The sequence below is a fragment of the Gallinula chloropus genome (genome assembly GCF_964237585.1).
Source record: "Gallinula chloropus genome assembly, chromosome: 3".
In the NCBI taxonomy this organism is placed as follows: domain Eukaryota; kingdom Metazoa; phylum Chordata; class Aves; order Gruiformes; family Rallidae; genus Gallinula; species Gallinula chloropus.
In genome coordinates, this window is record NC_140087.1 from 60,126,304 (window position 1) to 60,197,004 (window position 70,701).

General features: G+C 44.1%; 3 protein-coding genes across 3 annotated transcripts in view; all 3 read left to right on the forward strand.

Annotated features, from left to right (window-relative positions):
- Positions 1–17,652: 17,652 nt before the first annotated feature.
- On the forward strand, positions 17,653–38,676 carry TRERF1 (transcriptional regulating factor 1; the record flags this gene model as incomplete). Its single annotated transcript, XM_084261909.1, has 14 exons — positions 17,653–19,029; positions 19,624–19,673; positions 20,438–20,588; positions 21,535–21,768; positions 25,241–25,610; positions 26,196–26,256; positions 27,001–27,140; positions 27,904–28,007; positions 29,241–29,316; positions 34,213–34,301; positions 35,771–35,884; positions 36,631–36,819; positions 37,313–37,521; positions 38,144–38,676. 14 exons carry the CDS (start codon positions 17,653–17,655, stop codon positions 38,463–38,465), a joined length of 3,486 nt encoding a protein of 1,161 aa, XP_084118035.1. The 3' UTR covers positions 38,466–38,676.
- Positions 38,677–42,445: 3,769 nt separating this feature from the next.
- MRPS10 (mitochondrial ribosomal protein S10) lies at positions 42,446–49,421 on the forward strand. The gene is made up of 7 exons (XM_084262458.1): positions 42,446–42,489; positions 45,143–45,201; positions 45,304–45,376; positions 47,051–47,190; positions 47,653–47,761; positions 48,883–48,972; positions 49,229–49,421. The coding sequence occupies exons 1-7, from the start codon at positions 42,454–42,456 to the stop codon at positions 49,313–49,315; spliced, it is 594 nt and encodes a 197-aa protein (XP_084118584.1). The 5' UTR covers positions 42,446–42,453; the 3' UTR covers positions 49,316–49,421.
- A 9,201-nt stretch (positions 49,422–58,622) lies between these two features.
- UTP25 (UTP25 small subunit processome component) overlaps positions 58,623–70,701 on the forward strand; it is a gene marked incomplete at its 5' end in the record, with an annotated part of 16,337 nt that continues 4,258 nt past the window's right edge. Inside the window, 8 exons of the mRNA XM_084262578.1 lie at positions 58,623–58,723; positions 60,335–60,374; positions 61,524–61,773; positions 62,553–62,765; positions 64,852–64,940; positions 66,294–66,704; positions 67,769–67,988; positions 70,020–70,222. Of these exons, the coding sequence (XP_084118704.1) occupies positions 58,623–58,723; positions 60,335–60,374; positions 61,524–61,773; positions 62,553–62,765; positions 64,852–64,940; positions 66,294–66,704; positions 67,769–67,988; positions 70,020–70,222 (1,527 nt within the window). The remainder of the gene's footprint in view (positions 58,724–60,334; positions 60,375–61,523; positions 61,774–62,552; positions 62,766–64,851; positions 64,941–66,293; positions 66,705–67,768; positions 67,989–70,019; positions 70,223–70,701) is intronic.

Sequence of the window (70,701 nt, forward strand, 5' to 3'; positions counted from 1 at the left end):
TCTGATATCTCAAGATAAGAAAGAGGATCTGGTGAGCAGATTCTGGAAGGCTATTCCAGAGGGGAAACCTCAATGGCTCAAGTAACTAGGACTTGAGAATTAGATCTACTGCTACCACCTAGCAACCAAAACTTTTATGAGGTTCAGCTGGCGTGGATCCACTTGCTTGGAGGGAGATTATGTGTAACTCATGCTACATTCAGGTCACCGTGACCTCAGACAAAACTGGGACTTGAAACGAGAGATGATCCTTGGGCTCCCTGTTACAAAGCCCACAGTTCCTTCATCTTCATGCAGAGCATGGTGCCAGGACACCAGTTGGGTCATGGGGAACTGCGGGCAGAGCCTTTTGGTTCTTGAATTATCTAGGACAGTAATTCAAGCTCTTACCTGCATTAGAGCTGAAAATGGTACGGAATGGTCAGGCGTGCATTGCTTTTGGTTGGAAATGTGGTATTTGGTAGTATGCCGGTGATTCTGAAGGATGACTTGGGTCAACTGGCACATAAGGTAGAGCCATAGATGACAAGCAAGTTTATCACTCTCTTCAAAGTGTTTCCTGCTTATAATTCATTCCTGAGAGAAGATAGTATGGGTGTTATATGGTGCCTGCTATAGAGAAGGCTTCCTCGGTTGTTCGGCACTCTCTGGAAATCCCTTCCTATTGTTCAGCTAAGAACTAAGCTGGCAGTTTTGTCAGGAGAAAAGCTTAGGCATTAATTTATTTAAAAGGCCTTTTCCTTAAGGTGCTCTTTGTGTTCCCCCCCTCCCCCCAAGTTGTCCTCAAACCAAAAAAAAACTAACACCAACCAAAACAAAAAAACATTAACACCCCCCCCCAAAACAACCAACCAAAGCAAAACAAAAAACAACCAACCAAAAAAAAAACCCCAAACCACTGACCAAATAAAACCCCTTAGCCATCTTGTGAAGCAGGACATTACCCTAATCTGTGCTTTCTTCCATTTATATTTCTTTCATGTAAGCATTAAGCAGGGTGAACTTGCTCCCCACAGAACTGTGTGTGTTTACTTAGTCACTTCTGCATCAATAAAGCACTCTGTGAGGTGTCCTGTGTGCTGTGTCACAGGTTGGCCAAATGGGAGAGTGTGTTGTGCTGCTGGACCCGCGTTCCGTGCGCGCGGTACCTTGGGAGTGAAGTTAGAGGGGCTGGGAACGTGCATGTGCCAAAATGTAGGTGGTCTTTCAGGAGACATTGTAGAAGCCAGTTCTCAGAGCTTCAGAGGCTGTGCCCTTGTAGGGTAATTGGGCCAACTGCCCATAGCCTAGCTAGGAAAACTTGGGGGGGGTGTTGTTTTTGCAAGTATTAAATGCAAAACCAGAAACGTGTCCATATGTTGTGCTTAGCCATTATCCCTTGCCTGCAGTGATGGCTTTGCAGTAGTGAAAAGCAGCATCCTTCCCCTTTTCTGGCTACGTGGAATACTAGGGAAGGAAACTGAGGATAGGGAAATACTACCTACTCTACAGAAAAGAGTCTGTACAAGGGAAAAAATTTCTATAGGGATGGCCAAGAGCTTTGAATGTAATGAAGAAAATACTGAGCAGAGCTAATACTCGTGGGGAATAAATTCTTCACAGAAAGTTGAGAAAGCTGCTGAGTGTCAATGTTCCTCTGAAAACGGTAAAAGTAATTGTAAAAGCTGAATGGCGTGGCATTTAATTATGTAAGGAACCAAAGGGGCTAAAAACATAATAACCTGGTATATCAGAAAGCAATTTAAAATATAAGATAGGGAAAATGGAATATTTCTGTTACAATAAGATGAATTCCACCACTGGCTGCATTGATTTCAGGTCTCAAGTTTTGTTCCAAACAGATCTGTAACTGTGGGGGAGAGGGGGGGATGGGAAAAAAGGTATACTTTTGTTCCCTTGACCTCTGGAGCCAACCCATTCCACTTCTCTGTGAGAATTGTAAGAAAGATTTGGATAAATATACAAACAGGACTAAAGAATTTAATTAGCTCTGTTGGTCGTTCAATCTCTAGTTGTCTGATTTAATTGTCCCCTTCAAAGGGATCATTTGAAGCAGAGCTCCATATGCTCTGTGAATGTCAGTAAACTAAGCTTGTTAGTGTACAGTGCGAAGGCCAAAGCTGAATTCTTGTGGGTATTCACAGCCTTTAATAAATAGCGCGGCGGTGCCGAGGAGGAATCGTTCCTTCCGCCCACTCGCCCTTAAGATGTTTCCCTTCAATTCAGAAATGAATATTCAGTTGAAAACTTATTATACATCTTGTGTCTTTCAAAATATTCTTGGCACTGCATAGGAGTCTGTCTGCAGAGGGGTGGGATGGATTTTTTGGTTGGGTTTTTTTTTTCCGTCCTACCTTCTGCGCAGAGGATCTGGAGCCAAGCAGTAGCTGTTAGACTTTTAGGTTTGTCTGCTTATTTGTTTGGGGTGGGGTGGTTTTTTGTGTGTGTGCGCCTGGCAGTGCCTTTTTTCTGAGCAATGGAGATCCTACTGCATCATCATGGAAGAGGGATGGCACTTTAACATGGCAGGAGAGGTTCAAGCGTTAGGTTGTCGGGCTCTTGACAGAAGATGTTACTGTGAAGTGTTCTCAATTCTGCCAAACTGGAACAACTGGGGCTAAAGCTTGTTGTGGGGAGTGCCTGCTTGAAGTCACTCTTTTTTTTTTTGAGTGATTGTGGAATTTAATTTAGGAGAGTGCTGTTTTCCAGTAATTTTGCAAAAGGAAAGAGTGGTTTGAGGGTTTTTCAGGGAAGTGGAGTTGTTTATTGACATCATTTTTGGCGATGATTTTGTTTAAACAGTTTCAGTCACCTCATAGTTTGAAGCAAGGAACTGAAATTTTGCAAGGGTGTAGGCTTACAGTATTAAGAATAATGAAAAGAAGGGCTGGCTGAAATGTGTGGCAGCAGAGCTCCTGGTACCGAATGATTGGATGATAAAATGCCAGAGGAAATTGGTTGTAGATAAATGAAAGCAATGTGTGTGGGAGGATGAGGAGGAGGGGGGGCGGTCACAATGCAGGGTATGCCTTGATGAATGTGTAGCCAGGTGTTACTGCTCTGGAAAGAGACTTTGTGGTTGGCCTGTAAAGATGGCAGCATAACGATTGGTAAAAGAAGGGTCAGTGCTCATTAGTGCTGGAACAGATAACAAAGCAACACATAAATGAGCTGCCACATAAATGCATGGCGTGCCCCTGTCTTTAATATCATGGGCAGGTCTGGTCCTCACTGTCTTCCATCTTGCTGCTGCCAGGCCAAAATATCTTGTAAAGAAGGAGAAGAATCCAAAGTATGGAATGACGAAGAGCCACCAAGAGTCTGTGGTCTGGAAAGTACTTGACATGGAATCGAGTAGCAGGGATGGGGAGTGAATGTGAGGGCTTCCAGCATGTGGGGGAGAGACTGAGCTCTGGTGTAGTTGTGTTAAGTGAACCAAAGTGATGGTATATGATTGGTGATGATAGTCCTGGTACTGTCAATGTTTTTTGTTGCTGGCTTTGTTGATATTAGAGTTTAGGTTGGTATTGGTTAACACATGTATGCTTTTGTGTTTATCTTAAAGTGGCTTACTTTCTGCTTTTCTGCCCCAGAAATTATTAAATACTGCTTAATTGTGGCCAACCAGTGTAGATATTAGGATGCTCTTGGTCACCCTTGTTGTAATACAAATAATAACAACACAGTGGAGAAAACTCTTGTTTGTCTTTGATATAAAGTAGGCGAGGTTTATTCACTTCATGGGAAGGTTGTCACCTGGTGTTTGGTTATGGATATATGGACAGGCAGTCACTGGCAGAAGAAAAATATCCCAAAATTTTTTTCTAGCATTTTCTCAAAATCATATTTTGGATGCTCTGATGATGATTATAGGAAGTCTGAGTTCCCAATTTTAACGTTTCACTTAAGTTCTTCATGTCAAATGATAAAAAGTCCACCCAATTAAAGTAAATATAGCTATTCTACAAGGGTATATATCCAGCATTTTGCTTTGCTTGGTAAGAGCTATGTGTGGCCTTCTCTTTGATCTGTATTGTTCTTTTAATATGAAAAATCAGCCGTCCAGCTGTAGCATTGTCCTTGGGAGCACTTGGCCTGTGCCAAGCACACTTGATCAGCCTTGGAGCACATGCATGGCCTTCCTTGCTCTTCATGGTGGTAGAGTGGGGCATATTCATTGGCCAGTCAAAGGTTTTCCTCATCTTAAGTTTTGATTAGGTTCAGGACAGCAGCAGAAGTTGAGGAAAGGAAGCAGCGTCCTACAGCATGATATAGTCAACAGCAGAGGCTGAGGCACCTCTGGGAAGTGGCTCTTTATGGCAACCTGTAGCCAAAAGGGAGCTGAGTATTGCAACAAAAAGCTGCCCCCAAGCAGTTGCTGTGGCCTTGTGTGGCTGGCAACATAACCAGTACTGGTGTGCGTGAGTCGCTCCTAGAGCAGCACTGTGTCTTTCTGCTTCTCCTTAAATCTGCTCAGTGAAGGCTCCTGCAGCACCAGTTCAGCCTTCATTGAGAAATCTTCCTCTCATGTGTTGCAGTAAGGCGGAAACTGAGTTGCCGAATGGTAAAGTGACGGTATCTGTGGCTGGAGAAAATCCCTGTTTAGTGTGTTGCCTAGAGTTTTATTGCCATCCTCCATTTTATCCCTGGAAAAATACCTGGTTTAACTTTCAGTGTGAAGCTTTGCTGATCAATATGTTACAAACATAGTAAAGTTCAAGAAATTGCCCCCATTACTATGTTGAGATGAGAAATTGATTTAGCTGCATTCTCTCTCTGCTAATTCGTCTGTGCTTTACGTTCCCATAAAAGGTATTATGTGCTGCTTATTTTCCAGCAGTGTCATCAATCCTAATGAAGAGAGAAGAAAGAAAATTTATATTGTGTGTCTATGGGAGAGCTGATCTCTGACTTAGCTCTTAATTTGTAAATGTTGCTGTTGGCTTCACTTCTCAGCATCTCCTTACTGTGCCTTGGATCTATGTGAAATCTCAGGGCTGGGCTGGAAACTGAAAAAAATGGCAAAGGAATAGAAAGTTAGCTTGCTTTTTATTTGAAGCATCAAAAAATGAGATGCTGGTTAAAATTTAAGGAAAGGAATGAAAACCTTTTTATGAATTTCAGGTACTTCTGCAGCATTTGGTCCTGTGTTGATTATATCAGGACTGTTTCCAGTATTTACCAGCCAACAGTTTGCTACCCCCCCTTTGAAAATGCCCAGAGCTTGATTCTTTAGCTGTGGGTTTACGTGTGAGAGCTTTGCACGTATCTGCTAATTTACATAAAACTGCATACAGGGGTGGTGTAGTGCTGATGATGGGGTTGGTATAGTGAGAAAAGCAGCCAAAGCAAGTAAGGAAAAAAAGGAAAGGGGTTTTCCTGGGCATTCCTTTTGTTGCTTTTCCCAGTGTCTACCAGCCTGGCCTCTGCAGGGAGCTGCCAGGCATGGTATGTCTGCAGAACACTTTGGTTTTAGGTTGAATACCACCGTTCGTTGTTTCAGAGCAGACGGGCAAATGAAAAAGAAAGCAAAACTATATACTGTGACTTTGTTCATGAGCTATCAAGTTTTTTTTTCATGAAATTTAAACATCTTGGCAGGTTCTAAACTGCATTGTTAAGCTGGGGTGAAAAATATGTCTCACACCCTTTCTCCTTTGGCTGCACTGATGTTAACCTTGGGTTTTCCCTGTGTATCTGAGTATTTCCCATACAAACACAAAGCAATAGTATACACCTGTCAGTCATTTAAAAGGTTCAGTATGTCTGTTAAAGACCTAAAGGTATTAAACAGCAGTATAAAGAACAAGTTAGATAAAGTGTTAAGTACACACAGGCTTATTAAAAATGGTCTTATTTCAACAGAGAGGCAAATTCATGGGATTTGCTGAGAACAGCAGTAGCAGATAGGATACAGGCAGGTGACAAATGGGGTTTTTTTCAGGGATGTTCGTAGTATTTCAGCTCCCATTTGTAGCAAGACATGGACATGCCCAAGTTTTAGCTACTGAGACTCAATGCAATAATACTGTAAGCAAAATCTCACTTGGCTCCCAAGAAAATCCATGTGTCTCTGTGTGATATTACCAGCATTTACCACCGGCTTAGGGATTCTGTCAAAGAAGGATGTTTTAGACAGGTTGGGCTTTGTAAGGAGCTCTGCTGTCTCCTGTGGTGTGGGTTCTGGTGGAGCAGTTTGGTGCCTGGATTTTGCTGTGGACCTGTCTCTTTTTGTGGGCCTGGGGGAAGGAGGAGGGGGAGGCAGAGGCTGGTCTTGGACAGGGCAGTGGAGCTGCTTGGGGCTGTCTTCCACAACTCACAGGGTAGCCAAGGGTGAGCAGTTGTTCTGTGCGGCTGGCTTTGGGCGGGCGGGTTTATTTCTGTGTATACTGGTGTCCTAGTGTGTGGGACCTGTTACCTGAGATTTTGAAAGAGTAATTTAAACAAGTGAATCTAGCATAAAGGTGAGAGAGGGAAAATGCAGTTTAAGGTCACTGATTTTTCCTGTGCCCTTCTCCCACCAGCAGTGGTTTGTGCAGTTTCTTTGTATGACTGAAATGACTTTCCAAACCCTGGCAGGGCTCAATGTGAGCAGAGAGTTTCCCATTGACATCAGTGAGCTGTGAAATGCACGTTAAGCTTCCAGGCTTGTTTCGTTTGGGGCCTTCCCTAAAAGCAGTCTTGGCAGCAATGTCTACAAAAAAAAACGTTGTATTTTCATTTAAATAATTTAAGATGCCTGGTCTAGATACCTCTCCTCCACTGGGTGACAACCTGTGCTGGTTCTGGCTGGGATAGAGTTAATTCTTTTCATAATAGCTGGTACAGGGCTGTGTTTTGGATTGGTGCCAAAAACAGCGTTGATAATACAGAGATGTTTTAGTTGCTGCTGAGCAGTACTTAGAGCCAAGGCCTTTTCTGCTGCTTACAGCACCCCACCAGTGAGCAACCTGGGGGTGCACAAGGAGCTGGGAGGTGACACAGCTGGCACCTCTAACCCTGTCTGGTTAAAGGGATATTCCATGCCATATGATGTCATGCTCAGCATCTAAAGCTTGGGAAGAAGGAGGAAGCGGGGGATGTTCAGAGCAGTGTCACTTGTCTTCCCAAGTAACTGTTAGGCATGCTGGAGCCCCGCTTTCCTGGGCATGTCTGAACACCAGCCTGCCTGCCCATGGGAAGTGGGGAATGAATTCCTGGGTTTGCTTTGCTTGCATGTGCAGCTTTTGCTTCACCTGTTAGACTGTCTTTATCTCAACCCACGGGTTTTACCACTTTTACTCTTCTGATTCTAGGCCCCCACCCCCTGTGGGGGGAGCGAGTGAGCAGCTGCGTGGGGCTTGGTTGCCGGCTGGGGTTAAACCACTACGCAACCTGATTGTATCTTCCACACCTTTGACTTTCATTAATCCCTCCCTTCCTGATTGCTGTACCTTCTCTTCTTTGTCTGCCACTAGTCATGTAGGTTGCAAGCTCTGGGCCAGCGAATCTCCTCTCTGTGAGAGCATCCAGCCTGTCTTTGGATTCTGTCAAAAGCAGCATAAGGTGCTGTGAAATCTTTACCAACCTGCAGTAGAGAGACAATCTTGTTTTATTTATTGTATTAACATAATCCATTCCTTATTTTCCAGTAGGCACCAAGCTGGGTAAGAAAAGATGGATTTACTTGTGTTTCAGTCTGTAATTTGGAGGACTGTGGATGTATCAATCCCAGAGATTTGACAATGAAGCAGTGTCTCCCTATTGATATGGGAAAGAGGTTCTTTGTTGTTCTTTAAGGGAGTTATCGTGCTGATAGATGTCCTTGGCAATACTGACTTGAAGAATAGAGTAGCATGGAGATATACTGTATTGAATATAAGTTAGTATTTCATTGTGGTACAAAAGGAATTTCATTCTTGCAGGTCTGCTTATTGTTTGGGGCAAGCTGATGATATTTTATAAGATAATCACGTGGGGGGAAATTAATTCCCATTCTTTTCCTTTATGTTTAGATACATCAATTTGAGATCACAGAATGAAAGCAGCATGAAATGTTATGGCAAAGACAGCACAGCAAGATACAGGAGTCTCACAAATCTTCAAAAGTCAGGTAATGTTGCAGCATCATATGTCTACTTCCTAGAAGGCTGCCTTGCTTACCGAGGCCCAATGCTTTTTCACTGTTTCACAAAATTTGGGCTTCTGAGTATCTGTGGCTTTATTGATGGACTTCTCAAATATGACTTGTTGCATGTAGCTTTGTGTCCTGTAAAACATTATTTTATGTACCATGGTATGTATGACACAAGAGATTCCCACACATTTAAATCTTTCTTAGAAAGGTCTACCTTGCCTATATTGTCCCATACAAGCAAGATGGAAATTAATTAAAAACAGTACCACAAAAAACCAGTACAACACACAAAACCCACCACCAAACAAAAAATCTCCAGCCACAATGGTCAGTTCTGCATAGCCATTGGGTGTTACTTGGTTCCACAGTTAGACACAAGCGCGATGTACTTTAGAGGGTCCTACAGCTGTACCTTAGTTTTCAGAGGGTCCTGCAGCTGCATTTCTGAAAACTGGATCTCCTTTGGGGGAGACATTGGGCTCAAAATAGCTGTTCCCTCCCTACTGAAAGCTTAGCCATGTGCTATTTTCCAAATACTACTACTACTGCCTGTTTTTTAATTGTTTATCTGTCTCAGGATGTTTCCTTCTTGCCTATTTTACAAATCCTAGCATATGTTCTCCGACTGTCTCACAGCATTTACAGTTACAGAAAAAGGCAATCACATTACAGGCTTCAGAGTGTAAACACTGTAGAGGTCAGGAAGAAACTGGCGAAGTCGTCATAAGGATGCTCACCTTATACTAAAATTGTGTTGTTATTACAGCTGTGGTCACAGCAATAGCTGATGGACTGATGTTTGAGGAGAGAGGCACTTCATAGAATCACAGACTAGTTTGGATTGGAAGGGATGTTGAAGATATCTCATTCCAACCCTCCTGCCATGGGCAGGGACACCCTCCATGTCGAGGTTTTGCCCCAGCTGAGAGCGGAGCACCATGCAGTTGCTTGTTCTTTAAAAGGAAGAGAGGGGGAAAGTGGGGCGGGGTGGAGGGGAGAAGGGAAGGGAAAGGGAAAAAAACACAAAACCAAAAACAAGAAACCAAAACCCCGTGGGTTGGGATAAGAATAGTTTACTAAAATAGCAGAAAGATAGATATAACAATGATAACAGGACTTTAGAGCAAAAAATATATGAAGCTGTTGATACACAATGCAGTTTCTCACTGAACCACACAACTCGGGCTGTGCAGCCCAGAGCCGTCAAGAAACCTGACCGTCCCCGATAACCGCGCGTCCCGGAGCCGCCTGCTCCTCCTCCCCCCAATCCCCCTTTATGCTGAACATGATGTAATTGGCATGGAATACCCCCTTTGGCCAGTTTGGGTCACCTGTCCTATCTGCGTCCCCTCCTTTCTCATTAGTAGGGAAATATGAAGAACTGAAAAAGTCCTTGATTGCCTGGCAACAGCTAGAAACATCAGGGTGCTATCAGCCCTGCTCCCATCCGAACTCCCAAACATGGCATTCCATCCACTATTAGGAAAGAAATTAACTCCATCCTAGCTGAAATCGGGACACTCCACTAGCCCAGGTTAGCCAAAGCCCCATCCAGCCTGGCCTTGAACACTGCCAGGGAGGGGGCAGCCACAGCTCCTCTGGGCAGCCTGTGCCAGGGCCTCGCCACCCTCACAGGGAAGAATTTCTTCCTCAAGTCTAATCTAAATCTCTCCTCCTTCAGCTTAAACACATTGCCCCTTGTCCTGTTGCTGCACTCCCTGATAAACAGCCCTTTTCCAGCTTTGTTGTAGGCCCCTTGAGGTACTGAAAGGCCACAGTAAGTTTCCATGGAGCGTTCTCCAGATCGAACAAGCCCAAGTCTTCATAGGAGAAGTGCTCCAGCCCTCTGATGATCTTTGTGGCCCTCCTCTGGATTCACTCCAACTGATCTGTGTCTGTCTTGTGTCCAGCTCTGAAGTCCTCAGCACAGTACTCCAGGTGGAATCTCACAGGAGCAAAGCAGAGAGGCAGAATCACGTTGTTTGACCTGTGTGGTCGTATTTCTTTTGATGCAGCCCAGCATATGGCTGCAAAGTAGCCACATGCAGTAAGTGGGTAAGGTCCAACCTCTGTGTCCTAAGATCTTCACGCTGGGCTCTTGCCATGTCTGCAGAACTAGGATCTTGCTGGGGAAATACAAGTAACTCAGTTCAGTAATAGTAGTAATCTAAAATATGAAATTGAGGGCAACTTTTATAATACAATGTGTGTGTTTTCTGGGAGCATTTAAGAGTGCTGCTCTTGATGCAGGACTCAGCAGAAGGTTGTACAATTTATTTCATCTAAGCAGCCGGTAAATCCAGATTGGTCTAAGAGGTTTCAATTGAAGCTTTGCAGACAGCTTCAGCCTTGATTGAATATGCAGGAATGTATTGGCAAATATTTTTTTTTAAAAAGTGTTTTATCATATGTTTGTCTTAGGGGATCCACCTCTTGAATATTGTCTTCTGGAAGCTTTTTAGTCACTTAGCTGTAGAATATGCAATTTGGGTGCCCCTCTGGCCTTAGTTGAGCTTTGTACTGGATTTTTATTTTGAATCAGTATCCTGAGGAGATCACATCGTTTTATACTTGCTGTTTTTATGAAGTAATGTGATACCTGCTTCATCCTCAGCAGTTCTCCAAACTCTGCAGAATACCTCAAAACCGTAACGCTGCTTCACTGACAGCAAAGATAATCAGATTTGTTGAAGCAACCTTCTTTTCTTTGTTCAAGACTCATGGAACTGTATCACTCTTAAACTGAATTGAGTTAATGGCTTTATTTAGAAACCAACCTCTGCTTCTTGAATAACTAGAATTCTGTTAGTTTGGAGAAAAAAAAAATCATTACATTACCAGTGCCTCAGAGTGAGTTTTCTACTTAGAACTTAGATCAAAAGGAGAGAAAAATGTTTCTGCTTGTTTGTCTTCCTTTCTCCTCCCCCTTTTCTAGAAACTTTCCTGAGATGATCAACTGTTGTTTTTGCTGTTGTTTTTTGTTGCTTTTTAAAAAAAAAATTCATTGAAGTAGAGAAATTTAGTTCCCCTCCCAATGCTGTCTTGCTCTCCCCTCCCCCAAGTCCAATGTGTTCTTTATTAAGCTGAATTAGGACATTCTAGTCTTTCTTAAGAGTGGAAAAGGGAACAGCTTAAGTGAGCAGCCACATGAGACTCAGCAGCCTTTCCAACTGTACTGCAGAAGGAGCTCAGCTGCGAAGGGAATGATAATTTTTGAAAGATTTGGGCAACTGTTGAAGAATTGCCAGCATTAATATTAAAAAGCAGCTAATCTGATTTTCCCCTTCCCTGCTAAGTGTACACCTTTCTTACTATACTTGCTATAAAAATCAATGTGCTAAATATCTTGCTGCTTTTCCATCCTCTTTTTACTTTTGCAATGATTTTATTTGCTATGTTCTCATATACTGAAGTGGGTTTTTTGGTGGCAGTGGTTTTGCCTCACTGCTCCTGTGGGTTTGTATACTGATATGGGCATAGATTTGAGACCTCTGTCATTCAAAGAAAGCCAAAACTGAAGTCCAGTAGAAAATATATGAGGGTTTTAATCCAGGATTGGGGTGAAAAGGTTTTTAGACTTTTAAGCATTTGTCCTTGAAATATAAGCTATCCTGTATAAAATTAGTGTTGGTCCATGAAATCCATATTGCTGCTTTGGTGTCTGTTCTAACCAACATAGCCGTGATCCTGAACCATTTTCACTCTTGTTTTCAGTCTCGGCCTCTCTTGACTGTTATATCAGATGTCTTCAGGGTTTCTATAGATAATTTAAAGGGGAAAAAAAAGGTAGATCTTTATTTTCTCACTTCTCTTCCACCTTCTCTGCTAGTTCACCCAGCCACTTTGCTTAGTGTTACATATTATTCATTACGTTTCAGTACTGTGTTGCTTTTTTTTTTTCACGTGCTTATTTCCTGTGCCAAAAAGACTGGAGCTGGGGCTTGAACTGTGGCTCCACAAAGAGTTACAGAAGCAAACCTGGTATCTGAGCAGCCTGTGAGACCATTGGGGGTCTCTGAAAGAATGCCACTCTTCCTCTCCCAATGCTATGCTTCTCATCCATCCAGCATGACCGCGGTTGTCACATCGGAAGGTGTAAGGGTAGTGCCAGCTTTGCTCCTGAAAGCTGGGTTTGAGTAATGCAGGTACGTCTGTTCTTAGGTCGTGCTCTCTTGGTCTGTGAAGGCGTTCTTGGTGGTTACTTGGTGTTTGTATGTCAGTAGTGCCCAGCTGAAGATCATGCCTGTGTCTGCTGTCCCTTACTTAAAGGCTGGATTGTCGTTAACCTCTGCGGCAGGGGCTGCTGGTAGCATCAGCGTTAGCAGTACAGTGGCTGTTGGGGAAGAAGCTGCTGTATATCCCTGAGGCTGTCCTAAACAAAATCAGAGAGCGAGTGGGTGTGAATGGTAGTTGTCTTGATTTAGGAACAGCTTAGCAGAAGATCTTGCAGCTCTGAATAACAACATAGGCCAATAACACTCTCGTAAGAAAGGGCTAAAAAATAGAGTGAAATAAATCCTGTTTTGTTTCTACTGAAGCTAAATGGGGGGAAAAATGAAAGAAAGGAAGAAGCAGAGAACTTCTGGGTTTGAATTTGTCTTACAAATGAAGTTTATATTTTGTTAGCAAAAAAGCCAGCCCCTTGAGAAAACCCTGCCTCAGCCTGTACGACTGGAGAGCAGCGAGGCACAATTAAAACATGTCTCTGGTATTGGGAGAACACACAGCAATGACACATTTCTGTAAGCAGGCATGCCTTGAGTTAAGTGTTATAAAAAACAGTTTAGACTGCTAAAAGTGGTGGTTAAACCTGCTTTAACTGACGTGTTACCGCCCCAGAGGGAGGGATGTGAAGAGGGATGGTGCCCCAGCAAATGAGCATCTGCTGGTACTGTTGCTTGTGAGTAGCTGCAGGTGCTCTGTCCTGCAGAAGCTTGTCTGAACATGGAGGTTGTCTTTGCATCTCCTATCTTACCCACTCCTTCTTTTTTTTTTCCTTTTCTTTTTTTCTTTCTTTCAGGCAAACCAGTGATTAATCTATATAAAAGCATGTAGATTTTTGCTTAAAGTGACAGCTGAAAAACTTGAAATAATTTGGACAAACCATGGGATCCAATTCCCAGTGCTATGCAACCTACTGAGACTGCTTAGATCAGTGCTGTAGTAACCTTATGGCCTTTTAATGAGTCTGCTAACTCACTTCTGAAACTGGCACTGGCTGACATTTGGTCCTGGTTTGGCAGCCCACAGTCAGCCCAACTTTCATTCACTAACTTACTTGGAGGGGGTAATCTTCCTCTGGAATTTGTGTGGATTTGGGCAGTTTGATAGTGTGACTGTGGCTCGATCTGCTGTTTACAGGAGTAGAAAACATGCTGCAGGTTTCAGCTTCTGTGGTGCGTGATGGAGCTGGGAGTGGGGGTTTTATACGTTAGAACTGCCATCTCCTTGGTACGTTCCTGCCTGTCATTCTCTCTGAGTTCCTCTGACTCTGCAGCAATATGGCTTGTGAAGGAGGAAAATCAGATCACTGTTACTGAAAACTGATAATGTTGGAATACTCTTCCATTTCATGCTTAGGAGAATGAAGTTGCAGCGTGCTTCCAGGAGAGACTACTACTTGCAATTACTGACAGTTGCTTCTGTTTGAGGAGGGGGATGTTTGGAGGGGGTAAAGGCATTTCAGATACCTGTGTGTGTCCCTGGCTTTCAGTCTGGGGAGCAGAGCCGTGCGAGTTGCAGGGGACCGCGCTGAAATGATGAGAAATGGGTTGGAGTGAAACCTTGTCTCTGTTGAAATCAATTGAATGCCTATTAGTTTGAGTCCTGATTCCATCCATAAACTTAAGGAGGGTATTTCTAGGCAGTCTACAGGGATATTCCTGTCCTTTTGCATTTGTTTTCGTGTTTCTCTTTAAAAATTGTGTGACTGGGATGTATCTGCAATGTCAGAAATGTAAGAGGTTAAGTACCAGGAATGACTGATGGGAAGAGAAGGAACAGAGCTGCAGAACCATTTTTGCTTTAAAACTCCTGCTGCTTTTAGTGGTTTGATTTAACCATTAGAAGTTAGAGTTGTTGTTGTGATAAATTGCAGTGATGGGTGTTTAGGCACGAGCGCTAAACAAGGGAGAAAAGCCACCCTTTTCTTCCTATCACTGAAAGAAAGAGAGATCATTCATATGCTGCCAGTGGCTTCTGGGTTGGCCAGAGACTAACCTTGGTGCCCCTAAAGCCTTCGTGATGTTGTGTACAGCACTGAAATGCTCTGTTAGATTGTAATCTGACAAGAAATGTATATTGTTAGTGTTTTGTTAAAGCTGGTCTCAAATGCTCAGTATATGCAGCATCAAACCTGTGAGTTTAAGCCTGCTGAAGTACAAAAAACCCCCTGGTGTCTAAGACACTGGTTTATTACTGCTTATGCATTTATCAGTGTGCCTGTCCGGGAGTTTTCTATGTTACCTAAAGGTAGAATGACAGTCTTTTTTAAATATTTGCACTTTTCTCTCTCCAGATCAGTGGTGCTTTTGAAAGGGATGTTTTCACTTTTCCTTTTTTTTTTTTTTTGAGGGGGATGGGGTGGGGGATGTGTGTGTGTTAGTGGAATGGGTGTTTGAAAACAGTTCATATTTTAAAAATGTAATTCATATGATGACTCGACTTTCTGGTTCTTTTGTGACTTGATTGGTATTTTAATATAAAACTCCATTATAATTTTTTTCATGTTTTTACAATTTTTTGTGTGTGTAACTATAACGACTCTGTAGTCTACCTGCCGGACAGCAGTCTGTCCCGCTCCCCCAAACTGGAGACAAGTTGAGGATGCTGGAGCTGCTGGAGAAGAAATTTCCTTGATCCTTTCTTTTTTTTTAGTTTTTTTCTTCTGAAAGAGTGGAAGAGAGGTTTCTGCTAATGCCTCAGAGCTCAAACCTCCTTGACGGTTTTCTCATACCTGTTTTCTGAGAACTGTGACAGGATAACCCCAAGGTGACAGGGTGCAGTAAGTGTAATGTGGTGCATGCCCAAGGGCTGACGTTTTCCCTGGTGATGACAAGACTTGCTGTGGCTGCTGGTGGTAGCATCTGCCACCCTGGTGCTACTGCCTGTGGGTCAGGGGCCTGGCTGGCTGCTTGATTCGTTTTTATACCACGATCGGGTTTTTGCCGCTTTAAGCGCTCTCACTGCCCTTAGTCCTGAAGTTCTGACAGTCTTTTACGACATATGGTCTCTCTCAGTGGTTTGTATCACTAATTATTTCTTGTCATTTCAACTGGTAATTGTCACTTCAAACTTCAGAGAAGGGCCAAGGCCAAGGGACAGGGTATAAGTTGCAGCACTGTTACTAGGTGAAGTGGGACTTACCCCTTATACAAAAGGTGTATTGACAGATCCAATGGTGTCCTGTGTTCATGGGAAGATGTTGGTCAGAGCATCTCAGTTGAGCTTTCTTGGCAGGCATAAGAGGATATGCATATTCCTGAGTAGGATCCCTCTCTTCCTGCAGAAGTTGATGGCCTTTCAGTGTGAAATACCACACAGTGTTTATTTTTATGCCCTTTGATTCCTTTGTGAAGGCTTTGTTTAGTTTCTCATCATAATTTTTAATAGGAAGTCTTTGAAGTTGGGTTGAGGCTGAAGAATCCTGTTGGCAGCCTAACCATTCATTGTTGACTCCTATCTTTTTAATTGTTCATTTATAAAAATATGGAAGGGAGCATGTTCACAGAAACTATGAAGCAACGAATATTTCTGGAAAGGGGAAATAAACTTGCAATTATTCTCAGCCATTGCTTGTCACGTGACAATGTTAAATGCTAATGGCTGCAGATGGTTTACACAAAAAACACTGAAAGCCCTCTTCACTGGGAGCTATGGTTTTCTGTCATACATTGTGCTAGAACGGAAAGAGGCTTTTTTCTGCCTGCAGCTATGTATTACCCTTATTTGCTGTTGCTAGCACAGAACTCGTTAATATGCGTTTGGCGATGGTTCAAAACAGTGGCTTCACCTTTATCCATCTAGATCAAGGATTCTCCTAAGTTTAGAAAGGTAAGAGCATCAGTATGCCAGAGTCTTTGGTGGAAAGCATGATGTTACAAAAGGCAGATGTGAAGGAGACAGAGTTGAGGTTGTGGTCTAATATTCCTGTGTTCTTGTTGAAAGTTCTGAGTCACCTTCTATGTTAAAATGTATTTATGTGTGCATAGGTGTATTGTACCTCTGTGTGCACGTGTGATTGGAGAGACAGTGATTGATTCATACTGTGGAGTAGTAAAACAACCCTATAATGTGCCTATGCATTTGATTTTATTCATTGAAAACAGCAGACATCTGTAAAGTGTTAATTTGAATTGCAGTTTATACAGTAGAAGTGATAAAAGGTTGCATTCGGTATAAATTAGTCTGTTGAAATGATGCAGGCTGAAGGAGGAAGGGTGGGAGGGTTGAACAGAAATTGGAGTTTGGCATTCCCGATGTAAGGTGAGTGATTGGAGAAGATTTCCATGGACTGGCTTGGTCTTAGCATTAATCAGGTTTCAGATAGATGGAGCAAACAAGTCTGCATGCACGGATGCAGTTGGGTAACGATGCTCATGAGTTGGTTTTGTGGGGCACTTTTATTGTCATGGCAGTGAGCATTAGTACTGCAGCTTATTCTTCAGTGACGCTCTGCGCGCGTACCGCCAGTGGACACCACCTGTGGGTACCCTGGAAGCTGGGAGAAGCTGTGCAAACCAGAGTGCAGCTAACTTCTGTGATGTCCCTTTAGATACCAGCGTCTGAGTACTGTCAGCTTTGTTCAAAGCCGTGGTTCTGTTTTACCTGCCTTTTCAGGCCTTTGTGGAAGCACCCGGGGTGTGAGCAGTACTTGGTGTTGTGTTCTGAAATGGGCACGTTGCTTCTGACAGTAGGGCTGGCAAGGTGACTTGGCTTGCTGGTTAACTGTCTGGCTATGACCTGTCATGAGGGAGCAACATGTGGCCAGCTTGAACTGCTTCAGTGTTCACATGCTTTAAGGGGAAAACCGGTTTTGAAGAATAAACCTTTATTGGTTTGTCAGAATGATTTTATCAGAGCACTAGAGAAGAGGCAGGATAATGGGATGCGATGAAGTAATCTCACTGCTCCGGAGTAGACCAGCTGCTACAATTTTGCATCTGATTATGTATTTCAAACTAGGAAATTTTACAGTTTCCTTGGAGGCAGTAACAATAGCAGTTTATGCAGAGAGTCAGTGCTTACCTCATCTGTCTTTTACTCCACAGGTGCCTGGCACACTGAACCTGCTGACCTGTGTCGGATTTGTGCTGTGGTCCATTTATTGAAGATGTGAAGCAACGTCGAGTCCGAGATCGGAATTACTGACAGACTGGAGGAAATATTAGTCCTTGTGCTGCACATGGACATGCTGAATTATAAGTAATTCTAGTTTCTTTTCCCCTCCCCTCCCTTTCCCTCACTCAGCTATCTCAGGGTTCACAGAGATTTCAATGGTTTGCGTGCCTGTAAGTTTGGAACAGAAGTGACCAAAAATGGGGGACCAGCAATTGTATAAAACTAACCATACTGCCAACAGCAATGAGAACTTGTACTACCCACAGCACCAAATGAACTCCCTTCCATCTCTAAATCATAACTATGGGACATCTGTTATGGATGCTCCTCAGGCGTCCCCTCTCTCCCCCCAGTTTCCCCAAGACTCAAGAGACAGTATAGCTTTGCCTGTAGGTTCAAAAAATCTTGGGTCAATGGATACATCTAGACAAACCAGTTGGACACATTCTGGCTCAGGAAACCACATCCCAGCGAGGAACAATTTGAACAATCAGAGCGCCATGTGGAGCCCCCTCGGGCAGGGGGAGTCCCATGACGGATACCAATATTCTTACTCTCAACCCAGTGAAAACCGATCGCAAAAAATTACCAGTGGGGTCCTGCATAAATTGGACTCCTTTACACAAGTGTTTGCTAACCAAAATCTGAGAATCCAAGTCAACAACATGGCTCAGGTTTTGCACACCGAGTCTTCGATGGTGGATAATTCTGGTGACAGTGCGCTCCGGCAGCTGCTGTCCCAGAAGCCGGCGGTTGAGCAACAGCCTGTAACTTCCAGTGTACAAAGATATCAGCCAGTGCCACAGCAAGCACACCAGAATTTTGCAAGCACACAGCAAAAGCAACAAATGCAAGTCATGCAGCACCAACAGCTGTACTACGACTACCAGCAGCATTTATCACAGATGCAGCAGATGCATTCCGCGTTTCAGCAAGGACAGGCGCACGTTCAGCAGATGCAGCCCCAGCAGCTCTTGCCGCAGCAGATGCAGCACTTGCAGCAGACCCAGTACTACGCTCAGCCGCAGCAGGGACACCAGCGGCTCTCGATACAGGAGATCCAGCAGCAGCCGCCGCCTCGGCAGCAGCAGCAGCGGCAGTGTCCGATGCAGATATCTCAGTATTACCAAACGCAACCTGTCATGCAGCAGTTACAACAACAGCAGCAACAGATGCAATTGCCGCTTCCTCCATATCACAGGGAACCCGATCCAAAGACTATGCATGAGCCCCACCAGTACCCTCAGGATCCAAGTCATCCTGTGCAGCTTATCCAGTTGGGAGCAGTGCCTCAGTACTGCTACCAAGATCCACACGAACAGTACAGGCACTTGTACCCGCCGAGTTTACTGCAGCAGCAAGATCAGCAGAAGCAATACCCCAGTGAGAGCAGAACGCCGTCTCTGAACTCCCACGTTGGCCTCACTCCACCAGAGACCACAGAGGATCCCACGCGGCAGGAGATTAATTCTGTAGGTAACGCTGTCCCTCATCGAACTCTTTTGCCACCCTCAGGAGTTCATCTGAACAACAAAAGCTCTCAGCAAGACTCTCCCAGCGCCGCGTGGCCTCAGGTAGGTAATATTTCAGATCCCTGCTCTGCCAAACTTGTTTTGCAGAAGAGTGGCAAGGTGTGGAAAGAAAAGGGTTGCAGGAGAGCCGGAAGGTTAGGATGCGAGTGGTGGGTGTCGCCGGGATGTTTTGGGGAACTATATTAACAGACTTCTCCCATCTACATCGCTGGGTTGGCTTCGGGCCAGGCTGGTGGCAGCACAGAGCTGCCCCTGCTGCGGGCCCGCTGCTTCCTTCATGAGAGGCTTTGGGAGGTTCTACCCTGGTTTCTGAGGAGGAGGGACCCAGTTACAACAAAGTGCTTTTGCAAATTTTTCAACACCCAAGGCCTCGATTGTGCAGGAGGACTTAGTCATCTCCCCATTTCCGAAAAGTAATGCTTCTGGGTCAGAGTAAAGGCTTCATACAGCAGCTGGGTGTAAGAAAACTTGCGCTAGCCATGCTTAGAGGTGCTGATTTGGTAATGTATGGCTCTCAACTCAGAGGCTTTTAATATTAGTAAAGTCATATGCAGAATGCAGACGTAATACTGTGGGGACTTCACTTATGCATTAATATTTCCTGAAAAATTCTTTTGCCCTCTCTTCCCTTGATAGCAGGTGCAACTGTCAGATGGTAGACTGCAGCCTCTGTCCCCGGAACAAAGGTATTGTAAAAAGATTTCTTTCTGATCTTTTTAATGTTAATAGGAGAAATACAAAGCAATGCTGTAGTTTACAGGGAAGGGAATGCACTCTGGGTGGGTAATAGATGTCACCCTTCTGGTAACATCTTTAGATTTGTGTTTTATGAATTTAAGTTTCTGTGATTCCCACCTTCCCCCAGTAATAAAATCAAATAAATGCTTTGTCTCTCAAAAAAACAACAAACAAACCCAAAAGACCCCACAAAGAAAGCAAAGGAGAAGCAAAAGCTGGGGAGCAGTTTGCTCTCGCCGTTGCGTTTGTAAGAGAAGGGCTGATGTGTCATTTGGATTTGTATCTTTGGCAGCAGGGATCTCCTGCTCTTCTTAGTCTTACCTGTGAAGGGCTATGGTGTCCTCCAGCACTGTTGTCTACCATAAGTGGAGGCATTTTGTCCATGTACTTATTAACTGCTGTCATGAGTGGGGATATGTATTTCTGTCATGGTAGATCTCCTGGGTGTTTGGACTTTTCCATATCGAGGGACACGTTTTGATGAGCATGTCCTACTCGAAACTTCCCTTCTCCCCAGCTTGGGAGCAGCTGAGCTAGATTATTGCCCATCTACTCCACAGCGCTCACCCCATGCTTACTTGTGGCTTCATAACCATGTAGCTGTATAATTTTATTGACTTCCTTGACTGGAAAGCTTCCTCTGTACAAAGGGAACATGCCAAACTAACGTCTCCTCTTCTGTTCCATACTAAAAAAATGAAAATAAAACCAGTGGCCAGAACAGAGAAGCACTTCCTGAGAGAGCTGATGCGAAGAACAAGCTAATGTGTTCAATATGCTTGAAGGAGTTCAAGAGTTTGCCTGCACTAAATGGTCACATGAGGTCACACGGAGGAGTAAGAGCATCTCCTAATTTCAAACAGGTAGCAGTTCATTTGGCATCAGTACTTCTCTCTCTCCTTTTCGTGTTGATGTTTGCTTGCTTTGCCATGCTTTGCTTTGCTGTCAGAGCCTGTTCTTCTCAGCGCTGTTTTGTTACGTCACACCCTGTGTAAGTAGAAATGCACACATAGGTCTGCTAGTTTGTAGGCCAGAAGTCTTGCTTTAAAGTCAGAGGCAGCGGTGGAGGACAGAACAGCGTTTCTTCCTCTCTGTCGTTGCACGTTACAAGAACACCCTCCAAAGTCATGTCAGGAGTGTCTAAATCCCCCCCATCTCCCCCTCCCCCATTGTTTGTTTATTATATTAGAAATATCAGGAACATCAAGTCTTCCTTATTTTCATTTGGACTACTTGGATGACTAAGGGATGTTTATTGGAAGCCTTCCCAGGCTTTAATTGAAGGAGCAGGATTGTTGAATCTTTGACAGCTTTTTTCCTGAGTGTTGTAGTCCTATAGGTATCAGCAGATACCAGACCAAAAATGTAGGTTTGAATTGTTTGGCACAAAAATAACTTGCCCTATCAGTCAGTCTTTTTGTGTCCTGATATTTTAGAAATTCTGCCCTAATGGGCGATACCACAGGAAGGCACAGAGCTGCCTGAGTTACACCATCTGTGTCTTTGTTTTCAGGTGGGTGATGGGGAATTCTATCTTTGCAGTGATAGAGGGGCACGTGTCTGCCTCTCCTTCTGCAGGTTATCTTGTAAAGATCTTAATGTGGTTATTTATCACCGAGGCTGGATCCCGTGTAGGAATCCTACATAACTCTGCCAACTTCGTTCAAGGCACATAGAGGGTCCGAGAAGCAACGCTGTTGTGTTCCGTAACCCGGCCGCTTCTCAGCCGCGGCACATACCTTGTGTAGCGTGTCCATCCAGAAGCCGCCCGCCCTCACTCGGGCTGAAAGCCTTTAATTGTCTGTGCAGGATGAAGGGGAGAAGCCACCACCACAGCAGCCGCTGCCTAAAGAGGTGGATAGCCTCGCGCCCATCGTCATGCCAGTGTCTGTCCCTGTAAAGCTTCTGTCACCTGAGCCCAGCACTGCCACAGTCAAAGACAAGCCTGCCAGCTCTGTGTCAGATGATGAGATGCCCGTTCTCGTGAAGATGACTTACTCTCCACCCTGCAGTCCAAAAGTGGCCAACCCCTGCTCATCCTCTGTGAGTGCTGCGTTTCTTGCCACTTGCTGTGCCTGTTAAATCCCTTTGCTTATAGTGCTGCTACTTTCTAAAACATCCATATTATTTTAAAGCGTTTTCCAGAATATTGATGATGCCTAATAAGCAAAAAAAGCCTGTAGCATCAGAGCATTTCTTCCTCCGTTGTTTCAAAATATTAATTTTGCCTTTGCTGGGGTATAAAGACCTCAGTTGAAAACCAATCATTTGAAATTGGAATATGATATTCTTTTATCCACTAGAACAAAGGGATTTAGTATCTTTTTACTGTTTTTGTGTTTTCCTTTTCAGGCTGCTTTGTTGTTTTGTTATGTTATTGCTTAAATTCAACAGTTGTGTTTCTTCCTGGTTTGTTTTTTTTTTGGGGGGGGGGGGGAGGTGGGGGTCGAGAGGGTATAAGTCAAGATACCTGTGCTTCTCCATTCAGCCCAAGGCAGGCAGGCACTGTGCAGTGCTTGCAGCCTGTGCTCTGGCTGCCGACGCAGAGTTTTGCAGTGAAGCGATGTTCCCCTTTCTCTCCGCATGCGTCAGATCTAAGGGTTAATCACTGGGAATTCTGATACCAGACAAAACAGCTCTGCTTAGTGCTTTCATTTCACTCATAAAACTGAACTTGCCAGGCAGCACCAGGGATGATGAGCACTTGAATGAGATGTGTGAATGATGCTCTTTATTGTTTTCCTGAGAGAGTCCTGGAGCAAGCCCTGTTTATTTCACGTTCCGGGGTAGGAACATGCGTTGCTCGTTCTTGCAAGTCCATGCTCACAGGCCACACCATCACAGGCTTACTGGGGAGTGTAAGTGCAGTATGGTGTGTTTTTGTATAACACTCCTGTGATTTTTCTGTTTGTTTTCCTTCTCAGGAGGCTGATGGTCAAATAAGGGGGTGGCATATGCCATCATGGGTGACTCCTTTATAATATTTACATATTTGTCATCCCTCTGACTGTTCAGACACACACACTAATTTTAAGTATACACAGAACCTTTTACACTCTTCCTTTCAGACAGAGGTTTTGCACATAAACTCTTTACTTAACACGGAAGCCAGCATCTCAGACTACTTAGCTTATAACTCAGCAGTGCAATTTTTCTTTTCTATTTCTAGTTTCTGGAGAGAAAAGGGACAGTCTTTTCTGAATCCTTGAGGTCTGAGTGGGAGATCTCCTCAAGAGACATCAGAGTAGGTGGCTTGGGCTTGTGTATTTCGGCAACGTATGTAAAGTGACTGTGATTAAATCTGCCAGTGTTTGGCTAAATGCACATTCATTCACTCAAAATTATGCTTACAGTCTTTGTTATTGCTCAAGCAAACTAAACTCATGCAGTTTCCCCTCTGAATTGTATCTTCTGTATAAGCAGTAGCATTGGAAATGTTCAAAGATCTACAGTTCCCTCTACTTCTGTAAAGAGATTGTGCTATTGGAGATTATTTTTTTTAATACCAAAGAACTGGAGCTGTGTTGCATTTATTTATACTGTGCTTTGAGCTGTCCAGAAAAGCTCCCACAAAGCTTGTGGAATCAGTAAAATCAAACAGCAGAAGGAAACTAAATAATCAACAAGGCTATAAGATGGTGAGCTGAAATTAGGAGTCAAGTGAGACCCATCAAGATCTACCCAGAGTGTGTAGGTGTGGCAGTAGGGCCCACAAAGATGCATTTGGTCTTGGGTGATGGGTGTCAGTTCCAGATGCTTCAGGAAAGCACTGGGGTAATTCTGCATTGAGACCTCATGGACATAATGATCTCCTTGAATATTTGATGTGCTTGTTAAAATATTTTTTGAAGTGGTGTTGGCATAACCACACTGAGGCAAAGATGCATGCTGGTGGTGAAGCAGCTTAGGAGATGGAGTTGTATAGGACTTCTAAGATGTTGTCTTGGTTGGTTTGCATTAATTTGGTGAGAAAGGAGTACCAGCCCTTTCACATTTAAAAAGTAGAACAAAATGAGTCCTTAAAGACTTGGAGCTGGTCTTCTGGGCTGTTTTCTTTAAGTTTTGGATTGTTTGGGTTTTTTCCCTTGAGTTTAGGGGTGGGGTTTTTTCCCCTTTGTCCTTTTTCAACACTAAATTGCACCATCACAATGGACTATGTGATTACAGGTAACTCTCACCCATTCCCTGTTCCAATGTCCATTCTCAAAATTCTCTGTCAAGCTGCATTTATTCCTGCAAAAGGAAAACTCCTCCAAAACTTAATGGGGTTTTTTTGAAAGAAAAAAATGTCAACAGCTGTTGGAGAGGATACAGCCATGATCTAACAGAGAGGACAGGACCTCTGTAATCAAAAACATTTCCACAAGCTGGAATGTATTAACATAAGGGATAAAGGGTGACACTGCTAATGCTCCTTTAACATGATTTTTATTGGGTGAATGTGACTCTCAAGAACCACCCGTGGTGTAAAGATGTATGTTGTCTAAACATACATTGTACTAATTTACTTTATGTAGTAGTAGAATTTATCAGATGATGCAGACATTCTGGAGTAATCCTGTGAAAAAATTTTCTCTCACTTTCCTAGCTTATCCTCAAGATGATTTCCAATCTGAACACCTGAAAGCAGTACACTTAACAATACTCTGTTCATGTACCAGCTTCTGGTTGTTCTTAAAGCACAACCCAAGAACCTGTTTCTTCCTACCTCACTCTCAACCCCCAGAAATCCAGACTCCAAGGTTGCACAAATTCTATGCCTTCTGTTTCTCTGGGCTCTAGGAATTTATTGTTAAATGATTCTTAAGGTTCAAATATTAGAATTCTAGGCATATTGCAGCGTGGGACTTTCTCAAATGGTCATCTACTACCCTTTTTCCTCCTCAGAAAGAGGAGAGAGTTAAGTTCAAGATTTGTTGCAGCTGGACTGTGCTCAAGCTGATGGGAATGTAGTGATAAGAGGCAAAGAATTTGAATTTATTACGTTTGTCTTCCTTTCCTGCTGCTGAGTACTGCAGTAATTTCACTGAGCTCATGTGTCCTTCCTAGTCGAATAAAACAAATGCATTGGAAAACATTTCCAAGTTTCTAATAAACTGTGACTGGATCATGAAGTAATTCCCAACAGCCTGTGTGTGCTCAGTGCAAGTAGAAGTGCCCAGGGTGTTTGGGTGGAGCTGGAGAAGGGTGTGGGAGACCCATGTCCTGGGAGAGCCATTCCTGCACCTTCTAAAGCTGGAAGCAGGTTCTGCATGTCTGTGCCTGTGGCTCAGCCCTACCTTGACCCAGAGGAATTGAGTGAGGTTGAGGGTAACTCGTCCTGCTTTTTTCTTGCTCCCTGAGGTTTCTGTGTGGCACCAGATGCTGTACTGACCAGGCGTACTATGGTGGGACCTGAATAACTGCCTGGTGGTAACGGTTCTTCTGTGGCTGTTGACTTAAGCTGTAGGGGTTTGTGTGTACAAAGCATGTTTAAGCATGCCTAAATACTGAAGTTCTGTGTGTTTTCATTTAGGAGATTAGCAAAAAACCTCATCAAATTGCTGTAAAATTGGAAGAAAACTTCAAACCGTTGCAGGACAAGAAGAAGTATCGGCACAGACCCGAACCTCTCTTCATACCTCCTCCTTCCTTCAACTTCAGCATGTCCCACTCTGGTGCCACACTGTACCAGAGTCAGCTTCGCTCTCCCCGTGTCCTCGGAGATCATCTGCTAGACCGGACGCATGAACTCCCCCCCTACACTCCACCACCAATGCTTAGTCCCGTTCGGCAAGGGTCTGGTCTCTTCAGCAGTGTTATCACATCATCTCATAGCACCTCCCATACTCAGCTGCCGCTTACTCCGCTGACGCCCACTCCACGGGTGCTCCTGTGTCGGTCCAGTAAGTACCACATTTACGGAGTGGCAGGAGGGGGAAAACGCCGCTGTCCTCTCTTCCAGTGTCACTGTGACTGCTCTGTGTGTGGCTGGTTCTGCTACTTCTCAGGAGAAGACCACCTTTGTCAGGGCTTTGTGCCTTGGGTTTTGTAAAGATGGTGGCAAAGCATGATGTGAATAGAGGAGCCCATAGCCAGTGAGTAAGGCTGTGATCTCTCAAAGCAGTCTGCCTCAAGGAGGGATTGGCATGCCTCTCCCTATATCTGGGGCTTCTCAAATGGAGGGAAAAGACCTGGTTTGAGACATGCTAGAAGTGTTTGTTGCGTGGAGCTTCACGAGAAAAGGTGTCTAATCACATACAATTGTGACAGTAGAAAGCTCTGCAAGTTAGGATGTTTCTGCTACCTGTAACAATTTAGGCTGTTTCTATGGCTACATATGGATGAAAGGTAATTTTTCTTTAATAGATGTGAGTAACGTTGTTGTTAATAGGGAGGTGGTAATGCAGCCCGGGAGGTGGAACATCAGTAGCGACACAGTTGTTATCAAAATACCCTTTTAAACTCAGAAACTTCAATCTCTGTTTCAGATAGTATTGATGGAAGTGTCATTCCGGTGACGCCTGGGCCTGGAGAACAGACTGTTGAACCGTAAGTAGAACAGTATTGGTTTTGTCGCTGCTTTTATTGACTGGCTCGAGCCTAGAGTGTGTGCCCTGAAGTGTTCTGAAGTGGGTAGGTGGTGTTCAACTGCCTGAAAAGATGTTGGGGTGGATATGTTTAAGGTTCTGGACATTGGGAGCAGAGTGGCTGTGGGAGATGTAGATGTCATGGCTCAAAAACGGTAGGAGGAGGAGGTTTGGTGAAGCCAGGGAAGGTGATAAAAGGGTTAGTGATGGCTGGGAAGGGCATGGTGAGGAGAACATACCCTGATCCAGTACTTCTGGTTTTATGTATATAACTGTGGAGCTTTAGAGAGGTATTGCCTTGTAGGCTCCCCAGGGCAGTCTGTAAGTAGGATTGTCCCTCAGCAGTAACTTCTCTTTCAGCTCTCAGCTGAAGCGTTCTCTTCTCCGTGGATCAGGAAGTTACCGTTTCTGGCATCTAGCCTCTTTGCTGGGCAGCACGGGTACAGGCTAGCTTGGTGCCTTGAGGTGTGATGTCTCAGTACAGTTTGAATTGTGTATTGAAATTTTGGGTTCCCCCTAGAGATTGTTTCTTTCTAATGCTCTGAAGTACTTATCCCACCGAGAGTCAAGCATTGCGTAAAGCAGTCTGACACAACTTCCTGCCGCTCCAGCGTAATAAAGGTTTTGTAGGGAGGAGAACACTAACATGGCTTCCGTTTTTGTCTGCACACTGTGTAGTTGAATACTTACTTTTTTGTCTTTATAGACGAATCAATATTGGGTCCAGGTTCCAGGCTGATATTCCTGAGCTGCAGGACAGATTGCTAATGGATAAAGATGTGCATAGGGCTACTTTGGTTTGGAAACCATGGCCAGAACTGGAGAACAAAGTCTTCCAACAAAGAGGTACAATGACTTGCTGTTTTAGAAGTTCATACATCACCCTGTGCCTGTTGAAGAAGCTCACATTGATTTCTCACACGTGTATACTGTGCAAAACATTCATGAGAATGTTACTGTGAATGCAGAGCAAGAGGCCAGAACTGCATCCTACAGGTTCAGAGTAACAACTTACATAGTGGCACTTAAAGTGAAGTCTGGGTGAGCTGCCTTCTGACAGCCAAGGGGGAAAAGATTGTTGCTGGGCAGTGGGTGGGTATTTGGCTCTTTCTGGGTACTGAACTGCCTGGTAAAGGCAGAGGTCATAGATGAGAGGCAGCTGATGGCCCTTGGGTCTGTCCTGTAACCATAACTGTAAGGAAATGTGATGGGCTCAGCAGCTCCTACCAGTCCTGAGCAGAGTTTGTTCCTGCTTCCAGCATGGTTCAGTTCTGTTTCTTTGCCCTGGCCAGAGCCTTCCTGGCACAGCAACGTCATTGGCCTGTGCAAGCCACTGTTGTGGCTCTTACCTCTGGCTCTGCAGTAGCCTGTCCCATCCCAAGTACTTGTCCCCATCTGTGAATCCAGTTCAGTCCTCTCCTCAGTGAGTGATCCTAAATACAGGAGGTGAGGGATCCTAAAAACAGGAGATGAGGTTCCTGGGGGAGAGAATGTGAAAGCTGCTGCCCTGAACTGTGTTGTCTTTGAGTGATGTTATAGGATCCTTGGCTCTGGTGTCTGACTGACAGGCTGCTGTCTTACCAGTAAAGTGTTGACTTGTTTCTGACAGTGGAAGACCTTTTAAACATGAGCTGTTCCAGTGTGTTACCTGGTGGAGGAACTAACGCAGAATACGCTTTGCACTCCCTCTTTGAGGCGAAAGGAGATATTATGGTAAGATAAGAAGCTGAAAGGGGAGATAGGATCCTCTTCTGCAGATAAATTAGCATGCTTTATTAAATGGATTTAGATGTGGTTATATAAAAAAAGAGATTTCTGGTTGATTAGCAGTGATGCTTTAAACATCCTGTAACATTTTTGGGGAATGATTTTTCCCTTTCATTCTTTAATAAATTTAAATTTCAAAGCAGAGCCTCTCTGAAGGCTCGCTGTGTATTCCATACAGATAAGATTACTTGGTTTATAGCCTTGGGGCTTTGAATGTCTCCCAGTGCTTGCTCCAGCCCCGATATTTCATAAGCTTTGTATTTGGTCACAGAGAGCTTAGTCCTCTTCTAGTCCTTAAAAAAACCCTTTTTTTTGTAGCAGCAATCACATCTACTTACGTCTTCAGAACTGTGAGGTAATTGCACACTGTTCTCATATAAATAATGCACTTCAAATGTTTGCATTAATTTAGTGATGGGAATGTTACTAACTAGGGCAAAACATCCGTTTTCCCAATGTTAGGGAAAGACAAGGCCCTACGCCAGTTCCTGAAAAGCCAATTTAAAGCAAAGTGCATCAGAACACAGGGCTGGAATGTATCTCAGAGGATAGTCTAATACAGTGATTTTTTTTTTTAATTTTTTTAGCCTGTGTCCCAGTTTCCTTTAGCTTCTGTGAGCTCTATCTGAGGGGTCTGAGACAGGTGACTGAACTTACTGTCAGGACATGAAATTTGCTATACAGGGGCATCTGCATTGTCAAGAGAAGAATTTTAGGGATCCACCAATCCTTCTCTCCCTAATCCAAAGAGGAATTAACTATACTTGCTGTCATTCCTGACAGATGTTGACCTAAACAGATATTCTAAAAGACTTCACACTATAAATATTAATGCTATCAAACCAACCATTAAATTTTAGTATTAATTAACACTATCAAATCAGAGACCATAAACATATTTGTATGTGGCAAGCAGGAGGGAGGGAAGAGCTGGAAGTTGCTAACTAATAGCCACATTTGTGCTAATTAAGGCAGGACAGGTGTGCATTAGGTGCTCTCCTGTGAGGTATGGTGTTAATGGGCCTGGGAGTAATTTGATGTGATTTTGTGTGACAGGGAAAAAAAAGCCCAAGAGTGAAAATTAATTCATATCCTCGTACCGAACAGTCTTCTAAATGCAGTTGTATGCAGCAGCTGGCTGCACTTGCTAATTCTGGCTTTCCCTGCTTTTTCATTTAGGTTGCTCTTGAGAAGCTGCTGTTGAGAAAGCCAGTGAGATTGAAGTGTCATCCTTTGGCAAATTACCACTACGCCGGTAGGTTTCCTTGCAGTCTCCCTGTCCGCTGGATTACAGAGCCCAAGGCCAGCGTCCCGGGCCGGAGCGTGGGATCATGCTGCACTCTCTGCTGTCTGCTGCAGGGATGGCAGCCTCTGCTAAATAGGTGATGCAGGCAGTGCAGGGATGGCAGCCTCTGCTAGCCAGGTGATGCATGCAGTGCAGGGATGGCAGCCTCTGCTAGGTAGGTGATGCGGGCAGTGCCACGTGGTACTTCCAGAGGCTTTTGCTACAAGTTGGGTGAGTTTTTACCAGGCCCACAGATGTACTACAGGAACTTTGCATCCATGTTGCTCACCGTGTAGGGTTCTACAGATTTAAAACTGCCTTAGGTCATCTTTTTCCTCTTAAAATGTGATTTGTTGATACCCTTTTAAAGTTGCTATTTGTAGATTATAATTCACTGGCAGTGAGGTCTTTGTATTCTGGTGTGTGAATGTGCCGTGATCTCTGCCTCTTCTGAGGTAGGTGATGGTGCATGATAAATGAATATGATAATCATAAGCTTCCTTCCCAAACGGCAGTGCTGTAACCCTCGCTAGTGTCTGAGTACTGAACAGAGTGCCTCTCTTTGCACGGATCTAGCTAAAAAACCCCATGTCTGGGGTGGTGACTTCCTTAACACACACAGCAAGAACTGCATTTTGGTGCTGAAGCAGAAGTGCCCTGTGAAATACGCAAGGTGCTGTTAAGCCATTGCACTTAACATATGTCACCCAAGCATTGGTGGCAAATGTCTCTCCTCTGCAGCCCTCTGTGTTATTCTTGATGCTTTGTAGAGGATAACAACTGCTTGGACACACAGAACAGGGATTTACAGAAGAGAATGAAGAATTTCTCTTCAGCTTAGGCTCAATAGGAAACAAGAAAAGAACCTTCTGGTGGTCAGTCAGTCAGTGTCCAGAGTTGTATACTCATTTCCAGTTACAGTCATTGTCTGATATAAGTACAGAAGCAAGCTACTTCCTGGCTGTAGCAGCTCCCCAGCAAGATTCCCAAGTAACAAGGACTCTTTTGTAAAGCAACTCCTTAACCCCTTGGCCTGAGAACAAGAACAGAAACATGTTTGATCGCCACTGATAACAAGAATGAATAAATGTGAAGATCCCTTTTTTTGAGTCTTGGCTGGGGGGAGACGCCTGTTGCCTTTGATAGCAACTCTTTTGCGGTCCAAAAAGTGGACATATGGGTGGGCAGAGGAGGAGAGTGTCAGCCAGGAGCTTTGACTAGGGTCTCTGGGGTCCCTTATCCAAAGAGGTGATGCTAAACCATACATGTGAGATAGCACAGGGCATGAGAGCACTGAGCCATCTAGTTAGCAGAGCAGATGAGAAATTTCTGCCTCTGTGGCAGAGAAGGAGCAACAGTCTTTACTGAAGCAACTTCACTGTAGTTTCAGAAAGTGTTTTATTGTGATGCAGGTAGACAGGAGAGACTCATTTAATGTCTCACATGAAATGATGCTAATCCTTGTTTTCTAGCACTGAGACCTGTGGACATCAGTGTATCCCTATTGCTTAAGCAGGAAAGGAAGCTTGATTCTGTTTACCACAATGTGAACTAAAATCTCACCAGTCTGGGTTTAAGTACCATAAACTAACACAACAAAGCATTACTTACTAATGCTCTTGGACACAACATGTGATTGCAACTTACATCAACAGCCATGCTCTAGCACCATGCTGCAGCTCCTGAATAATAGTTTACTTGTGGTTGATAATCAGCCTCTCAAGGCATATGGGAATTCCTCACAATCTAGTGCGTGAAGAGCTTAATGTAACTTCAAGTGGTGTTTGTTTGGGTTAACTCTTCGGGCTGTCTGCTCCATACTCGGAAATCACAGCTCTCGGGCACTGACGCATTTAAAGGTAGAACAGACCAAGATGGAACATGGCACTGACTCATGAGAATTAACTGATGCTACAAACATTAAACATCCAGACATGGCCTTCAGCGTTGCCCTTGAATGAGAGTACAAGCCAGCAGCTCACCTTTGGAACCTGTTGGCTTGTGAGGGAAGGAAGGTGTACATCTTCAGACTTGTCTGTTGCGCGCCAACCCTGACACGGGGCTGTTTGGAAGAAAACCCCAATCTCTCTGTCCTAATGCTTTGCCATCTGTCAGGATGGTGTTTTAGGGAAGAGTGAGGGAACTTGTATCTGGTACAAGAGGAGTGCTGTTGCAAACACATGAATTCTTTTCATTTGAAGAGTGGCATTTCTCAGGTCTGAAGCTCCCCTGAGCTGAGAACTGCAGGAAAGATGGTCTCTGAAATAATGTGCTTTGGGCAGTCCAAAAACTTCGTGTACATCCTGTTATAGGGTATGGGTCAGATCCAGCATATGCTCTATGTAATGAATTTGAGCCACCTCTCAGGGGGCTTGTTGGGTGTAGGTGCAGCCCCCTTGAAACCCACAGATTGGGCCCAAAGCCCCTGAATTAGCAGAAAATACTCATTGTTGGTTAATCAGTGCAAAAAACAATATAGCAGATAAAATGCAGAATATATGTCTAAATATAAAGCTCAGCTTTAAAATTTGATCTGTATTCCAAAGTCCAAAATTCTTTCTTGCTGCATTGCAGATCTCTCTATACGCGTTCTCTATATCTCCCTCAAGCTAACAAGAGCAAAAGCTGTTTCCCAGCAACCAGAGTTAAAAACAGCTTTTCTTCTGTTTCTTTTCCTACACAGGATTTATTCTATTAATTAGGTTACTTCCAATTAACCCGCATAATCTCATAAGGGTCCCTGCTAATACCACTGCTGTCGGGGAAACTGTGAGGCCTGAATCCTCCATAGGTGTACAATAAAATTAGTTCACGGGAGTGATTCTTTCATATTTATTTTCTTTTAAGGAGGGTGAGGTAGAGGCAGAGGGGCATGACTAGAGAGCCTTGCTGAAAACTAAACCATCTTTTTTAGTCTTGCCATGCTTTTTAAAGTTACGTTTTTGGCGTAGCAGAGCAGGTTTCTGGACTAAATCAGTGCATTTACCCCTGGCCGAAGGGAGGGTAAATGCAAATGACTGGTAAGTTGTGTAAGAAGGGAATGACGCTGTTTCAGGGTGGGAAGGATGGCAAGGCAGTGTGTCAGCAAAAAGATCTTTGGGTGATAACAGAATAAATAAAACTCATGGCTTGAAGCCACTGCCTTTTTCTGATGGTTATGAGAGTTTTAGTGTAAATCTCTGTGGAAATAACTAATGCGTGCTTATCCAGTACTGCAAAAGCCTGCAGAAAAGTTAATTTTGCAGTTTTCAGCATGTGACAGCTGATACCTTCAGCAGGGAGATACCTGCTCTACGCTCCTGAGCCTGGGACTTGACACCAAAAAGCAAAACCTTTACAGTTAGTGGGGAACAAATAATTTAAATAGACATAAGTAATCGAGTTCAATACCACACACAGTGCCAAGCCCAAGTTAATTCAATTCAGTGCAGAGGCAAGCATTTCTAGGTACCTATTCAAGAGAATAGGTAACATCGACAGGAATATTAGGGATTTCTTTTGATAGAAGTTTTAGATGTTTAATAAACTCTTGTCAGAGCGAAGTAGAATTTCCTTATATTGTAAGTTATTTCAAGGGCATCTGCTTTATGGCTTCTTGTGTATCCTTCCTTTAATGCATGCAACGCTGCCTGTGCTTCTAGACAGGACACTGCTCTGATGCAGTAGAGCAATCCTGTGTTCCTTCTGTTTGACTAATACCGAGGAAACACAAATTCATTTCAACTTAGATGCTGATTTCACATTTTCATGGGCAGTTAGGCTGGTGAAGCAATCGCAGAATAACACTATTTGAAAGTTTTATCTACAGCTTCCATTACTGAAGTGGAAGCACTTTATGCGTATTGCACGTTGCTGCAACCTTTATCTACTTTTGACTGCTATCACAGAACGGTCTTACCTCAGGCCATGCAGCTGAAGAGCTGCAGAAGGACCTTATAAGACTTACTGTCTGGAGAATGAAGTCACAGATGAACTTCTGTATCACTGAATGTGAAGTGGCCTATATGGGAATAACTAATACAAGCTTTACATATAAAATAGAGCTCTATAGTGATAGCTTTCAATTAGAGGGAGACTTCAGGATTAGCTCTCTGAAAGCATCAGCTCTGTGTTTTACCACAGCTAAAATAAAAAAGCCAAGTCAAATGTTAAGAGGATAGAGAACATGGTAATGCCACTGTGCACGAGTCTCTGGATTGCTTATATGCTGACTAGTACGTGCCTTTCTGGTCCCTTCATCTCTCTAGGAATGTTGTAGTACTGAAAAGGGTTCAGAGAGGGACAGCTGTAATGATCAAAGGTGTGGGAGTGACAGAAGAGACATGCAATCCTGAATAGCGTGGAGATGATGGGCAAGATTGGGTTTGCTTTATTTTCCTCTTGAAAATGATGGGTCATCTAGTGAAGTTACTGAGCACCAGGAAACGAAGAAAAGGAGATGGTTCTTCACATGGAGGGAAACTTCTCAGCACAGGATTTTTTGGGTACAAGAAATTTAATTGGCTGAAAGGAAGAGTGGGTCAGCACTTACAAAGATACTTACTAAATAAGCAAATTGCAGCAAACTCAGGAAATTCCCCTGCGTCCAAAGTGGTCAGAGATTAGGAAAAGTTAGAGAGAGGTTGTGTTTTCTGGCCCTGATCTTAACTGTTTCCTAGGCAAACTGCCTGTGACCAAGCGCTGCTGGAGCCTCGATACTGGTTAGAGGGGCTCGAGGTCTGAGTCAGTACATCCATGCTTGTGTTTGGGAAGCAGCAATCACTGGCGTGTGCTTGAGGTTTCCCAGTTTTTGTTTGATATTACATCACCATAAAGACGGTGGGGTTTTATGGTTTGTAATGAATTCACTCTTTTTTTTTTTTTAAGGCTCTGACAAATGGACGCATCAAGAAAGGAGGCTGTTCAAAGAGGCATTTTCCACCTACAGCAAAGATTTCATATTTGTACAGAAAATGGTAGGGTTATTTCTGTTCTGTCAATTGTTGGTTTTTTCAATTTGCTGTATTCTGTTCCCTTTCATTTTTCCCTCCAGTGCCAGACCTGCATATTGCAGGCGTAGAGTCAGCAGTGGTTACAAGAGTGCCATTAGGAGCTGTATATTCCGTTTGGTGTACATATGCATGCAGCTGCAGCACCACTAAAAAACAGTTAAAAATAAAGAAATAAAATCTGTTCCTCTTTTTGGTACATCTAAAAGTTTTCACACCTACAATCCAAACAAGTATAGTACCCCACTATCATTTTGGTGTTCTCTGGCAGTTTGTTGAAAGGTACCTGGGTCACTGACACCAGAACGGGTTTTGAAACCTGTTAATAAAGAGAAGAAAGTGAAAATTAAGCCAAAGCACATTGTTTCCTAACAGCAGAAAGAGGATAGTGGAGCACCATACTTCCTTCTGGCACAGCAGAAAAGACAAGGTATAAACAGCTCAGGACAGAGTAACTTGTTAGCTCAAATGTTGAAAAACATTTCTGTTCCTGGGAGCCGAGTCTTAATTCCTTGATTTCTCAGTGGCATTGCATGCTTGAGCTACAAAACTGTAGTCTGAGTTGGTTTTTGACTTAAAGTTTGGAGAATCCCAGAGAAATGTACTGTCGTGGTTTTGCCCCAGCTGAGAGCCGAGCACCACGCAGTTGCTTGTTCTTCAAAAGGAAGAGAGGGGGGAAGGTGGGGCGAGGTGGAGGAGAGAAGGGAAGGGAAAGGGAAAGAAACACAAAAACAAAAACAAGAAACCAAAACCCCGTGGGTTGGGATAAGAATAGTTTACTAAAATAGCAGAAAGATAGATATAACAATGATAACAGGACTTTAGAGCAAAAAATATATGAAACTGGTGATACACAATGCAGTTTCTCACTGAACCCACAACTCAGGCTGTGCAGCCCAGAACTGTCCCGAAACTGGATCGTCCCCACAAACTGCACGTCCTGGAGCCGCCTGCTCCTCCTCCCCCCAGCCCCCCTTTATGCTGAGCATGATGTAATTGGCATGGAATACCCCCTTTGGCCAGTTTGGGTCACCTGTCCTGGCTGCGTCCCCTCCTTTCTCATTAGTAGGGAAATATGAAGAACTGAAAGAGTCCTTGATTGCCTGGCAACAGCTAGAAACATCAGGGTGCTATCAGCCCTGCTCCCATCCGAACTCCCAAACATGGCATTCCATCCACTATTAGGAAAGAAATTAACTCCATCCTAGCTGAAACCAGGGCATATACTGAAGGGGAAATAGTCAACACAAATGTGACTGAAAAACAATAAGTAAAAATAAATTATTCTGCAAGAGTATTTACTGTTGCAGTCAAACTGCCTGTTTTTTCTCCATTTGAACATTTGAGAAATAAAGCCTTCCTGGAATGTATTGAAATGGTGTTGAATGAAAGCAAAAAATTGAGATTGGACTATTTCTGCAATTGCTTAACTACAGGTTAAGTCGAAGACAGTTGCACAATGTGTGGAATACTACTATACCTGGAAGAAAATTTTGCGTTTGGGACGGAAACACAGAACGCGTTTGGAGAAGAAGAGAGAGGAATGTCTGGTAAGTCTAAAAGAAGATAAGAAACTTTAGCACTGGATAATTTTCATGTTCATCCTATTTTGAGAAGGAGGTTGAACTAGATGGCATGCATATCTTCCAACCAAAGTTGTTCCATAATTCTAAACTGCATTTCATGAGACCTTTCTGTGAGCTCAGCTACACTGTGATTTTGTGTTCTTGGCCTGTACTGGGGTAAAAGTGTTTTGATTAGTGTGTTATCTAACACTCGTCCAGCAATTATGGCTTTTGCTACTGATGAAGCAAGTAAACCTTTAATTTATCCTGTGACTGTGTGTCGTCATAAAGGCTGTTCTAATATTCTAGTGCAAACACCATTTACACAGACCAGCAATACTATTCTTTGTGTGTGAGGTCTGTATTACTGGTAGTCCAAGTAGTCTTAGGAGATTTCATTAATTGTCTTGGGTTTTGTGGGGTTTTTCTTAATGAACCATTAATTTCAATGAATATAGCACATGTGTAGATTCTTGGAGGCATGGCTTTCTAATATAGATGGGTGGTGTTTTGAGCAGTGCGGTGAAGCTTTGTGAGCTGTAGCTTGTCCCTTGAGGGGTGGTAGTTCCAGCAAGACCGTAAGTTCATTCAGAATGGGGAAAAAACACTGAAACCAGGAAGCAGACTTGACTAACCAGCATGCTGTTCCAGTACTGTCTATTTGTATATATCCAGTACTGCCTGTCTTTGGACCATATTTCTAGTATTGTCAAATGCACCGTCTGTTTCAGACAAGTGGGGAAGAGGAAGTGTTAGAGGAAGATGAGGAGATCGAAGAAGACAGAAAGGAAGAAAGGGAAATGCAGAAGTCTCCTGACCCACCAGCTATCCCTCTTGTTGGACCTATAGATCTGCCTGCCCTTCAGAGTCTTTCACTTTCTTCGTCCTCCTTCATCTGTGAAATGCCAAACTGTGGCGCTGTACGTGTGTTTAGTATCTTTTGTAGCAGGGGATGTTGTGTACTAGTGAACTTCGTTTTTCATTAAAGTGGGGGTTTAGACTATTCCTGCCCAATGGGATCTCCTGAATCTCTTTGGACAAACCATTTTGCCTGCTTTTAATTCCCACATCACAAAATACAGGCAATATGCTGGTCTGTACATACAGTTGTATCCTCAGATGTATCGATTAGACACGTTGTGTGTTAACAGCTCCAATTACCGTTCTGTAGCAGTAGGGTAGCTCACTGCTTTGTGTTTATTATGACTGAATTTGACTGCAGTGGGATGTAGCTGAGAGCAATCAGTATTTGACCAGGTGGATTGTTTGTGCATACTGGACGCATACAGTTGTTCTGCTGGAATACGCATTCAGTGTACTTGTCTGCAGTTCTTGCACCAGTCCACTTGCTTCTTGATTTTTTTAAATTTTTTTTTAATGTCATCGTCTTCCTTCCACTCTGCTACCTGCCAGGTGTTCAGTTCCCGGCAAGCGCTCAATGGCCACGCTCGCGTTCACGGAGGTACGAATCAGGTGACGAAGACACGATGCACCATCCCAGGCACTAAGCAGAAATCCGGTACGCAGAGCGGATACTGCTCCATCAAGAGCTCGCCTGCCCACAGCACAACGAGCGGTGAGACTGACCCAACAACCATTTTTCCTTGCAAGGAGTGTGGCAAGTAAGTGAATGTGTCTGCAGTACTGCGTCACGTTTGCCTGTAAGTTCCAGGTGAACAGCTCTGTGGCAAAAATCTTCATTTTGCTCTCATGGTCTTAAAAGAAGTTTCCCTTTAGATGATGTGTCCTCTTAGAAAAGCCTTCAGAAAGGTGGTTTGTGTGACATTTTGGGTGCTTCTCTTGCAGTATTTACTCCAGTTTTCCTGAATCCCTTTATTTACCTACTAGAATTTCTGCATCTGACAGTCCAGCTTCCTGCTTGTGACTTGCATGTGACAGTCGGTCACATGTGTTTCTCTGTGTTTCTGTGCTTGAGCTTGTGGTATTCCTTCACTGTCTCGGTGTTGCACAAGATTGTAGTGAAACTAAGTACAAGGGGGATTAGGATGTGCAGAGATACTGCGGGAGCTACAAAATACCTCTGGCAAAGTCTGAGTAGGCCATTCTGATACTGTCACAATGTATAAATCTGTTAGTCTGTCCCTGAAATTCTCACCATGGCATTGCAGCCTTCTATTTCAGGACAAGGAAGCAAATGTACTGATAGGTTGTTGAGTCTTTTTTGGCTCACTTCATCAAAAGCAATGCATTTTTATCGGATTTTTTTTTTCCTTTAAAATTTAGGGTATTTTTCAAAATCAAAAGCCGCAATGCTCATATGAAGACTCACAGACAACATGAAGAACAGCAAAGGCAGAAGGCTCAGAAAGCTGCTGTGGCAGCAGAAATGGCAGCCACTATTGCAAGAACTACTGGGCCAGTTGGGCATAGTTTGATCCCTCTGGATCACATGAGTTTGGTTAAACATGTTGAAAATGTTGGTGACATTGACGACGATGTTGTTCAGGAGCTGGGTGATGTCATGGAAGAGAATGAAGTCATGGATGCTGACCTTTTATTGGATGATGAAGATGCAGATCTACTGCAGGATGATGCTGAGTTGTAAATAAAGTTGTTTGATAAAGACAGCTACTGAGCACACCCTGAATGGATCGGTCAGGAACCCCAGACTGCTTGTTTGTTCCCCACTGATTGTAAACTACCTGTTGAAAATTATAATTCTTTTTTCCAGGTCTAGAAAAACAAATCTGCTTTTTTCCCTTTTTTTAATTAATTTGTGTTTTGGGGGAAAAAATAAATAATTGGTACAAATATTCTTATAAAGTGTTTTTATCTGAGCTCATTTTGCTGATAACTTCCAAGGCCACTAATTACAGAAGTTCATGGTTCTGTTATCACTTCCCTCCAGATGATCCCAGTAGGATCTTTAGTCTTTAACTCTTCCAGGTTTCATTTTGCCCCAACTACAGGAACGATCTTCACACACTTCTGATGGAACTTTATTTTTTGCCTGTACTGGATCACTTCCAGCATCTTCTAGTGACTAAATGTCATCTCTGTTAAGGAGATGATTATATTCTTTGTCTTTGTGCTGTCATTTTAAGGGAGCTGGAGTAAAAAAAAAAATAATCTGATTTAACTGTGAAATAATTACAGCAGTGACTGTATCATCTGTATTATTGCAGTACTTTTTCAGTTCTGTCTTGCCTTAATGCATACATCTTAGGCAGCTTGTAAAAGCATTGGTTACACTGTACATTTTCGAGCTTCCATTTTAGCAAGGTTTTGATCTGCTGATTTTAAAATGACCTAATTCAAGGATTGAAGAAAGAAGATGATTGTACTGTAGTTCACATCATCTGATGGGAACACTGAATCAGGAACACCGCCTTGGTAATCAGATTGCACTGGAAATCTATTTTGCTGTGACAATAAATCACACTGTTGAATAGCCATCCCGGTGGTTTTAGGAGAGTGTATGCTTGAGCAATGCAGGAGCTTGCTCTCTCTCTCTCACCAGACAAATACAGGGAGACGTTCTTGCCCGTGGAACAGAGATTGATGGAGTATATGCCTTCAGCACATGTTGGTTATTACTTGTAGGCATGACATGTTATTCGTGTGCCATTTTCAGTCGTCCTCATTACATCAGATTCAAATGTTGTTTGTTCAGTAAAACATACTCTAAAGGTGAGTTGACACTGCTCGTTTCTCTTCCCTGAGGTTCAGATCTACATGCTGGATGTCTAACACCATTTATATAAATTTAGATTTGGTTCCCTAAGTAAACAGGTTTTCAAAACCAAAAAAAAAGGTACCTTGCAGAGTTAATGAATTAAGGAAGAATTGAAGTTTAGTTGAGTGGACCTTGAATTACAGAATATGAATTCCGATTTTTAGAGCTTTCACTGGTAACAGCACTGATTTTCTTGTGAATTTTGCACAGTAGAGGAATATTGCAAACTTTATAAAATATTTTGTAAGACTGATTTCAGATCTTCCAGATTTCAGAGTGGTTTGTGGGTGTTTTGTTTTGGGTTTTTTATGGGTTGGGTTTTGTTTTATTTGGGTTTTTTTTTTCATCCTCCTACCATCTCAAGCAGAATCTGAGAGATGGTGGATCCTATTTTCTACTCTTTCTTCCTTGTGTAACTATGCAAAATGAGGGTAAATCACAGCCCTTTTGTATAGGAGTACTGGACCACACGAGTTCAAAACCATTGGGACTCATTGGCAGAGAGGTGTCTTCTCTGTCAAAGCCAAATACGTGAAGCCAAATGACCTGAAGTTTCTTCTTAAGGTCGAGTGTTCTGATATTAATGAACAACCCTTCAGGAGAATGGAAGTCACTTCTCAGTTTCAGGTTAGTGAAGTTCCTGTGTACGTGGTTTGTTTTAGTGGGTGTTGGGGTTGTTCCAGAGGGGGTTTTTTGGAGTTGGTTTTGACCAGCGGTCAACTTCACTCCCTCTGCTACTTAAGGGATGATGTTCTCAATTACTGTATCTGGGAGTTCCAGGAGATCAGGCAGCAGCTGCCTTTTTTGTCCCCAGACTGCCAGTCGGCACGCTCCCCAGCAGTTCCTGTCCATGCTGTGGCATGTTCCTTCTACAGCGGCCACGCAACCCAGGACCAGCAGGCTGGCTGTTCAGCTGTACGCTGCCAACAAGATCCACTGATAATATATTTTGTACATTGTGCAAGCCTTACTGGTTCGTAAAGCGAAGGCTTTTGTGAGCAGCAACTTGTGTTGGCATTTAGGAGCCTGCGTTAAAAACGGCGCCGCAGAGTCTACTCTGTCTTCCAAACTTGTATCATTTTGAACTTCTAATTAGGACTTTCTGAGAAAGGCTGCTACACTGGAAAATGGGAATGTTTTCAGATTTCCCTGTTAATGGTGGGGGGAAAATTCTGTGTTTAAGCAAAGTGATAATTGAAGTCAGTGAGAGTTCTGCTTGAGGAATGGAGTGAAATACGGTAGGAACATGTAGGCTTGATGCTGAAGAGCAGCTCTATATTAAAGAATCTACAGTGGAACTTTCCTAGCAACAATTGGGCAGGTATCTGTGCTAAACCCAGTATATATAAATATATATACACAATATATGCCCGGCTCTGTAACGTTAACTGGGTACTGGTTTATTGTACAGCCAAGAAGATAATAGAACAACAAAAACCAAAGAAGTTAATCACAAATGAAAAGAAGAAATGCATGTTTCTTAAGCAGTACACAATTTAGGCATCACAAATTGACTTCGTTATTAAGTGCTGCGTTAAACAGATCCTGTTCTGCCTATTTGTACATAAGTGGGACATAGTTTTATTTCAAAAAACATGTCTTCTTGCTGATGGTTGATGGAAAATTGTTCACTATTGAACTTAGTTCTCTTTGATAAAACCTGTACATAGAGAAAACATATTTTATGAGAAAAATCTTATTTTCAATATTTAACTGTTATTTTATTAGAAGATGGTTGTAAATATTTTAGGTGCTTTAGTGTAAAAAGCAGACTGTAATTTCAGGTGGCAGAGGAAGTAAAATAAAAAAAATATACATTTGATACAGCTTGTGATCTATGATGGTTTCAGGTTCCTGCTGTTAGCCTTTGTCTTGCACACAGTTTAATTTCAGGTTGATAACCTACCTGAATGTGTGTATTAGGATGGCTTAATAGCATGAATTTTTACATATTTAAATGAGGGGGAGGAATAAACATTTGGTACTGACCAGAACCTTTTTTATATTAAGTGCTGTTTGTAAAAAGAAAGGCGTTATATGATGTTTCCGGTCACTTTTATACTTTGATAAAATATAGTTGCCTGGGTTTTGCTAACAGGCCTCTATACTCTTTTTTTTTTTTTTTTTTTGGTCGTTTTATGGTTGAGGCATTTTTAACAGGAGGAGAAGGATAAAAATCAAGTTTCACACCTGTAATCTTTTTTTTTCCCCAAAGGATTCCTAAATTCTTCTAGGCCAAAAAAACCCCAAGTATTTATAAAGTTGCATGAACATAGAGTATTCATAGCAAGAAAGAGTTGTTGGTAAAAAGCACTCAGGGAAAGGGGGAGGAAACTCGAAGACACCTCCTTTCCCCTCTCACGAAATTGTCACCCGCCCTGCCTCAGCGTCGGAGGAATTTAACGATTCCTGCTTTCTTCCCTCGGGTAGATGGGTGTCACCTCCGCGTAGAAGGATGGAGAAGAACGTGTGAGGAGGGAACGGGGGAGGGGAGCCGTGAGCGTTGGCGGGAACGGCGCGCGGGGCGGTGAGGGGAGCAGTTGCATGGCCGGGTCCTTCATTGGGGGAACGATCGTGGAAGGCGGGGACGAGAGGGTGAGGAGACGAGGCGGGAGCTCGTATGCGGCGCCATACGAGCTCCCGCCTCGTCCCCCACACCCGCTCTGGGGCGCAGCCCTACCCCGACAGTACCGCAGTGCCTACACCTCAGTCAAGGGTCCTGGGTCCGCCATGGCGGCGAGGGCGCTCTTGGGTAGGCTAGGCTCTGGGGTGGGGTTTTTTTTTGTATGGTGGTTGGATGAGGCTGATTTCTTTCCGGGGCGTGAGCTGATGGTCGGCGGGTTGGGGCGGAGACAAGATGGCGGCGGGATGCTTGTGGCGGAGGCTCTGTCAGGTGGGCTGGGGTGGGGAGAGGGGACGGGTGGACCCCCGTAAGAACTCCTTATCCTCTCCTTCGGCGTCTTCACTCCGGAGGGAGCTGAGGGCCGGTCCTCTGCGTTGTACTCAACCCTGATGTCTCCGGTGCAAGCTGTGTTAGAGCCGGCCTGCTCTCCTTAGTGCGGTTCCGCGGACAGGGGGCTGCTTTTTGGCTGCGGGGGATTCGGGGCTTCCCAACGTCAAGCTGTGTCTCTGCCCGCTGTCATCAGGGTAGGGGGTCCTCAAAGCTCTTCACTGCGGCCCTGTCTTCATGGCAGTTACTTTGGTTGTGAAGGATGATGAATAAATGACTTGGATTTGGAGGTCGTGTCCCGAGCCTGAATTTAGCCTTAAAATTTCAAATCTTTAAGCTATAACAGAGAACACAGGAAAACTTCTTATGCTGCTAATTGTTTCCTGTTTGGTTTTGGCTTCTGGTGATTGTTGATTCCCCAGTTGAAAAAAAATAATGTTGAGGATTTCCTATTAATTTTCTGAAGCCCAAATCTCTCCTCTTCTGTGTATGTGCACTGTTATGGGCTCACTTATGGTTCAGACATCTGCCTTTTCAGAATCTCTCGGCCAAACAAGATGAAGAGTATTTTATATTAGGACAGGTGCACTCTTGTTTAGTGCAAGGCCTTGGTTTGTACAGGAAATTGCATTGTTTTGTTGCAGTCTGAGTGTCTTTTCCACCTTCTATAGTGGCTCCTAGCATGAGTGTATTGAGTATATTTAAATCAGAGGCTGAATGAAGCTGATAAAATACACTTTCCTGCCTGATGAATGCTGTTGTTACTACTTGGGGTATTCAGTGTATCATTTTGTCAAAACTTGTGTGGAGCACCTTCGATTTGATTTTACAAAAACTTCTGGTGTGTACCTGCATAATTAGTGACAAAAAGAGACTACATGTGATGGGAGTGATATGCACAATCATAGACTATTGTAAAGGCTGCTGGTTTATTCATCTTTATTACATGAAGGCTGAAATTTTTTTACATCCAAACCCACATAACATAATACGCTATGACCCTACATATCCTTGCATGAAAATAGTAAATCCATATTATAGGGTCAGTGAGAAGTAAAATAGTACATTGCAGAGATAAAAAACAGATGAAACTTCTACTTAAAATTCTAATCAATAGTCTAACATTTGTCATCTGGGGTCAGGTTCTGTGTCATATACTTGTGCACACAGTTTAACCACTGCACTGAATGCAGTCTTCTATGCTTATGGCCCTATCTGCTCCCAGAAATGATGTCAGTAGATGATGTTAGTGTATATCATATTGGATTGAAAGAATGTAAGACAGTATTCTGACTTAAGAGACAGAGAATTGAGGTGCAAAAATAATTTTATCAGTTGTTTTTCTTGTAGCTCCCCAGATAAACTTTGAAATAAATATTCAGTGTTCCTAAAGTTGCTGCTTGTGTCATGCACTTTAGCATGTAACATTGGTGCTGGTCTGTCAGTGGATTTGAAAGGTTTGCCTGAGGAGAGACGTTTGGCTGTGGTCTCCAAACAACAGTCAGCTTTGTAAACAGGAAACTCTCTTGCCTCTTCCTGCAGTCATCTTCCTTATGGGATGCAGAATTTGTAGGATAAATAGCAAAGGAAGCAGAATTACTTCAGGAAACAGCTTTATTCACTGCTGATCTATAATTAATATATAATGCATACTGGAGAAGGTTTGAGACCTAATAGCATCAAATAGTTAGGTATGCATATCTGTGAGTGACTAAGATGACCTGGAAAAGTGTCGATTCTGGCTGTTTTCTGATGTTACAGTGATACAGTCATCTGCAAAACTGATGTGTAGGGGTATCTGGCTTCTCAATCCTGTGACTTCAGCACCTGTTAAATAACAGTGTCAAGTAGCTTGCTGAGTACCTGATTTTGCCTCAGCATTCAGCTGCAGCTCTGAGTTTCTCTTAAGCAAGTGAGAGTTCTGGTTCCTTTTTTTCTTTACACCCCACCCCCTCCACCCCACCACACCCCCCCCGTTACAGTCTGTAATTTTGCCAAATTGAAAATTAGAAGGAAGCTAGAAGCTGCATAACATTCAGAAGGGAGACATTATTCTAGTATGAAAGACAGTAAGTTACATCTTAACAGTTGTATTCCCTTTTTAACACAGAAAAATCCTGCTGTCTTTGAAATACGGTTCATTTTCTTGTTAGAAGTATTTCTGTATAAATGTTATCTTCAAAAGAACAAGTGTTAAAAATCACAAGGAACTTTGTGCTAAAACAAAACAAACGGGAAATTTCAAGTTAAACTGAGAGATTTTTGCCTTTATAGGATACTCTTTTCAATTGCTTTCACAACAGCAAGTCCTGTTTAGGCTTGTCTCCTGACAAAACCAATGGCTGTAGTACTATGAAAGTAAAAATAAAGAGAAAATATTATCATATACAGAAATGGTAGCTGATGCCACACAAATTTCTCTGCTAACAGAATGCTTTGTGGTTGCAGTTCAGGTGCCTGGTTAATAAGTGGGTATTGATATAATGTTCCCTTAATGCACTCCTCTTTTTTATATACTATTGTATACTAAAACACACTGATTCTGGTTTGGGGGAAAAAAATAACCCAAGAAACATAACCTATTTGTTTTATACAGGGTTCAGCTTTTCCTGTGAATTATGCAAGCAGAATTATGCGAAAGCAATGTTTTCCTCTGTAAGTATAAGGTCCTCCTTCTTTCCACTTCTCTTACACACTCCCTAAGAAAATCCCACTTGGACAACTTACTTTATGCTTTTCCCTATTACCACATTCTAGAAACTCCAACTTGATGGGAGCACGGCTGGTTGGATCCAGTGTTGATACACAGGAGGCTAAGACTAATCCTCTGGTAAGTATTTCATGGAATGGTATTTGGTATATTGTCTTAATAACAAAAAGGGTGTGTGGAAAAACTTGAATTATTTTATTGCTACTTTTAAAATTCTGTCTTAAAGTTGCAAAATTTTGCCATAGAGAGGGAAACAATTGACATTATTGGTATTTGAGATTTTTTTAATGAGTTTTTTAGGGAGACTTCTATACCCCACAGATGCCTCCTAGTTACTTTCGTCCTCTGGGCAGCTGTAACTCTGAAAAGCACCAGCTTTTTGGCCACATTCAGTTCAGCAGCCTGCAGCAGCTTAGCTAGCCCAAGGCCTTTGTCTCTGGCTGGGAAGCTGAGAGCCCAGAGCTGATGAAGTGGGGAGGTCACGAAAACACATGTGGGATGTCTTGCCGTTAGAATCAGAGTGCTTTGATTTTGACTGGGAGTTCTGAGACACATGTTCAGTCTGTATACTACATGTAAGAAAGCCAGAGTCTTACAGGCAGTATCAGACCCACAGTACGTACCCAGCCTTCCTCCTATGTCTGGTACATACTGGATTTACTGTGCTAAGTTTAGCAGTTGCCTGGGAGTAAACCTGTGGGAGCATCAGTGCTTTGTGGACACATCAAGGCTTTTCAAATGTTTAGTGTTCCCAGGCTGTCAGAAATTGAAAGTCTAACTGAAAGGCATAAATTTATAACTGAAAATCATTTGTACTGGGACAAACAGAAAGGATAATACACATGAGGGAGCCTGCTATGTTTAAAGTAGCCTTATAACTGACTTGGTAAAGTGAGGCTTTTGGTTACTGTCCATAACCAAAAGGTTATCAAGGTCCTTGAGTGTGTCCAGAGAAGGGCAACCAGGCTGGGGAAGGGGCTGGAGGGCAAATCATATGAGGAATGGCTGAGGGAGTTGGGGATGTGTAGTCTGGAGAAGAGGAGGCTGAGGGGAGACCTTATCACCACCTACAACTACCTGAAGGGAGGTTGTAGACAGGTGGGCGATGGTTTCTTCAACCAGGTGACAGAAGATAGAACAAGGGGAAATGGCATGAAGCTGTGCCAGGGCAGGTTTAGATTGGATATTAGAAAAAAAATTTTTACTGAAAGAGTTGTCAGGGCCTGGAACAGGCTGCCCAGGGAGGTGGTTGAGCCACCATCCCTGGATGTGTTTATAAAAAGGGTAGATCAGGTACTAAGGGATATGGTTTAGCACAAGACAGGAACGGTTTGACTCGATGATCTTAAAGGTCTTTTCCAGCCTTGTAATTCTGTGTGATTCTGTGATAACGTTCTGTCCACACCCAAGCAAAGTCAGAATTTCAGGTATTATCACACTGCTGTTAGAAATACCAATATTGCTGCTCCAGGCTTGCTTTAACAATGAGCTTCATTCCTGCCTTTGCTAGTATTTTCCTCCTTAGTTTTATCTGGTATTCCCTTCCCTTTTTTGATAAAGAAATTTTACCTAAGTGTTCGGAAGTTGGGTATCTCTTCACACTCTTGTCTTCCCTGATAGTGAGAACTATCAGTCAACCTCTTGCAGATAAACTGAAATAAGCAGTTAACAGCTTGTGGGTTTTTTTCCTTTCTTTCTTACACATGGGGTGCACAGGCTAAGAAAATACATAGTGCATGCATTAATTAAGGAGAACACAGCGTAGTAACTCTTGTTCTTTCTGTAAAAATGCAGGTATCTCTTTCAGATGAACCAGAAACACTGTATAAGAGATTGTCCATTTTAGTTAAAGGCCACGATCAAGCTGTGTTGGACAGCTATGAATATTTTGCAGTGCTTGCAGCTAAAGAACTTGGCATCTCTGTTGAAAACGTGTAAGTAACTAATCTGTAGAGTGATGTGGTGTCAGATGGGTCTTATGTCAACTACTGTAATTCAGGTTCTGTACTTGGAAGCTTTTTTTATTATTCTTAAGAAACAGGTGTAATCTGATCTTTGTTCCATCAGTGTATAAACCTAACACTACTTAGATGGCATAAGAAAGCAGCAGCAGTTCTACACTCAGCACTGCCATAGCAGAAGTGCTTTTTAACTACATGAAGGATATTGACAGTACTCTTAACTACAGTTGTCTCTAGCTTCCCTCAACTAATGCTGGCTGATACCCGAGTATTAACCATGCCCGTGTGGGTTAATAATCAACCGAGCTGATGTCTGATACTTTCTTGTAGATGTTCTAAATGTCAAACGAGGACAAGAGTTTCAGTGTAATCTTTCAGATACTTTGTGTTAGCACCCTTTAATATAGAATTAATTTTTCTTTTTTTTGCTTTCAGACATAAACCTCCAAGGAAGATCGATCGATTGACACTTTTAAAATCTGTACACATTTACAAGAAGCACAGAGTTCAGTATGAAATGAGAACACATTACCTGTGTTTGGAGGTAAGAAACACTAAAAAAAAGTATGTTGTAGGTGCACAATTCAAAGATGCTAACAGATTTTAGTTCAGGAGTGAACAAAAACCTCCTACTTACTCGGATTCAGGAGGAGAGTACAGTGAATAGCAGAAAACAACAGACTTTTGTACATGAAATGTAGTTATTCTGAACAAGTTATTCTGAATGTACAGCCAACAATTTTTGGAGTAAAAGCTGATTTTTACCATTATCTTAACAGCTGAAAGAACGATTAGAAAATAAGGTAGAATTGAGGGTTATCTTTATATGTTCTATGCTCTTTGTTTCTGAGAATCTGTGGGACAGGAGCTTTCTCAGGAAGGGAAGAAGATGCAGCTAAATCATTATCATGGCAAGTTACTGAGGGTTCTGTTCATCGTGTGTCTGTCCGGCGTGTCTGGACACGCATGCTTTTGCCCAGCGCAACGCTGTGTGGCAAGCTACAACTGCGCGGGGGAAATAGAAGAAAGGAAGCATATACAAACCACTAGCTCTGTGGCTGATGACACAGACTTCTGTATGGGCTAGAATGCAGCTGTGGTTGAATTTCTTAGAAGAAAGGCTTACTGCCAGCGTTTTGTGGCTCCTGGGTGTCTTTACTGTGTATTTGTACAGTGCTTAGCAAAATGGGACTTTGGTTCAAGTCCCCAGACATTAGTGCAGTACAAATGGCTGCCCACAGACCATAAGTGCTATTTTTGCCACCCAGCAGAGACTAGAAAATCAAGAATTCAGTGGAATTCTGAAGTTGCAAGATTCATGCCAAGCTTGAACTTTGAGTATATACAAAAGCTGCTAACTTGCATAATCTGTAATTAATTTCATTTGATATCTGTGTAGTTACAGTCCACCACATCATCATAACTGATGCATGTGATCACAGGCATTATGCAGAACTCTGTGGAATAAAATAATTACTTTATACTTGCCTAAGAGCTGTGCACAGCGCAACTGCCACTCTTCAGTATTATGGAAGCTGCCTTTCCTGTAAGATGTTTGGTCCCATAGTAAGAACTAGAGAAACTAGGGCTTAATTTTCTTGTATTCTGTTTGAAGTATTATTAATAGTAGCTCATTAAAAAAAAAACCCATTACTTCTGTTTTAGTTAAAATACCTAACAAGCAGTACTGCTGCAGTTTACTTGGAGTATGTTCAGCGAAACTTACCTGAAGGGGTTGCCATGGAAGTAAGGAAGGTAAGTTTGCATCTCACATATGTTAACTGTTAGGAGACTAAATCCTGATGCAAGTACCAGTAACTCCTTAAGGAAGGAAGGAGGTTCAAAAGGAACATTTTCCAAAGTACTAAAATGGCAAAGAGGCTGCTTGGCTTGAAAACGCCACTAGGTGGCATTTTTAATCCAGTAGATGTCTCAAACCGGACTAAATAAAGCAACGCGGGTAGATGCTAACTAGTTGGTGTAATAAGCAGTTGCTTTTCTTTCCTTTTAGACTAAAATAGAGAAAATACCCGAACACATTCGAGAGCCAGTCTGGGATACACTACCTCAAGTAGAAGAAACTGAAGTCAAGTCGTGAACTCGCCAGGTACTTGGCTCCATTAGTGCTGAAATGAGTTGCTTCTATCAACCTAATTTGCTGAGACAGTCTACTGTTAAATAAAAGTCTTCTTATAAAATGATTATATAAACTCTCGTTTCATCAAGTTATTCTTGATCAGAACTCCAGGACATGTAGACTGAACAGCTATAAAGGGGGGGAAGTTTGACTGTACTCTGTGACCAGGAACTATGGTTATATATCTATATATGTCTATATCTATATCTCTATATAGATATATATATTTCTCACTCTCCCTTTGGTACTAAATGTCTTCTGAATTCTAAGATACTTGCAAAGTCTACTTACGTTTGCATAATGTTATGGATGCCAGATTGTTACTGCATTTTTTGCTGTAGCTCCTTTGAAGTGACTGAACCCCAGATCTACATATAGAGCTTGCACATTAATTTGTGGTAAGTCAAAACCCACAATTTTAGAGGACATTGAGGTATACTGAGACTTTTCAAGGTTCTGACAGACCAGTAGCTTCATTTCCAGTCTGAGTAACTGCTTGGCAACAGAACAACACAGGGATCACAGCACAGATCTGAGACTTCCACTGGCTTATGTCTCTAACTTAAACGACATGCTTGTAGAACCATGTTGCAAAGTAAATGGATACTAGAAGGCATCACTGTGGATAGGACAAACAGTGCATTAAGTGTTTTGGTTCACTGCAGGGAACAACATGCCCTTTTTCTAACCTCACTACATCGGTTATTGTGTCACCCAGTCTAGCTGGACTCTAGGCTGAGGGGGAAAACCAGTGCAAATAGCAAAAGAGTGCTCAACTGCTTTGAAGGTTAGCTCACAGAAAATCAAATGAGATAACACTAGTAGTAAAACCATCATTGACTCTACCTTCAGATTACGTTAAGCACTTCTACCTTTAGTAGGTTAGCAGGAAGGACGCAGCTGGGGGAATCTGCTTCAGTATTAAGGGAGTGGCTTTGATTTAATTGCTATTAAAAGACTTTACAGAAGGAACAGCCAACTGGGTCACAGAACAAGACAACCAGAGAGCTGCATCATACTTACCAAGAGCACTCAAAGCTTTATACAGTCACAAAAGAAAAGAAGCTCAGTGTTGTCATCAGACAGAAATGGACAGTCTTAATGGGAAATACCTGAAAGACAAGAAACCTAAGCTTGTGCTTGAAAGTTTCTAGCTGTAGACAGACGTAAAGGTGTGTTAGGAGAGATGTTTCAATATAGGTGCTGTCACTTGTGATAGACAGAAAGCTGCCTGTGCACTTGCTACAATATGCCTCACAACAAAAAGTTGATCCAAGCTCTCATGGGAAGACCCACTGACTGGTTCTCCATTCAAGGTGTTTGCTTTCCTCAATTTCAAGCTATTCTTCCTTTCTTACGTTCCTAGTAGTCATAACAGCATTTCTTAAAGTCATGTCAGACGCTATATAGCACGAAGGGAGAAACTGTGAGCTGACATGGTTAAATAAAGCTGGTGCTTCAGAGGAACAGACTCTTTCAACTCTATTATATTTTCTTCAAATTTGCCATACTTCCATGCTTCAGCTTTGCATAAGCCACCTGCCAAGTTGAAGCTGTGCACAGTATGACTGTGCTCAGTACAAAGTCTTTCAACACAAAAATTTCAGTTTGATACATGGTCCGATGAAGGGGTCGTCTTTTATCAGCTTTGGTGGTCAACTCTCACTCTGCAGCTTCTGGCTAAGTAGCCAGTCGGCATGGCGTTCCAGTTGGCTCAGAGTTTTAATTACCAGACCTCAATAGGAACTGACTTAGGAGACAGCTACTGAAAGTACTAACCCATGTGAGCAACCCCGTCAGAAGGGACACATGCTCGTGGGAAAGGTATATCGTTAAAGAATTTCTTGCTTCCAGCCTTACTGTATGTTGGGAAAAGCCAGTATACATGTAAAGTCATCTCTGGACCTCAACTACATTGACAGAGCTGTAGCTAACTGCCATTACAGATCATCTCTAGCCTGAGAAAGCAGAATGACTTATGCAGTCAGAACTGTTACAGACCAGTGTTTACCCCATGTCATGGTTTTAGCCCCAGCCAGCAGCTAAGCACCATGTAGCCACTTGCTCACTCTCCCCTGGCAGGATTGGGGAGAGAATTAGAAGAGTGAAAGTGAGAAACCTTGTGGGTTGAGATAGAAAGAATTTGATATGACAAAAAAAAAAAAAAAAAGGAAACCTACTACTACTAGTAATAAAAATACAAAACAAGTAATGAACAGTGAAATTTTTCTACCACCTGAAGTCAGTGCTGAGCAAAGACCCCTGTCTGCCCAGCCTCTCAACCCACTTCCCAATGAAACATTACGTCATACGGTGTAGACCATTGTGCTGGCCAGTTTGGGTCAACTGCCCTGGCTTTGTCCGCTCACAGCTTCTTGGGTGCCTCCTGCCTTCTTGTTTACAAGGCAGTGTGAGAAGCTGGAAAGTCCTTGTCTGCTTGGCAACAACTAAAAACCTTGGTGTGTTATCAACATTGTTCTCATCCTAAATCCAAAACAGTGTTACATCAGCTGCCAGAAGGAAAATTAACTCTATGCCTGCTGAAACCAGGGCAACCAGCATAGCTGCCTACTAACCTCAGCAGACCACACATCTCATTCTTCCCTGTATGAAACTGCTTCCTTTTTAAGACTGTGATCCTTCCCTTCTTCCTCTATCTTCCACTTCACATTTAGGGTTTCTTAAGGCATAGCAACAATTTTGTCTTTATCTAGTTACGGGTTTGCATGACACCATAACTCTGCAATACACTGATCATCTTTTTGTATGTGGCTTAAGACATACCACTACTACAGCTTAATTATGTTAGCTTTTATATGACTATACAGCAAGCTTCTTGCTTTAGAAGCCTTTCCTGCCAGTCTCTGCATTTCGTCTGCCAGGAAATTAATTGCTATCAATCTGTTACTCCAGAGAGCCTGGGAAATACAGTAAGTCCAAGGGAAAGTTATTTACCCAGGAAGTTGTGACATGAAGAGGTTTTGCTCTTTGTGAAATACAAAGCTGTATTTAAATTGCTTCAAGTTGCCATTGCCTTAGATCAAACTGCACTAAAACAGGCAGTATTTGTCCCTTCCAATTAGAAATTTGGGAATAGAACCTCACATGCTGATTGTGGCTTTTCCTAGCAAGTGCTGTTAGGAAATGCCACCTTTCCTCTAGTTTCCGCATTTTTCCAGCCACCAAACTGGCTTTAAAAACACCTTCCCTGTCATAAAATTTGTTGAGATATCTTGCTCCTATTTAAACGTTTCCAACTAGTTTGCTGTGGTCTTCTCAACTTTAGGGTTGTATTTTTTCCACAAAACCCCCCAGTGTTCCCCTTTGTCCGTTTGTGTGGTGAAAAGAGGAGGTTACAGTTCTGACAGACACTTGTAAGGCAGACATGCCAAATCCCTACGGCCCTCGCAGGATCCTTGTGTATGGCAGCGCATCAGTGCACCAGGGCATGGGTACACCACTACACGCCCATACAGACCCAGTACCTCAGCTGACCCAGTTTGTTCAAATACAGGAATCAGAGAGGTATTAAGTTTATAGTAAGAATATTAAGGAAGAACCTTTTCTCACAAGAAGTGTGTTTGTTCAGGTAGGTGCACGCAGGGCACGTAACTGTTCTCTTCTATAACATATTTCCACATACTTTTTACAGTAAGAGGACAGTGTTACGGGACTTGGTGGTTTGCTGCCCTCTGAAAAAGAAGTTGCTGTCTCACTATTCAATCAAAAAATCTCTTAACTTCTTTTGAAAGTGCTATTTACTGAATTACAAGAAACACAGTAGATAAAAAGTACACATTTTCTTCTTTCTGCTTAAAACACCACTTGATAGTATCAAAGACTGTGAGATCAGTGTATCATATCTGCTGATGCAGGGTCTTCTGTACGCTAGCAAATTAGCATCACTCATCTTTCACTCCCTCCTGCCATGTGAATATAACTTCTCTTTGCTTCACTATTAGAATCTCTTTCTAGTTCAAAATAACAGCTTGTTTTTCTAATGTAAGTTACTGCAGATCTTCACAGGGCTTTCCCCCTAAGCCATTAGAGTACAAAAGTTTAACCTTTTGCTCGGAGAAAGTGAAAGTATCTGTATTAATGGAGACACGGTGACATCACAACTGAGAAACACCAACAAGACACCGAACATGTACAGCATCTTCAGATACCCAGAACTGATTAGATCTGCTTTAGCCTGTGATGGTATGAAAGGAAAAAGCAGACAGTTTAGTTTGCTATCAAAAAGTCACATGCAGCAATGAAACTTGCAGAGCAAAACAGTCATTCTGCAATATCCAACAGGGAACATAAACAGTAGAACCGATGTTCTACATATAGATTAGTTCAAGCACGTAGTTGGCAGAAAAATGAATTCTAGTGGTTTAAACAGGATTGGTTTTAATCTGACCAGTTCTTCCCTAACATCAGCACCCACCCAAGAGCAAAGTCGTAATGCTGGCTTCTTTCCTCTTTTCTCTAGCATCTCATTCAGATCTATTCCTCTACTTCAAACTTCTAATAGCCTTCCCCAGTGTGGGATGTCAAGGGCTGGAAAACCCACCTTCGTGCTCTCTCCAGACCATTTTCAACAACCTGGGCGGGGTGTACTGTCAAAATTAGTTTGAAAGGCTGTAAAGAACGTATCTGTTTTTCTGGGTGTTCGTAGAAAGCTTCGGGCTGGTCTTCATCCCCTTCTTTCATGTTCAGCTTTCCATTTCTGTCATACAAGCTGCGATGCACATGTCTAACAAGTTGTCAGCTAAGCTGTCTACTGTGTTATGTATGCTTCTGCAGAAGTGGGGGGAGGGGGGTGTGGGGTGTATGTGTTAAGTCAGTGCTGCTACAGACAACACATGAATTCAGGCATCTTATGTGGTCAGTGTACTTTGGAGCTTTCTAAAATCTTCCTTCCCCCTCCCAAACAGACGTAACATTTTAAGAGAGGCTATCATGTTCTCCCTATCCTTTATTTTTTCAGTGTGTAAGCTCAGTTCTTTGATGCATATGAAGGTCATGGTAGTGGGTTTTGTATTAACAATACATTGTAGTAACCACAGTGCAAGGAATTACAGCGGCAGTAAAAATATCAGCCATTTCATTGTCAAAAGAACTGCAGCTGGATTTTCAACACTGCTCAAGATACACAGTTGGGGGGGAAGAAGTAGTGGCAAAGCGGTTTCTAAAATAGGTTTGAATCAGCAAAATAAGAGTGTTAGGCTTAATATATCTATTTGAGAGCAAATGTTTAATACAAAGACACCTAGCAGTTCTGTTGTTACCTAAATTGGTTTTGCTTCAGAAAAATCAAGCAATTTGCATAGGAAAGTAAAAAATACTTGCCTGAATAACTTTTTTGTTGATTGTTAATGCTAGAGGGTTGGAGGGGAGGGGGACATAAAGAAGTTTTTAAAATCTGTCACCTTAAATCTGGCCATACTCTGCTCTTTCCGTGGGTCAGCGTACCACCTCCGCCTCTTACCCTTTAGAAGATAATAGCACAGTTCCTACATCAAACAAGTCATGCCACATCCTGAAAGTCCTGCAGCTGAAATGGCCAACTCCAGAGGAACTTGTGTTCTTGTGCAGAGAACTTCCAAGTTTTGAATACCCTGTGAGTTAGGGGCTGTTTTGCAGTAAAAAAATACTTTTATATCTGAAGCCAGCAGCTGCCAAACACTGTATTTGGTCATGGCTTTGGATTTTTTTATTTTCACTGGTATTTATCTTCTTGTTATTCTCTATATGTTTATGCAAGTAGCACATCAAGGAATCATCAAGGTACTTGCCTTTGCATAAGTGCCAGCTGTTACTGATGTATAGATAGAGGCAACAGAGAAGATTAAGCAAGGACAGACTGAGAGGAAGGAAGAAATTAACTCCTTTAACCCTTCACATTGCTTCAAGCCAGTATCTTAAGACTTACCTCTCTTTATTACACACCACAAAAACTTCGTGTAGTAAATAAATGAGCATTCAACATTACCATCTGTATGCTGCAATCCACGGTGTAATTTACACTGCCTAGATAATTTATGGTAAACTTAATAAAAGTTTATCTCTCTGTGTGTTTGGGTAGGAAGAGTGTGACCAATACATCTATTCCAATTAAAAACATACACTGAAATGAAAACATGGCACCTCGCAAGGGAAAAGGCAAAAGAAGGAGTAGAAAAGCAGTGAGGAAGAAAGGCATAAAGTGGGTAATAAATGAGACAAAGAGTGACGGCAGTAAGCCAGCAGCTGGGAATCTGTTACGTTTAGATTAGCAGAGTTCTCTGAAATCAAGGAAGCGGCTTTTATAAACCCTGCGTCTATGGAACATGTCACACAGATAAAAGTTTGGAAAATACACAGGTAGCAGCAGCAGACTTCTGCTGCCAGGGTTTAAGCGTGGCTGCTGACAGAATTAGGTCAGCAGAACGCAGTACAAATAATTCAAGCTCTTTGCCTTGGTTTTCCTTCTGATGTTACTGCCGGAATCAAAGGCGCGGGTGCATAGGAAAGGCGTAAGAGGAACATTGCCGGTGGTATGTTACCATGCTAGCAACTGGGAGCTCTAGAGTAAGTTACATGATTTCACTTCTTCAGACATGCAAGTTCAGCTAGCTACCTGGTTTAAAATTTGTAAATCAAGGGAGCGAGTAGCAATTTTGTTGCATTTGGAATAGAGCTGTGGAAAAGCTGGGCAGAGAGCCCCACCCCAGGGAACCAGGTTCAACACTCCCCTTCTCCCCCAAAGCTTGTTCAGGCTGTAAAGCCCCTGGGTGCAACTACCCAGGGCTGGGGGCGGGGGTGGGGGCAGAGGGTGCACCCCCACCATCACCCACGGATGTTTGACTGCTCTTCACAGCCTTAACACGGGCCCATCTGTACAAGCCTGTGTCACGGGGCTAAGCGCTGCCTGAGCCTGCCAGGCCATACCCAGCCCCCACGTTGGTGTGTGTACCTGCACTTGTCTCGCATAGGAGAAACGGCTTCACCACACACTGCAGAGGTTGACCTGTTACCCCTTACTCGCATGGCCAAAACATACAGATCAAAGGGGACTTATTTTCATTGCATCCTCTTCCTCTTGTCTGCCTTGGGAAAAACGCTGCATCCCACCTGCGAGTGGGAAACATTAACAAATTACTCTTTTGTGTTGCTACATGTTCTCTGAGGAAGAGATCCTGTTTAAGAAAAGGATTGGCATACCAGGCTGAGTGGCTACCTGTTCTCCTTGTCCCATGGGATATCAAGGGCTGTGCTGCTTTCCTGCCTGTGCCTTACCACAGGGAAGCTGAGGTGTTAAATCCCCTGGGGAGCCTTTGTGAATGGCAAAACGGTGTTTTAAGTAGTTCACAAAAGGTTTAATTCTAAATGCCAAATCCTACCTAAGCAGGATCCTTCCCCAATGGTGTGGGGAGGAGGGAGTGGGGCAGAAAGGGGGGCTGTGCTCCCAGGAGTACAGGCGGTTCTGAGGGTGAGACTGAAATCAGGATGAAGGGGAGCGACAGTACATATTAAGCTACAGGCCCAAATCTTGCAAGCTGGTAGAAAACCATCCCCATTGTTGTCAAAAGAAGCATGAATAAATGATCACAGAAGGAAGTGCTGGCATTCAGAATGTCACAAAAGGACAAGATTAATGCATTTTGAGTTTCTAAGACAACATTAGAAAGCGGCACAAAATGCAACTTGCTGTGAAATATAATTGTAGCCAGAATTTTTGAAAGCGTGTATGTACAAATAGCACTGAATTCCAAGCTCTGTCCTTACTGCCACCAGCTTCTTGTCATTTCCCCTTCTTGTTTTTGTTTTAACACCTATGAACGCATAGGCTGGTATCTTTCACCACCTCAGTGATTGTGCCTAAATTCAGTCCCCAAAAAGCACCTGAGCCCTCCTGGTTCAGCTCCGAACAAGGACTCCTGCTCTTCCTGCTGTCCCAGTGCCAAATTGCAGCAGTCAATAGGAAAACTGGTTGCACCGTACAAATAAACCTCCTTTTTTCAGAGGTAGGGTTGGCTTGGCAGTATTTTTGCTTTTCCAAAGCAGGGCTGCCAACTCCCCAGGAAACCCAGTAGTCGGAGGCAGTGTATTTTACTCCGTGTTGTTACACAAGGCATTGGCTGTGACAGAGCCCGGTGAGGAAATGCGTATGGCTGGGGCGCAGCGGACTGCCGCTCACGGGTGTCTGCTGGGGGCTGCTCAGTAAACTGGGTTGGTACTGTGAATTGGGTGCAGACAACTTCCTCCACACTGGGAGGGTTTACCTGTAGTGCCAGTCAGCCTTACTGAGCGTTCTGAGCAAGCAGAGCGTGGGATTAACAACGTGCAGGAGTAACTCCGGAGGCTTCTGCGTAGCTGAAGCACAGGTACCACGCTTACTTGGGGCAGACTACCTAGAGCCTACAGCCATTAGCTGCCCAGCCCTTTTCCCTGAAAGATCCCATGCCTCTGTCCTACTTGGAATTCTCTCGTTTTGCCTTCTCTCTGGCACTCGCTTCTGCAGGAGACAAACGGAAACCTCTTGCGCACGCTTTGAGTGAGGGAACACGCATCAGTGCACCGCAGGGCCCTGCCTCACGCCCCTTTACAGCCCTTCCTTGCTGACGGACAGAGGAGTATCTGCAGGCCACACAGACCCCCGGGGTGTAAGGGACACGAGGAACCACGACGCCAAGAACCGCGTTTGACCGCAGTGTCTTCGTGTAAGGTGGTTTCTGGGAGCTGCCTGTCTGTCTTGGGGCTCCAGCACCCAACTTACGCACCCCTACTCCGCCGCAGGGTGCGAGAGGCTCGGGGCTCTGTGCGATTTCATTTGGGGCGCGCAGCTTTTAGATGAAAGCGGCCTGACAGGCGGGGCTCTAGCTGGGCCTTCTCTTCCTCCTCCTCCTCCTCCTCCTCCTCCTCCTCCTCCTCTCCCGTGCTGCGGCGGATTCCCCGCACAGCGGGAGCCCTGGGCAACGCGCGGCAGCTCCGGGGCAGCCCGGGGAGACGCGGCAGCTCCGGCAGCGCCCCCGCGGCGCGTTAGGGGCAGGTGCGTTACCGCGCTGCCGCCTCCGGACGCGGGCCGGGTGGCGGCAGAGGCGCGTATCTGAGGTGTAAGGCCTCTCCCTCCGGACGCGGCTTACACCCGCCGCCGAAGGCGCGACACCCTCCCCCGCCATCGCCGGGAGGTGCCGGGACCGCCCGGCCCCGCCGTACGGCAGCGCGACAGCGGCGCGCTCCGAGCGTGCCGTAAAGCGCCGCGCGGCGCCCCACGTGTGTGGGCGCAGGGAGCGGCATGGGGAAGCGGCGGGCCGGGCGGGAGCTGCTCCGCAGCCTGAGCAAGAAGCAGAAGCGGCACCTCAGGGAGTTCGGGGAGGAGCACCCTTTCTACGACAAGTGAGTGCGTGGGCCGGCTGGCTTCGAGCGGCCGCCGGCGGGAGCGAGAGCCCTGATCCCCTCGACCGGCCGGGGGCTTCCCCGTACGGTGGGCGAACCGGCACTGGGGCGCTCCTTTCCCCGGGGACAGCGCCGGCAGCGCTGGCTGGCCATGGGAGCCGCGGTCCCGGCTGCCCTGGGGCTGCAGGCCCGAGGCCCGGGCAGCTGCTGCTCTGGCCCGCTCGGTCGCAGGGCTCCCGCGGCCGGGACGGAGTTGCCGGTAGCTGTTAGCGGCTGCTCGGTGTGTGCTGCGGGGGATGCCGCCTGATGTCTGTCCTGAGCAATGCGTGTCCTGTGCAGCATCCACCCTCAGCAAGTGCTGATGATACAAAGCTGGGAGGAGTGGCTGACACGCAGGAACACTGCGCTGCCATCCAGCGAGACCTGGACAGGCTGGAGAGCTGGGCAGGGAGAAACCAGATGAAGTTCAACAAAAGCAAGTTTAGAGTCTTGCACCTGGGAAGGAATAACCGTTCGTATCAGTACAGGCTGGGGGATGACCTGCTGGAGAAGAGCTCAGTGGAGAAGGAACAGGGGGTCCTGGTAGATGACAGGTTGGCCATGAGCCAGCAGTGTGCCCTGGTGGCTAAGAGAGCCAATGGGATCCTGGGGTGCATCGAAAGGAGCCTTGCCAGCAGGTCAAAGGAGGTGATCCTCCCCCTCTACTCTGCCTTGGTCAGGCCCTACCTGGAGTATTGTGTTCAGTTCTGGGCTCCCTGGTATGAAAAAAGACAGGGATCTCCTGGGGAAAGTCCAGAGAAGGGCTACAAAGATGATAAAGGGCCTGGAACATCTCAGCTGAGTGAGCTGGGACTGTTCAGTCTTGAGAAGAGAAGACTAAGAGGGGACCTAATTAATGTTTATACATAAACATATGGGATGCAGGGGGAAATGGCCAGCCCCTTTTCAGTGGCCTGTAGAGGCAGGACAAGGGGCAATGGCTGCAAGTTGGAGCACAGGAAGTTCCACACCAACATGCAGAAGAACTTTTTCACAGTGAGGGTGACAGAGCCCTGGGACAGGCTGTCCAGGGAGGTGGTGGAGTCTCCTTCTCCGGAGATATTCAAGACCCGTGTGGACACTGTTATCTGTGCAATATGAGCTGGGGAGCTGCTTTGGCAGGGGGGTTGGACCCGATGATCTCTCGAGGTCCCTTCCAACCGCTACAATTCTGTGCAGTGTGGCTTTCCCCGCTCCGCAGACTGGTGCTTAGCACTGGGGACAGGCTCTTGCTCCGGTTAGCTTGGTATGCTCCAAGTTAGACTCCTTTGGTTCCTTTCAGCACCTGGGCCTCTGATTAAAACTAGATTCTGCTTTAAAACACCCCACATTTTATAAGTTCCAGTGCTTGGGTGGGCTTCATGCGTGGAGAGCAGCCTCATCTGAGAGCAGCCTCTCAGCCTAAGTGTCCAGCCGGTTTTCCTGGGAAGGGCTGCGTGGAGCTGTGGCTTTAAGCTTTCTATGAACTGCTCTGAGGCTTGTGTAACTCATTGGTTACTTCTGCCCCTTGCCTCTTTCACCCTGTGTGTAATGTCATGGATGGAGTGAGACATTTCTGTGCTTTTTTTTCAGGGTTTCTGGAAGACCAGAAGCAACTCAAATCTGTGAACTGGTAATTTATTTATATCTCCTCCTTGCTCCCATCTCTGCCTAGTTCAGCAAAACACTGAAGCGAAACACTTTACATTTCACGTTTCCAAGCTGGTTGGGCTGGTGAAGTTGTTCCCTTTACACAACCTGGACTCAGGAGGAAAACCAAAAAAGAATGGCACTGATCTGTTCTCTGCAGTGTCCAACTCGAAACTGTAGTACCATGAGAGGGCAGAAGCAGCAGGAAGTAACACATATCTTCTTGCATTCTCTGCCTGTTAGCTACAGTGAAAAGTCAGTTGTGCCTTTAGTTGGCTTAATAATATTAAGCATAGTGTTTCAGGAGTTAGGAGATACTTTGTCCTCCTTTGAATGAAGGAGCATGTTGATGCTCATTCCTCTTCTTCAGATGCCAGTGTGTTACTTTTCCTTCAGTCAGGATTTGTTGACCTCCCTTACCGTCAGATTAATAAAAGACTTCATCATTCCAGTGTGGGGAAAAGAATCACGGCTCTGTTTCATTTGTTTCCTGTAGCAATTTTGTGCACTAATGTCGTATTTACTGATTTTTTTTTTTTTTTCCCTTCTTGGGCTGAAATGAACTAAGAAAGGAGTAAATGGTGCTGTGACTATACTCCTGGTTTCACTATCATTTTGGCTCTGACCTGCCACGCTCTCCTTAGTTTGTGCAAGCCCAGGACTTGTCTGGCTTATTTGATGTTTAGAGATTCACGGCTGAGCCAAACCAAACCTGATGGCCATCTCACTTACCTTCTGGAAAGCCAGAAGCCGTTTCATCAAGCTCTGTCCCTTGTGTGCCTGCCCTTCAACAATTTTTACTCTGCACCTGGTTTTCTTAGAGGTCGGTTCGGTGCCTTGTCTGTGGAGATCGAATGCGCTCATTCAGCTGAGGCTGAAGGAACCACATTTTGTGAAGTCAGATCAGCCCAGAACAAGGAACTTTTGCCTAAAGTCTACCAAGATGCTTTAAAAATCTAAATGGAGGTGTCCAGCACAACTATTGGCTTGAAATGATCTTTGAGCAGTTCCATTGCAGCTGCGTATGGATAGGATGGAAGAGGGAGGGAAAACGTGGTGTGTGAAGTAGAGGGTCGCTGGCTGCCTGGTAGTGTTACTGTTGCTGCTGTTACACTCGTGTTTTTGCTTCCAGTCTGAGAATTCTGATAAGTCAAGTGCAGAAAGCGATTCAGAGACTGAAGTGGAACAAGTCTCCGTGTATCATAAGCTCTTGGCCACCCTGAAGACTTCTCCTGAGTCTGAGAGTGAGGAAGAGGAAGATGAAAGTGAATCAGAAGAAGCCGGGGAAAGTGAGATAGAAATGGACAGCGATGGCTCCCAGGAGACTGGAGAAGCAGATGGAGGTGAAGAAGATAAGAATGATGTACAAGAGCCAGAAGAAGGTAGTTTGCCTTTTCCCATCTTTTGGTAAATGTTGTTTTGGTTAGGAAGTTTCAATAAGGCATGTCTGTTAGCCAGGATCCTGGTGTAGACTGGCGTGTTGGCTGGGTGCTCTTCTGGCTTGGAGGCTCTGTTGCTCCATTGCCTCTGTGTGGGTGGGAGCAGCAGCTGCTGCAGGATTTAGCAGGGGAGAGGGTATCCATGCTCATTTGCCGGCACGCGGCCCGCTGCTGCTTCCTCAGATGTTGTTTGTGCGGCAGCACAGAGGAAATCCACATGGAGCAGCATACCAGGGGTTCTCACCCACTCATGGGAGACGCAAGCTGTTCTCTCACACAGCATCTGGCTTGGCTGCTGCCGTGAGAGGAGGGAAAGGTTTGCCTCATAACAGAGCAAGAGATATGTAAGTTGGAAGGAAACCTCCTCCTCTGTGATGTGGCATCATCATTCACGGAGTCTACAAAGAATTTCTGGGAGAAAGGAGACAACTTAGTGTTATTTTCAGTAATTTGGGGTCTTTGAAAACTAAAACTTACATTCTCTGGTGAAGCTCGTTATTTCTTACTGTTTTCTCTGGGGAAGAATGTGCTGTGTGTTACGTAACACTTGGGATGCTAGCTGATGCTGTCTTTGCCCTAGAGCACAAAGCCCACTTGTATCTTTTGGGATAGACTACTGCGAGAAAAAGAATTGTAACTCCAAAGGGAACAACCTCGCTGGCTAGAGGTGGCTACGATGGTAACTCTTCCAGGAGAGTCTAACCCCTTTATCTCCTTAACAGTCACAGCTAAAGAGACGACAGAGCAGACACTTGGCCAGGAGCAGGCTGATGGCGCAGACACCTCTTGTGACCCAGGCCAGGGAGTAATTGAGGAGTTTACTGATGTGAAACATGAATCTGAATTTAGCTTGGAAACCAATTTCATGGAAGAAGAGAGTGGAGACTGCAGTGCAGATCGGACAGACAGCAATTCTTCACAAGCTGTATCAGGAGGTAAAACAGAGTGTGCTTGCGTTTCGCGGTCGGCCGTTGGAGGGGTGTCGTCCGTAAGCGGGTGTGAATTATCGAGCACCCCAGTGATCCACTGCGTAGCTTCTGAGCCCTTCCTCTGCGGTGCTCAGCGCGTTGCCCACGTGTGAGCTGGTTACATAAGGGGCACTTCACGCTAATGCAGGCGCTGAGCGTTTGTTTTCTGTAGAGCCTGCGCACTGGGATTTGTGCACGGTTTCTGTTGCAGCCAATAACGCTTGAAATACGGGTAATGAGAAGATGTACGTGGAGGGGTTTATCTTGCTCTCTTGCCTCAGTAGTGATTAAAAAACCTAGTCTAATATGTGGGGCCCTGCAAGCCTACACTTGACTGTGAAAGATATTCTTGGCACAGGAGATAATCACAAAGCTGACCTGTGAGGGCATCCTTCACAACTCAGCGGAGTTAGAGGTGAGAGTCTGGGAAGCAACAGTAATTTAGACAAATGCTCAGTGCTCTCTGAACTTTGAAGGTTATGGAGGGGAGTCTGACTGCCCCGGGGTCAGGAAGGCACGAGGCATCGGTGAAGCATCTGTGTGGTACCTTTTAAGGGGATAGCAGGAACCTCAATGTTGCAGCGTGGTGGTGGCTGCGGTCTGAGCTCCGGCACTGGAGTCGTCCCACCGTGTGTAATACAAATAACCGTGTGCACGGGTGTGTGCTCTTTCAGTGATATACCACACATTGGCACCCGCAGAGCTTCTATCCGTATTTCATGCTCTGTGGTTTTAATATCAGATGGCATAGTTTGAGCGAGAGAAATATGTTTGTAGCATCCCTAGCGATGCTGGCTTGTCATCTCGGAGCAGCAGCTGACATTAGATCTGGGAGGCAGCCTAGTTGATACATGAAATGTGTGGCAGCATCAAAGGGCCATGTGATAGAAAAAACAGCTCGTTCTCGTTACCATGAGAATATTCCTTAGGCTGTTGGCATTGCATTTTAACGAGAGCCGTGGCTCTCCAACTGCTTTGTTCAACCTATAGGCGATGTGCTGCTTTTCAGTTGACTCCTGTAGCTTGGAAGTGGCTTTACAATCTGCTACAGAAAATGAGTCACCTAAGACAGCAGAAAAGGGATGGATTTCTGCTCTGGTCATGGGGTCACTAGGATTACTGAAGTTATTCCCCCTATTTTATCTCATGGACGTTGCAATCAGTAAAAGTCAGCTGAAGAAAGCCTGAACCTGTGTTGTGGTTAAAAGATGTCCTTTGTTCATGTCTGTTGCTGGGAAGATATTCCCAACAGTGTCGTAATTAGCAGATGTCTTGACTTCTGCCTGGGTGACTTGTATGTGGGCTAGGTGTCCTTTGGCAAGCGCTAGTGTTCTCTAATTAGTATTCTTTATGCAGTGAGTACTGCTGTGCTGCAAGCAGCATACAGAGCTTGGCTTTCAAAATAAGCTTTGCATGTGACTTGTGCGTGCCAGTGTCAGACTATAATACGATTTTACAGTTCCTTGCCTCTCCTTTCCAAAGGGGAATGCTGACTAGATAAATCAGACTCTTGCTCGCTTCAGGCAAATTTTTTTACTCCCTCCTTTCCCCAAAACCCACCTAATCTTTCCCTGCTCCATCACAAACTGTGTTCATATCACTGGCCAAAGATGCAGAGCCCCAGGCAGAGCTGTGTATAAATTAAGAAGGGGAGCAAGTGCACTTGGGACTTTACTACTGACAGCGTTTCACCTGCAAGGGGTGCATGTGTCAGGGCTTAAGGCAGAAAATTGCCACTGTGTTTTCTACTACATACTGCTTTCCTCTACGACATTTGTTTTGTGATTGAAAGTTCTAGTACTTCCATAAGTGCTGCTTGCTTTTTTCTTTTTTTTTTTTTAAGCAATCTGTCAAATCTTTTCTCTCTGTTCCTGTAGAAAGAATTTGACATCTTCTCCCTCGTCTCCCAAGTGCTTTGAAATAACTCATTGTAACCGTGCAATTGGCCAGCATGGAAACTGTTGGCATCATTTGCAAATCCACCCTGAAACTTGATGCCATTATTAGGTACAGTAGTTCTCAGGACAGTTTTTGTTGTTTTTGTTATAAACAGATCCATTTAAACAGCACATGGACAAAGAACTTGAAGAAAAAGAAGTAGAAAAAATTACTACGCTTCCTAAAACTTCAAGTCAAAGCAAGGTAACAGTGTTCCGTGCCCACCTAGAGCTCCTACAGATGCCTGGATTAAAATAACTGTTTTGTTTTGGTTTGGTTTTTAATGTATTTTATTTATTGTATACAAATGAAGTAGATTCTTAATTGCTGTTATTAGCTGTTGGCACAGAAATTGTCAAGATTTTGCCACTGTGTTGTTGCTGAAGCGTTTTCTTCTTCACCTGGTGCCAAGTAAGAGTTGAAATCTGCTGTTATGTCGGCATATTGGGACACATCAGAAAAACACAGCTCTAGACTTTGCTCTGTAGTCCCAAACAGACAAGTTCAGTGCTCTTGACTCCTGGTGGGAATCAAACCACACTGGTTTCTGACTGGTAACAGCACGACGCCAGGGATGTGCTCTGCAGCTGAACCTGTGAGGTGACCACGTACAGTTTTAAAAGTACTTGTGATGCACTGCCACATTCTTGCTTCATGATGGCTGCACTTCTGTATGCATTTACAAGCCAGTAAAGGGGAATTTAATACTTGCTTTGGAAATAACAGGTGAATTACGGTGCCAAAAAACCACCTTGCTGCTTGAGGGAGAATATTGGTTTGCAGAATACTCATTTTTAGACAAACCTTTGCTTCCTAACTTTTTCACATCTGATTCTGTTTTGGAGAGTTGCCTTGCATTCTGGTCAGCCATATGCTGGGTGACATTCATTGGAAGATATCTCATGGTTAGTCAGTCAGGGAGAAAGCTGTGATTGTTAAATTTTACTTTATTTTTGTCTTTTTTGGAATGTGGTGGCCGAAAATACCGGTGCCACCTGAAGCAGGGCATGATAGATCTCTGCTGACTTGGTGCAGATACTTTATGGAGATAGATAGGGATAATTTGTGTGGCAGATAGCTTTTGCCCTCAAAATCTGACGGACTCCAACAAGGTTGCATTTGACAACTGATTCACAGCTTCTGGGTTTAATCCCTGAGGTTTTATTTTGATCTTTAAACAAAGTGCATACCTCAGTGTGGTTGATCTGTAAGCACAGTCGAACTCCAGGGTTGTCACCTTGTCCCGGGATTGTGCCACTGATTTGCTGGATGACCTGGGTAGAAATTACATCCTCTTCCTCTTCAGCTTTCAGATCTGTAAAATAAAGGCAGTTAGAGACACAGTGCTGCAAAACAGCCAGGTCTCCCGAGCTCAAGATTTTTTGCGGTCTTCCCTAGTAGACTCTAGAGGATATTGCATATTGAAAAGAAGGTTTCAGTTTGTGTTATGAAAGGATTATTTCTCATATTTCATGAACTTGGTTAAATTGCCAGCTGTGGTGCTGTGCTTCTTAATGACTCATCTTTGGTTTTGTCTATATTTTTTCTTTGTTCCAGTGGCCAAGGCTAGGCCAACTAACTTTTTCTTCCACTTTGGACAAACATAAACCTTTAAAAGCAGACAAAGAAGTTGATATGAAACAGCTTTGTCTTCACAAGCCTTTAGAGTCCACTTGGCCTAAAGTGAATAAACAGTTTGTGTTGTCGGTGAACAAAGAGAGCGATCCCCATTTTACCCCCTTACAAAGAGAGCTCTTCTGTATCATGAATACGTACCAGGACTTGTTCTACCCAGAAAGAAATGCTTTAACAAACGGAGAAGAAGTCCGCCACGTGTACTGCTTGCATGCCTTGAACCACGTTCTGAAGGCGAACGCCCAAGTGCTCAGCAACAACGCCAAGCGAAGGGACCAGAAACCAGGGACCGACAGCGATGACTACAGGGATCAGGGGCTCACCAGGCCGAAGGTAAGAGAGCTTCGTTCATGCCATTTCCCCATCCCCACCCTGGCTGTCTGATCAGGACGCGTGAACAGCCTGGTGGTTTGTCCAAAAGCATTTTCGATGCTCTTTGTGGGCGGTGTGTTCCAGGCTGTGTGCCTTTCCGTGGCCCTTTATCATGCCTGGAAGCGATCTGTCAGGGCCAGGGCGAAGCGGCAGCGAGCACAGGGGTTGTTAGCCAGCCTGTTTCTGTGCTGAACCACGAGTCTGGCTTCTCTTCTTCGTCCTCCTGTCACTACAGGCTGACGTGTCGCCCTTTCCCACTCCCATATCTACGTCTGTCAGTACAGAAAGGTGCATCCACATCACTCTCCAGTGTTAGTGCAGGTACTGTAGGCTGTTGCCCAATGTGGGGTGTCCCAGAATTAATTTTCTAGTCCTTGAAAGGACTTGCCTGCACTGGATTCCCTGGGAGACCTCAAGGAATCCCAGTCCGTTGTCAAGACCACCCGTTGTGGTCTGTGGAGGGTGGCCTCAAGCCTAGGCTCCCTGCATTCACAGCGACCTCCAGGTGATAACCACGTGGATTCAGACAGGACTGGCTTCTCATTGGTGGTGCCAGCTGCCTGTTGAACAGGTTCAAATTTGGGTTTTGGTGTTTGCTGCACATCTGGCAAATGCCTTTGGTTTCTGTGTTGGCTCCCCCGTTAGATATTTATATTTCAGAGTGCTTTGCAGAGGCTGTTGTGACCCGTCCAGGAGCCAGCCAGTGACCCTGTCTGTGTATCGTGGGAGCTCTTGCTTGCTTGGGGAGTGGGAAGAACAGGAGAACGTGCTTAGTTTTCAGTCACCCCGTGACGGTACCCTGGCTGTGACGTGGGGGACCAAGCTGAGCTGCTGGCCGGTACCTCTTCACAAGCACGCTGTGTCCCAGCACATCTCCCTCCTTCCTGCATGTCAGAATTGGTTTGTTTTGATTGCTGGGATGCCCCATGGGGGCAGATCTAAATAAAATAATAATAATAATGTACAGTTTGCTGTGAATGTTGGTATTCTGTGGCTTATTGTGTCGCAACCGTTGATCTGCACAGGTACTGATGCTCGTGCCCTTCCGCGAGTGCGCCTTGCGGATTGTGCATACGTTCATCAGCCTCCTCGAGGTGAATGACAAAAGAAAGATAGATGTAAGTAACAAAAAGCGCTTCAAGGGGGAGTTTGGTTCTGACCCAGAAGAGAAGCCCCCCAACCTGAAGAGACCTGAAGATTATGAAGCCGTCTTTGCTGGCAACATTGATGACCACTTCAGAATCGGTAACGACCTATTGAGCAGATGATTTTAGCTTGTAAAAAAACCCCAAACCCAGAAACAAACCAGAGAGGTAACTTAACAATATCATCCTAAATGTGTAGGGGCTACCAGGGCTGGAAGTTCTGGTGAGAATTCAGGCTCTGTGGTATTCATGCTCGTTTTGCTCTGGTAGCTTGGGGATTTTGATGATAATCTTTCTTTCCTTGCCAGAACTTAAAAGAGAAAACACAAAAGCAGTGATTTTCACATCAAGTTCAGAGTCACTTAGAATGCAGTGATTGCTTTAGTGTAGCAAGCAGGACTGCCCACACCTCATTTTGAAGAGGATAGCCTTGATTATGCAGCAAAATCTTTCGGGTTTAATTAGCCTATTCACAGTGTCTCTTGTAATCAGTAATGGCTGGAACAAAATTAAAGCTCAGTACTGAGCAAAGCAGTTTTCTACTGTGCTGCCCATGATTTCCATGAAAGCAAAGGGGGTAACCAGTAAGTAGGGCTCCTGGACGAGCAGCATATGTGAGACTATTTCATAATACTGTAATCTCATGCTGTTTTAGTAACTCAGTATGCAGAGAATTAGCTAGTGGCTTGGTTCCTGAAGCTGCCGTGATGAGTAGGCAGTTTTTCTAACTTAACTTGACAGGCTTTTGAAATTATTGTCCCTTGAAAGATAAATTGGCATCCCAAGAGATGTAATGATACAGTGGAAGATGGAAGCTGGTCCCACTCAGTCTTTCTTCCTTCCCCAGTGAATATCTCTCTGGCTGAGAGCCTGTTACTTACAGCAGCATAATAATTTTCCTTTCAGTCCTCTCCCATACCCCAGTTCGCTTGATCCACTTACGAGGTGTGAAGAAATGCTTGAAGAAACTTTCAGTGCTGTTGCTCACAGAAGCGAATCATAGGAGCAGAATAATTACTCTTTCTTACTGTGCCTCACACCCTGTTACTTCTGCACAAAGATCTCATTTAAAACACATTTGTTATGCCTTACTAAAACTACCCTTTCACATTTTTAAACTGAAAAAACCTTTGATGTTGTTAAACTCTCTGTACGCTGTGAGAAGTGGTAGCATCTTCTTGGAAATTCAACCAACCGTGCTCTCCTCTTGGTTTTTATTTCCACTACCCCCCCCTTCATCTTTATCACTGAGTTAAAATAGCTAGCAGGAGGGGTGGAATTCTTGGAGGTGTCGTCGGCTGTGCCCATCATAGCCGGCTTCGCACAGAGAGGGAGCAGAGCTGAAAAGATGCCCTTGTTGGGCACTATAGCGGGTCAATTGAGCACAGTCCGGACTACCTGGGTTTGTAAGATCAGCAAACTGTGGGTCCTGGCAGTGTTACTGTGTAGTTATGACAGGGGTAACACACACACCTTCAGTTCCTTTCACTTTCTCTAACGCAAGCGGTGATGCACAAGCTGGTTCGGCAGGTACACCGCAACGCACAGGGTGAGAAGCTGTGTCAGGGAAGGTGCCAGACTGGTTATGGTTTCAGTCCTCCTCACACAAAGAACCTTTTCCTTTGTGCAAAAGGCTGTTTGTAGTCACGAGTTCCACACTGAATCTTTCATGACAGATGAAGGTAACACAGTTACTGTGGTACCTAATGATAGAGACCAAAGTCTAGGATTTAGGGACAAGGAAATAATTAATAATTTCTGCTTTTTTTTTTCTTCTTCCCTCTTAAGTTCTTTAGCTCCCTCATCCCTTTTTTAACAGAAATCCCCCCCCCCCCCCAAAAAAAAAAGTGGTTTGGTTAAAAAATGTTGTCCAGGCTATGAAAAATCTGTGAAAAAAAGTATCACTGAAAACATCTCCTGGACTTCGTGAAAATCCACCAAACGCTTGTCAAATGGGGATGGGGTGAGCGAGCTCTTCTCGGGGAAAGGAGAGTTTCAGACCAGTTGGGTTGTGTGCAGCTGCAGAACTCAGTATGTGATAAGGGAGAGGAAGCGTTGCTAGTGCAGAGCCTGCTGGAAGAAAGTGGGTAGTAATTGACATTAACTCTAAGAAAAGGTTGTTGTCGGACAGGGGTTGCGATTCTTCAGAAGAGTATGAGATTATACGCGCCGTTTTACTCCTCGGATATCATCATTGCCTCGCCCCTGGGCATGAGGACAGTTATCGGCGCAGAGGGGGAGAAGAAGAGAGACTTTGATTTTCTGTCATCAATAGAAGTTCTCATCATCGATCAAGCAGATATTTACCTGATGCAGAATTGGGAACACGTTCTGGTGCGTTTTCCGGATGTGTTTGGTTTTGCGTTGAACGGTGTCTCGTTGGTCTGTGTTTGGCAGTGGGAAGTATTGCTGCTTATTCCCTGACTTGATTCCAGGCATGTGTGCTTGTTCCTTTTCCTTCCTCCACCCTGGTATTTTCCTTATATGAAGAATATTCTTTCTACAGATTTTGGGTAGTAGTCAGCACCTGTTCTCTATAATAGTATTTGGTGCTGTAGCAGCATATTTCATCATATATATATATGATGGGATTGGGGTTTTTTTGGACAGCTTTAATTAACTTGCTGAGTGAAATGATGATGATTCGTTTAATCACATCTGGGAGAAAATATGCCAGCTGTCTGAGTGCCCAGTGTTTCAAATTGCAGCCGTGCAAGGAAGCTGTACAGCCTGATTCTGGTTTCTCCAGTAAGCAATAGGAGCTGGTGCTTGTCTCCACTGACTGTGGAGATGCGAAGCATTACTCAGGCCCA

Excerpts from the sequence above, each read along its gene's own strand:
- MRPS10 (XM_084262458.1), top strand. The coding sequence starts at position 42,454 with ATGGCGGCGGGATGCTTGTGGCGGAGGCTCTGTCAG. Across the intron at positions 45,202-45,303 it reads CGAAAGCAATGTTTTCCTCT|AAACTCCAACTTGATGGGAG; the intron begins GTAAGTATAAGG and ends ACCACATTCTAG. Across the intron at positions 47,762-48,882 it reads CACATTACCTGTGTTTGGAG|TTAAAATACCTAACAAGCAG; the intron begins GTAAGAAACACT and ends CTTCTGTTTTAG.